Source organism: Triticum aestivum, chromosome 5A, assembly GCF_018294505.1.
Source record: "Triticum aestivum cultivar Chinese Spring chromosome 5A, IWGSC CS RefSeq v2.1, whole genome shotgun sequence".
Lineage (NCBI taxonomy): Eukaryota > Viridiplantae > Streptophyta > Magnoliopsida > Poales > Poaceae > Triticum > Triticum aestivum.
Genome location: NC_057806.1, coordinates 387,921,619 through 387,993,707, shown reverse-complemented (window position 1 = coordinate 387,993,707; position 72,089 = coordinate 387,921,619).

The window sequence follows — 72,089 nt, the reverse complement described above, 5'->3', positions numbered from 1 at the left end:
TCGGTAGGATTTTCAAATACTTAGGCGAGTACTGGACTGCAGCTAAGCCCCCCGAGTGAGAGGCTGGCTCACTACTCGGTAGGAAATTATTTTACAAACTTAGGCGAAACGGATTTGCAGCTAAGCCACCCACTGGGGGATTTCTCACGCAAACAAAAATGATAACAATCACAGGGAAAATTACAACGCTCTTGTCTTTGATAAATAAACTACAGGAGTTTTTCTTATTACATCTCATCCGAGTGAGAAAAAATTCAAGTATAAAAGGGGCGGAGCAGCTCCGCATTCCAGGCTCGTGGCTCATCAATCTGGCGATCGACATTATAAAGGTGATACGCTCCATTGTGGAGGACTCTGGTGACTATGAAGGGACCTTCCCAAGTAGGAGCGAGTTTGTGTGGTTTCTGCTGATCCACTCGGAGGACCAAGTCTCCTTCTTGGAAGGCTCGACTCTTCACATTTCTGGCATGGAATCGACGCAAGTCTTGCTGATAGATGGTCGATCGGATCATGGCCATTTCTCTTTCTTCTTCTAGGAGGTCGACTGCGTCCTGCCGGGCTTGTTCTGCTTCATCTTCAGAGTAGAGCTCGACTCGGGGTGCATTGTGAAGCAGGTCACTCGGCAAAACTGCTTCGGCTCCGTAGACCAGAAAGAATGGGGTTCTTCCAGTCGATCGGTTCGGGGTTGTCCTCAATCCCCAAAGAACTGATGGAAGCTCGTCGACCCATGCACCTGCTGCGTGCTTGAGATCGCGCATCAATCGGGGTTTCAGTCCTTTGAGAATTAAGCTGTTTGATCTTTCCGCTTGTCCATTCGACTGGGGGTGAGTGACTGAAGCGTAGTCGACTCGTGTGCCTTGAGAGGCGCAAAAGGCTCTGAATTTGTCAGAATCGAAGTTTGACCCATTGTCAGTGATGATGCTGTGCGGAACTCCATATCTGAATATCAACTCTCTGATGAAACTGATAGCAGTGCAAGCATCAAGATTCTTGATAGGCTTAGCTTCGATCCATTTGGTGAACTTGTCGACTGCCACTAGCACATGAGTGAAACCGCTTCTGCCCGTTCTCAGTGGTCCAACCATGTCCAGTCCCCAAACAGCGAAGGGCCAGACGAGTGGAATGGTTTTCAGGGCTGACGCGGGTTTGTGCGACATATTGGAGTAAAACTGACATCCTTCACATTTGTCGACTATCTCTTTCGCCATTTCATTCGCCCTTGGCCAGTAGAATCCCGCTCGGTATGCTTTAGCCACAATGGTCCGAGAGGACGCATGATGACCACAGGTCCCCGAGTGGATATCATCAAGGATTATCTGACCTTCTTCTGGTGTTATACACTTCTGACTGACTCCAGTCGCACTTTCTCTATACAACTGTCCCTTTATGACTGTAAAGGCCTTGGATCGACGGACGATCTGTCGAGCCTCTTCTTCGTCTTCTGGGAGTTCTTTCCTTAGGATGTACGCGATGTACGGTACCGTCCAGTCGGGAGTGATGACCAAAACTTCCATGATCAGGTCGACCACAGCTGGAACTTCAACTTCAATCGGATCCGTGGCACTTTTTGGCTGCGGGGCTTCTTCAGTGAAGGGATCCTCCTGAACTGATGGTGTGTGGATGTGTTCCAAAAACACATTGCTGGGGATGGCTTCTCTTTTGGAACCTATTTTCGCCAAATCATCAGCTGCTTGATTTTTCAGTCGGGGTATGTGATGAAGTTCTAACCCCTCGAATTTCTTCTCCAGCTTTCTCACTGCATTGCAATAACCAGTCATGGCCGGACTTCTGACGTCCCACTCCTTCATCACTTGATTAACCACCAAATCTGAGTCGCCATAGACCATGAGGCGACGGACGCCGAGTGAAATGGCCATGCGCAACCCATATAAAAGTGCTTCATATTCTGCTTCGTTATTGGAGGAATCAAAGTGGATTTGAAGAACATATCTGAGCTTATCTCCTCGGGGGGAGACCAATACTACCCCGGCACCGGAACCATTCAACATTTTGGAACCGTCGAAGAACATGGTCCAATGCTCCGAGTAAACCTGAGTCGGCAGTTGTTGTTCAATCCACTCGGCAACGAAATCTGCTATTGCTTGGGACTTGATAGCTTTCTTTGCCTCAAACTTGATATCTAGAGGAAGGAGTTCAATCGCCCATTTTGCCACTCGACCAGTTGCATCTCTGTTGTGCAGAATCTCTGACAATGGAGCGTCGCTGACGACTGTAATGGAATGGTCAGAGAAGTAATGTGCAACCTTCTTCGTGGTCATATAAATCCCATATACAAGCTTCTGATAATGAGGATATCTTTGCTTCGACGGGGTCAAGACTTCAGAAATATAATATACTGGGCGCTGAACTTTGAAGGCTTTTCCTTCTTCTTCCCGCTCGACTGTAAGTACTGTACTGACGACTTGTCCCGTGGCTGCGATGTAAAGCAGCAAAGGCTCTTTGCTGATCGGGGCAGCAAGCACCGGCTGGGTGGAGAGCAGAGCTTTGAGCTCTGCAAACGCTGCATCAGCTTCAGGAGTCCACTCGAACTTGTCTGACTTCTTCATCAATCGGTAAAGAGGCAATGCCTTTTCACCGAGACGAGAGATGAATCGACTTAAAGCGGCCAAGCAACCAGTAAGCTTCTGGACGTCGTGCACTCGCACAGGACTTTTCATTCGGAGTATAGTACCGACTTTTTCTGGATTGGCGTCGATTCCCCGTTCGGAAACGAGAAAACTGAGTAACTTTCCGCCAGAAACTCCGAATGTGCACTTTGATGGATTAAGCTTGATATCATACCTCCTGAGGTTGGCGAAGGTTTCAGCAAGGTCAGTCAGCAGGTCGAAACCTTTCCGTGACTTGACCACAATATCATCCATGTATGCTTCCACATTCCGACTGATTTGAGTGAGCAAACACTTCTGAATCATCCTCATGAATGTGGCTCCGGCATTCTTGAGGCCGAACGGCATGGTAACATAACAGAAGCACCCGAATGGAGTGATGAAAGCTGTTTTGATCTTGTCAGGTCCATATAGACGGATCTGATGGTACCCGGAATAGGCGTCTAAAAAAGACAGTCGCTCACATCCCGCAGTCGAGTCGACTATCTAGTCGATGCGGGGGAGAGGAAAATGATCTTTCGGGCAGGCCCGATTGATATGTTTAAAGTCAATGCACATGCGAAGTGACTTGTCCTTCTTGGGGACCATGACAACGTTGGCGAGCCACTCAGAGTGGTAGATCTCTCGGATGAACTCCGCTGCTAAGAGCCGAGCCACCTCCTCACCAATAGCCTTTCTCTTCTGGACGGTGGACCGTCAAAGATGTTCTTTGACAGGTTTTACTTTTGAGTCGACTTGTAGGCGGTGCTCAGCCAGCCCCCTGGGAACACCCGGCATGTCAGAAGGCTTCCATGCGAAAATGTCCCAGTTCTCACGGAGGAACTGGATGAGCGCTTCTTCCTATTTGGAGTCCAGTGTTGTTGAGATATGAGTCGGAGCAGCACTGGGATCGGTGGGGTGAATGTGAGCCGGCTTCGTTTCGCCACATGAATGAAAAGCTGATTCTGTAGCAGGCTTCTTGGCTCGCAACAAATCACTCGAGTCTGTAGTCTTCTGGTATTCCTGCAGCTCCACCACTGCCATCTGAGCATCAGCGGTCTTTGAACCTTTCTGAAAACACTCTTCTGCTTTCTTCCGATTGCCCGTAACAGTGATCACACCTTTGGGACCAGGCATCTTCATTTTGAGATACACATAACATGGTCGAGCCATGAAGCGTTCATAAGCCGGCCTGCCCAAAATAGCGTGATAAGCACTCTGGAAATCCACAACCTCGAACGTCAACTTTTCTTTGCGGTAATTCTTGGAATCACCGAAAACCACATCAAGAGCAATTTGGCCGAGCGACTCAGCCTTCTTCCCAGGAATGATTCCATGGAAACTCATGTTGCTAGTACTGAGTCTGGACATCGGAATGCCCATCCCTTTCAGTGTCTCAGCATATAGTATGTTCAAACCACTGCCACCGTCCATCAAGACTTTGGTCAGTCGAGTGCCTTCAACAACTGGGTCGACCACCAAAGCCTGCCTCCCAGGGGTGGCAATGTGCGTTCGGTGATCGGACTGGTCGAATGTGATGGCAGTCCGAGACCACTTCAGATAACTGGGTGTCGCCGGAGCAACCATATTCACCTCACGGTTGATAACTTTCAGTCGACTTTTGCTTTCAACATTAGCAAAAATCATCAAGGTGGAATTGATCTAGGGGTATCCATCATCACTGTCTTCCTTGTCCTCAACTTTGTCCGACTCCTTTTCCTTATCTTTGGGCTGTTTGGCCTAGAACTGCTGGATCAAGAGCCGACACTGTCGAGTGGTATGTTTCGGGTAAATGAACTTACCCTCTTCATCTTTCTTGGTGTGGATGTGACATGGCAAATCCAACACATCATTTCCGTCTTGGTCTTTAACTTTCTTGGGGTTCCAAGGCCCTTTGGGTTTCCCCTTAAACTTTCCTTGAGTCACAGCCAAGGCCTCCCCAGGATCAGCTGGCTCGGCTTTCTGCTTCTGTTTCCGATTGGAATTTCCTCCTCCGGTTTCTTGGGCGACTGACTTGTGTTTGCCACTCCGGAGTCGATCCTCATCTTCACCATTAGCGTACTTGGTGGCAATCTCCATCATCCGATTCAGAGACATGTCTCCGGTTTGACCGAATTTCAGATTCAGTTCTCTGTACTTGACACCTTCTTGGAAGGCATAGACTGCTTGGTGATCAGGTACATTCTCTATCGTGTGATTTAACATGATCCATCTTTGGATGTAATCCCTCAAAGTTTCATTCGGCTTCTGCATACAAGACCGCAGTTCCGTCAGCCCTGCCGGTCGCTTGCATGTTCCTTCAATCATGGTGACAAACACTAGGGTGAGATCTTCCCAAGTGTAAATGCTGCTGGGTGCTAACTGATTCAGCCACGCTCTGGCCGAACCCTCCAACATGAGAGGCAGGTGCTTCATGGCCACTTCATCATTGCCACCGCCAATTTGGACAGCCACTCGGTAGTCTTCAAGCCAAGTATCGGGCTTGGACTCACCAGTGAACTTACTGACTCCAGTCGCCAACCTGAAGTTGGGAGGAATCACAGCGGCCCTGATGGCTCTACTAAGGAACTCTGGCCCTGAAACATGTACTCTGCTGCTGGTAGGTGCATCTCTGTCGTGACCTTCTCGGTGAGCTCTGTTCCTGTCGACCAAACCTTGAACGAGAATGGATCTCGCATCAAAGCCTGGTTCCCTGGGGTCGACCAGAAACCTTCGCCCAACACTATGATGGCGCATGTCATCCTGCTGTCGAGGCACATACGATCCACTCCTTGGGGGAGGAGTGGGCACTCGACGTCGATCGTCACGATCGAATCGGTGATCATACTGCTCACGGTTCCCGTACTGATCACGCCGGTCCCCACGTCCCTCACACCTCGGGGGCGATCTTGGTCTATGAGCCGACTGTACTGTATCTGCAGCAATGGATCTGCTATGAATCCTGTTCCGCGACTGAGAAACAGCGGAATTCTGGTCTCCTACTGCCCGGAGTAATGCTCTGATCTGCATCAAGCCTCTGCCAGCCTCTGACTGGGAAGGCTGAATCGACTCTGCTATACGGGCTGCAGCTGCTAAATTCTGAATTGGAGTTCGATATACCTGCGGGGGTGGAAAGAGCTGACGTCGACTGGATTCTGGAACCCATTGTTGCGCACGCTCGTCGAGTGCTCACTAGAGGTTCTCCAGTCGAGTGCGCTCAGCCAAGTTTGCCAGGCGTGCGTCCTCCAAAGCACGAGCCTCGGGGGTTTCTCCAACGATAGGAGTGTGCAGTGCATCCATGTTCCGGCGACGAAGTTCTTCTCTCTGCAGCGATGTGAGAGGCTCGGGGAGATATTCCTCATGGGGACGCGACGGGTCGCCTCCACCTGCGCCTCCGTCGGTGCGGGGAAAACCGGGAGGACTGGGCGGTCCATCGACCATCAGAACCTCCGCCGCCGGATCACTGCTGTCGCACTCGGATGCGGTCTCTGCGGAGCCAGTCGAATAGGCCGTAGAGGGATTCGTCGGGCTCGATCACTGTGACTTGAGGGTGGCCGACTAGCGTGCCACCGCGTGTCTCACCCACTGCTGAAGTCTCGACCGACCGGAGCGCTTGCGCCGGTAGGAAACAGGGAGGGAGGACAACACAGGAGCCGACCGATAATGGGTCGACGGTTGCCGCAAGAGGACGCCGCGGACGCACGCGCGAAAGTGCGTTGCCCCGCGGACAGGGAGTGCGTCCACGTCGAGCGGAGCCACCTGAAGCCAAGCGGAGTTGTCAGCGATGAACGTGAGCGCGCCGAGACGGATCTCGCGGCCCTCCACCAAAACTCCGCCAGAAACCATGATGATTTGTATCAGAAAAGATCGCAACTCCTCCAACAAATCGCTAAAACACCTGCCCCATGGTGGGCGCCAACTGTCGTGGTTCTAAGTCTGGCAGTAATGTAGGGGGGTAGGTATGGAGAGGCAAGATCTTAGCTATGGAGTAGTTGTAAGCACACGAGGTTTACGAGTTTGGGCCCTTCTAGGAGGAAGTAATAGCCCTACGTCTCGGAGCCCGGAGGCGGTCGACTGGATTATGTGTGTATGAATTACAGGGGTGCGAACCCTTTACACTGAGGAGGGGGTGGCTTATATAGAGTTCGTCGGACCCCTCCGGCCCTCAGTTATGCAGGGTTTTAAATACATTAAGGTCGGGCGTTACTGGTAACGCCCCTAATAAAGTGTTATGATGACCATAAAAGCTACTTAATGACCGACCATTAGCATGCGGAGTGACTTTAGGTCTCCTGGCCATTGAGTGGTTGGATCTTGGTCGAGTGATTGCTTCTTGGTCGAGTGTCTTCGAGTCTGTCAAGTGGAACACCTCCAAGTCGATTGAAAGGTGATTTCTTCTAGAGATGTCCTTGGGTAGGGCAGTTGGGACAGGTCCATGACCCTACCCTAGGTACATAGCTTCATCAGTACGAGTCGAGCAGCGCCTCCTGCTCTGCCCGCTCCGTGGAGATCTGCTCCTCCGCCTGCAGGTGCTCCTCGAGGAGATGGTGGTTGTAGGCGGCGTCAGCCTGTGCCTCCCGGAACTGCTCCTCACACATCTGCCTCACCCTGTCCATATATTGGGCACGGGCCTCGCCGATGGTCATGGTGCAATGCACCGGCGAGGATGGCGTGGAGGAGGGGGTTGGCTCCGGATCGTCGACTACCATGTTCTCCATTGGGACGTCGTCGTCCTCCGGCTGCCTGCCGTCCAGCCGGTCGGCATCAATGGCTGCCATCTCCTTGTGGTCCATCGTCCGCCCGTCCCAAAGAGCACTGGAGCGTGTGGAAGCCATGGTGGGCAGTAGTGGTGTGGACAGGAGAAAGGGAACGGATGCGGATGACTGCGGCTATGGCCGGCGCAGCAGTTTATATAGCAATGGTGGGCGGGCAGAGGGACGGACGTGTGGCGCCGGAGTAGCCGCCTCGGCAACCGCGTATCATTAATGTGGGCGGCAGATGGACGGACGGATGACACTTGTGTCGTTTGAAGTTGGAGCAATCGCCTACATCGGGAAGCGTGGAGGGCGGCGCTGACTGTTTCGGGCGGAAAGCGCGCGCGGGCGAGGAGATGACTTTACTTGGAGAGGATGACAATTGGGACCCACCAGGTCCATAGCCTCACGTACGCAAGTGCCTCCTTATTATATATATATACATACATATATATATATACACATACACACACACACACACACACACACATATATATGTATATAACTATAATTTATTTTGCTTCCTCCTGGTTTCCTGACATCACGGTCCCACACCATTGTCAACGTATGTAGTACTCCCTCCTTTCCGGTTTATAGGGCTTATCTCAAAATTTAGTTTTTCCATTTTATAAGGCTCAATTTGGTTGTTCCCCATCACATTTCAGACTTCAAGGTGCATTAAATCATTGCATGCAAGTATTAAGAGAAAACTGACCAATGCTTGCATGCATTGCAATTAATGCATTCATAAACATAATTTTTTTGAGGAAAACAAGAGCATTAATTGGGTGCTTTTGCAAACTACAAAAAATATTCCACCACTCATCATCTACCTTGGTTGGTGAGATTTTTGAATTGAGGGAGTAGTCAATAAACGAGAGAATTGCACAAGAAGCGGCCGACAGCTGGGACCAAGCAGCTCGAGCAGTATTTGTGTTTTTGAGGTGTGAGCACTGCAGAGTTTTTCGATGTTTAGCCCAGATATTATTTTTTCTCCTCTGAACAACAACGAAAACATCGCTGCAGGTATTAACTGGGCGGGCTGTGGCCCGTCTAGCCCAGGCCAGATATCCAGCCCAGATATTATTTTTTTCAAGCTGAAAATGGATAGCCCAGCTATACTTTTTTTAGGAATACCCAGGCAAGGTCAAGTTGTTATTCTCCGCCTCGATGGGCTGCAAATCTTTCCTAGGAGGGATGCATTAGGCTTAACAAGAAAATGGGCTTTAAGAAATAATAAATGGGATGTAATTATAAAAACTGGACAATAACTATAAAAATGCACCAAACACATGATTACTTTATAAAATATTATTTTTGGATATTGAAAATTTAATTTCATTAATTATTGCGAGCTCAATGTTTCATTGAATTTTTACGTAATATAAATTTATATTGAAATTGTATTTAATCTGACTAGAAATTTTGGGATAAAAATATTTTGGATCCCATCAAAATGTGGGAAATTTTATTGAATTCTGTTTTGAACGGTTGGTTGAAATGGGCTGTACTTTTAACAAACTGTAAATGGGCTGTAGTAAATTCCATTAGAATTCAAAAATGGGCTACACATTCTTACAAATCTCAAATGGGCTATAAGTTCTCTGCCACACACTTCTGGCCTTACTAAGTTGACGCGTCTTCTAAAAAAATAGAGTTGACGCATATGCAAGGCTTTGTCAACTTATAGTCAACACACGGTTCTAGCAGCAGTGGCCGTTGGATGTCCATCCAATGGATGCCGTGCTTATTCTTCAATCTCGGATATTCTAGCTTCACCTGCCCAAAAAATGATTCCTCCCCCTGACATCTGGGGCGCACCGTTTCGGAAGCTGACCTGTGGGCCTACTAAGTTGACGTACCAAGGGCTTTGTCAACTTAGTCAATATAAACGATTCTAGCTGCAGTGACCGTACGATGTCCATCCAACGGCCGTCGTGCTTATTCAACCTCTGGTCTTCTTGCTCCAGCCACCCAAAGCAGCACCGGTCGTGCCACCTGCTCCTGCCTCCCGTGGCCGGCTGTGCTGCCGCGGAGGCCTCACCGCCCCCTACTACTCCCACCGCTGGCCAGGCCATCCCTCCACTCACCCACACCCCCTGTTATTCTGCGACGACGGCAGCACAGCCGAACTAGTGAACCCTCGTACTCCTCTCCGCATGTGCATCCACTGTCGCGTCTTCCCCGGCTCCACGTCGTCCCCTTCCTAGGCCTCGCCGTTGTCCACCGCCCTGGTGCTCTCGGCGCGGCGTGGTCAACGTGGTCAAGGAACGGCTTCCATCAGACGTGGACTGTACATGGACAGGCTGACAGCTGGGTCCACGGCAGCCGCAAGGAAGTGCCTCCTTATTACGCGCAAAATAATTATTCCTCCACCTGACAACGGGGACCCACCGGACGGGCCACCGTATTTCACGAAAAATGATTCGCCCCCGGACTGCTGGGACCCACGAGCTACATCTTTGCACGCAAGGAAGTGCGTCAGGAAAAAACGATTCGCCCCCCTGATTGCTGGGACCCACCAGCTACATCTTCGCACGCGAGGAAGTGCGTCCAAAAAAATGATTCGCCTCCCGACTGCTGGGACCCACCAGCTACACCTTCGCACGCAAGGAAGTGCGTCCGGGCAAAAAAATGATTCGCTCCCTGACTGCTGGGACCCAGCAGCTACACTTTCGCACGCAAGGAAGTGCGTCCAGGCAAAAAAACGATTCGCCCCCCTGACTACTGGGACTCACCAGCTACATCTTCGCAGGCAAGGAAGTGCCTGACAGTCGGGGCCCACCTGGTCGAAGCGTATGTAGCGTTGTCATTCTGGTCGCGAACGTGTACGTACACACTGGTCGATGTAGAGGCGCGCACGTGTCGTAGTAGAGGCGCGCACGTGTCGTAGTAGAGGCACACACGTAGCATGTACACGTACATACAGCGGCCAGGGTGCAAGAAAGAAAATACGGCCACGTATGTGTACATAGGGCAGGGTCTCGAACGCCTACTTGTGCATACATACGGTCAGGGCTCGTGTACATGGCTGGGTCGGAACAGAGAAATAACGTCGTCGTCGCGTTCATGAGGAGGCAACGGAATGCGTTGTGTTCATGGGGAGGCAACATAATGCGTCGTGTTCATGGGGAGGCAACGGAATGCGTCGTGTTCATCGGGAGGCAACAGAACGCGTGGGAGCCAACCGGCTGGGTCGGAACGGAATGCGTGGTCGTGTTCATCGGGAGGGCTTGGACGGAACAGGTAATGGAAACGAGGCCTGGTGTACCGCAAAATGGAGGAAACCTCCTTGTGTTCGACCGACCACGTTCGAAACGGAATCCTGTTCATCGGGAGGGGTCTGGCGTACCGCAAAACGGAGGAAACGGACCTCCTACTGTCGAAACGGGGGTCATGTTGATAGGGAGGGGTGTGGCGTACCGCAAAACGGAGGAAACGGACCTCCTACGATCGAAACGGGGGTCCTGTTGATTGGGAGGGGTGTGGCGTACCGCAAAACGGAGGAAACGGACCTACTACGGTCGAAACGGGGGTCCTGTTCATCAAGAGGGGTGTGGTGTACCGCAAAACAGGACTCCACGGGATACTGTTCATCTCCACTGTCGACCTCCTCCAGCCTCCATTGGCTCCTATTCATCCAGCCTCCACCGCGCGCTACTCCACCGGCTACTGTTCAACCTCCATTCCACCGTCTACTGTTCATCCAGCCCTCCACATCACGGGGTCCTGTTCATCCAGAGGCAACACCACCGCTCACTGTTCATCCAAACCCCCCCGCAACACTCACTGTTCATCCCAGAGGCAGCATCGACCGGCTTCAGTTAGCAGCAGTACCGAAGGAATCGCTCGATCGGGTTCAGTTAACATCCATCGATCGATCGCTCAGGTTCAGTAACGCGTAGCCTACAGTGCAATCGCTCGGGTTCAGTTAGAGCCAACGCCTCACACACACCGTAACCGGGAACTCCCCGAAATTTTCCTCCCCCTCGCTTCTACCATGCTTTTCTCCGTCATGGACGGCCCAAAGAATGTCATGCAGCTGCGTCTCCGGCCCACCCAGGACGAAAAGCCAATTTTCTGTCATGATTTTTTGTCATAGAAGTAGGAGCCCACCACATCTATGATGATACCGGGTTTTGTCACAATTATCGTCATAGAAGTGTCATATGTATGACAGAAAAAAATTCGTTCGGCCCAAAATGTCATAGATGTGTCTTTTTTTGTAGTGATTCACCGGTACCAGATGAACTTATAACAAGGGGTAATTATTTCTACGAGCAGCTTCCATGAAGGTTCTACATCGGGTCCATGGGCATGAACACAAAGGTTCAAGGTCGACTCCCACTTCTTCAATGCATAACCTTTCATTCACTCCTCGTTTTCGAAGAAATTGTAGTGCAGAGGATTTATCTAGCGAAGTACCAGAAGAGTAAGACTCGTGAGAACTCTTGGGTTCACACGGATTATGGATGGCATAAGTTCAACCCATCAGGGCATTTTAGGAACCTATTCCACAAACTCGAAGATTAAATAAAACAAGCTCGGAAGGTAGAGCATGGTTGACAAAAGCAGAGGATACAAATTGTCAAAGACATTATTTATCATGGGAATAACTCACAAGAATTTTGAATGTGAAGGAAAGTATCGGATAATAACCCAGCAATGGGCCTGCCGGTCCAAAATGGAGCTGATGTGAGTATCGGTACTCAATTAGAGGACGAAAGAATGTAAAGGCATCGGATTATAGAACATCTGAATAATTTCAAAGCTTGAATACAAAGGAATTACTATTTTCAAATCAGAAGATCTGAAGCAGAGGCTCTGATCAAAATATAATTGAGTTGAATCGATACAGATCGACAATCAATCAAGGTTTGATTTGACAAGAACAAGCTCATGTTTGGAGTGACGTCTGAGCCGGAAGGATGAATGCTAGGATCTGATTAAGGATTATGAGCATTTGCGACATATTGGATCTAGGGACTCGAAACGATAGTGACAGAGGATGTCAACGAAGATTACTAGAAATATGGAATTAAGCATAATGCAAGCAAACAAGAATTTCAACAACAACAGGCTGCTGAGGATTTTTGGAAGATCGAATGGTATTTTGAAGACTTTTGTGAAATACCTAAACAATTGGGGATGAACGAATCCCTAATAAGTGTGAGAAATTATACGTAGGGGTATTCAGGCGGAAAAGGAACTGCAAGGCAGTAGGCACAAAAGGATTCTCGGAACAACGACAAGTATTTCGGGGTATCTTGTAATAACAAGAGCAACTAGGGATTAAGGTATGTGCGACAAGGATATGCAGTTAGTCATAGGGGCTTATCGGTGGTAGGGAATTGCAAACGCGATGAGCACAAGTTATCGGGATAACATCGGAGAGTATCTTCGGAATCTTCTGGTGCAACAGGCGATCATCGGTAATAAGAGGCTCTCCGGGAGAAAGTAGTTACGAGATCCTAATGTTAGAGTTAGCAAAATCGTTTAACCCGAATGGAAGAGAGATTAGAGTCCTAGAGTATAGACAAGGAATAAAAGATCCTAATATTACCCAATTGGCGACGTGGGCCCGTAAGCCACACAGCCAAGTTAGTAAAACGGTTTTCGGTTTCTAGACTCAACTTCGGCCAAAGAGTCGGAAAGGGGGATCCTACAGGAAGTCAGCTCTGATACCAACTTGTGACGCCCTCGATTCAATCATACACTAATCATACACGCAAATGTGTACGATCAAGATCAAGGACTCACGGGAAGATATCACAACACAACTCTAGACACAAATTAAAATAATACAAGCTTTATATTACAAGCTAGGGGCCTCGAGGGCTCGAATACATAAGCTCGAATACACAAGAGTCAGCGGAAGCAACAATATCAGAGTACAGACATGAGTTAGACAAGTTTGCCTTAAGAAGGCTAGCACAAAGGCAACAACGATCGAAAAGGCAAGGGCTCCTGATTGGGAGCCTCCTAACTACTCCAAGTCGTCAGCGGTCGTCACGTAGTAGTAGGCACCCTCGGGGTAGCAGTAGTCTTAAGTGGTGTCGTCTGGCTCCTTGGACCCGTCATCTGGTCGCAACAATTGGGTATGGGGAAAAAGAGGTAGCAAAGCAACCGTGAGTACTCATCCAAAGTACTCGCAAGACTTACACCAGATCTAAACTAAGTATGCATCTGTATCAAACAAATGGGTTGTATCTGTGGATTAAACTGCAGAATGCCAGAATAGAGAGAAGGCCTAGTCCTACCGAAGACTAGCATCTTCTGGAAACCACCATCTTGCAGCAACAGGAGGGAGTAGAGTAGCATAAAGTAGAGTAGTAGAAGTGTTATCAACCTCGGCCAGAGATCCTTTCTCGACTCCCTGCAAGAAAGCAATCCTAGAGCCATACTATCCAGTTATCATCTCATATCCAAGTCTCATCTCCATGTCTCATCTCAAGTATCCAGTTCTAGTTGTATCGATCGGGATACAACTCCAAGTGTCCGTTACCATAGGACAGGCTATCGATAGATGTTTTCTTCCCTGCAGGGGTGCACCAACTTACCCACCATGCTCGATTAACTCCGGTCGGACACACTTTCCTGGGTCATGCCCGGCCTCGGCCAAACAATACGCCGCAACCCGACCTAGGCTTAATAGAGAGGTCAGCACGCCGGACTAAACCTATGCCCCAGGGGTCATGGGCCATCGCCCTGGGAACTCTGCACGTTGCGTGGGCGGCTGGTGAGCAGACCTAGCTACCTCCTTAAACAAGGCAGGAGCTTACGCTGTCCAACCCGGCACACACCACTTAGTCGCTGACGTCTATTAAACTTCGGCTGATGTATATGACGTAGAACACCCATACTATGCCCACGTGATGGTTAGTGCTATCAAGCCAGAGGCCCCTCGGATCAAATATCCAAATCGTAGTGGATTAGGAACGCGCGGTAACAAGCAGAGACTCACGAAAGATGTGACCCCGTCGCTCCATCTCGAGTACTTGCGGCAAGGGCTAAGAATGCCCGGCCACGCCTTGTAAGTATCTCGCGGGCACCTTCCAGGTCAACCCGACTCCACATCACTCGCTATTAAGCTCGCGCAGGTACCCCTCAGGGCCGACCCGTCTTTAGTAACATGGCTCAGGGTAAAGTCATAGTAACCATAGTAAATGTGTGTCTAACACCAAGGGGGAAAACCCGAGGAATCACCCCCGGTGAAATCCACTCGATGTTATCATCAAGGTGAATGTAAGAGGCTCCACCCTCGAGGTTCACATTTGAGGGGTTGCACGACAGAGCCGTAACGAAAGTGGTTAAGGAGGAAATCACCCTCGATGACCTCGGCCATATAGCTACACTATAGAGATCTCATCAGGAGTGATGTAAGAGGTTCCACCCTCGGCACTCGATGGTAACTCTGCAGAGTCGTACAACTAGGGGGTGATGTGCGGTGTCGGGGCCTGGACATCGATCACGTTGATCGAGTCATCAAACATAAAGTGAGGCAACTGGGACAAGGTGGGGGTCACTGATGGATCACTAACCAACCTATACTAAGAAGTTTAGGATAAGCAGGTAAGTTAACAATAAGCAGGTAACAAAAACAGGCTATGCATCATAGTAGGATCACACATAAAGCAGTAGCAGTTCTAATGCAAGCATGAGATGGAAAGAAATGGGCGATATCGGAATGCTCAAGGGGGGGTTTCTTGCCTGGAAGCTCTGCTGAAAAAGAAGAAGTGTCATCGACGTAGTCGATCACAGGGGCGGCATCGGTCTCGGGGTCTACCGGAGAGAAGAGGGGGAAGAAACAGTAAATACATAGCAAGCACGTGCATAACAGGACAACAAGTCGATAGGCAGAGCTAGGGTTGTCCTAATGTAGTACTACACATTGCAGACGGAGGGGATAAACATCCGAGGATGAATTCCCGGTGTTAGACGAATTCCGGACAGATGAAAGAGAGGGGACGGTTCCATGTTCAGCATGCTAGGTGCATGTGACAGGTGAATGGACCGCGTATTCGGATTCATTGGATTTTTCTGAGCAACTTTCATATAGAAAACATTTTCATCAGAGCTATAGTTTAATTTCTAAGAATTTCTAAAGGTTTAAACATTTTCCGAAATTATTTAAATTAACAGAATTAAAAGAAAAGGAAATATGACGTCAGCATTGCGTGGGGATGATGTCAGCGGTCAACAGACACGCTGACCAGGTCAAAACTGACCTGTGGGTCCAGTGGGACCCACATGTCATAGATAGAGAGATAATTGAGTTCATTTTAATTAATCAGAGCTAACTAAGGGGGGTGGGCCCCGGGTGTCAGTGGCTGCTTAGGTTAATTAACCATTTTAAATTACACTAAAGTTAATTAGTGAGTGGGGCCCGCCTGTCATTGACAAGGGATGCCCAGTCAGCAAAGTTGACTGAGTCAACTTAGTCAACAGGGGCCCTTGGGGCCCGCTGGCAGTGACCTAGGGGGTGGCCCGGACCGGCCACGTCGGCAGGGCGCCGGAGAAGGCTCCGGCGACCTCTCCCGCGGCGGCATGATGCCGGAGACGGCCGGGATTTGCCTACAGGGGGCCAACACGGGCACGGGCGGGCGCGTTCGAACGGGGAGAGCTCGTAGCGTCGCGTGGTGAGGCCTGCCGGAGCTGGAGCTGCCGAAAACGGCGCCAGCGACGAGGTTTGCAGCGGAGCAGCTACGTGTGACGATGAAATGGAGCTACGACATGCTATGGCTCTGGAGAAGGGGCTAGGCAGGTGCTGCGCGGCGCGGTGAAGCTAACGGGCATACGCTCGTGACCAACTAGTCACTGGAGACTCGCCGGCGACGAGCTCCGCGGCGCTGCATTCGGGCGCACATGGGGAAAGCAGCTAGGGGGCGCACCAAGCCAGCAAGGAGAGGAAGAAGGTAGAAGAGCTCACCGGGGAGGCACAAGGTGGCCCGGTGTAAGATTAGTAGCAGCAGTAGTTGCCGGAGACGACGGAGTTTGCCGGCGACAGAGGCGAAAGGGGGCGGATCGATCTGCTCCCCATCGTGGCTCCCGGCTCGTGCTCACGGACGGGGACGGGGTAGACGACAACGGCGGAGACGATGGGCACGACGGTGAGGCGATCGGGGCTTGGTGGCCGCGAGGCCGGGCGAGGCACGGCGGCGACCGCGTCAGCCTCCTCTCCAAAACGAAGGAGAGGAAGAGAGAGAAGGGGAGAGTGGGTGAGGGAGAGCCAGGGGCACGGAGTAGCGGGAGTGGCGGTAGGTGCAGGGAGGAGTCGAGGCGTCCGGGGCCTTATCCTCTCGTCGGACGTCGCCGACGAGGTGGTTGGACGGCGACGGACGCGCTCTGTCCCGCTCGGTCGGAGGAACAAAAGGCGACTGGTGAGGGGGAGTGGGCCGGCCTGCTGGGATGGGCCGAGGCCCAAGGGAAGGCCAGGGGCTTCTCTCTCTCTCCTCTGCCTTTTCCCTTTTCTTTTTCCTTTTTGTTTCTTTTATTTGCTCTGTTTTGCATTTTTCTTTCAGTACCAAATTGAGTTTTGTTTTCAACAAAACTTGGCACATAAAACTAACACAAAACCTTGAGATGGAACAAAAAGTTTGGGGTCAAAAGGAATTGCCTAAACAATTTTAGAAATTGAAAAGTCCAATTTAAATGCTGCTGGAGCACCAAATTAATTCCCATGGGCATTTTGGGAATTCTGAAGAGGTTGGTTCAACATAATAGTGATCAGGGAAATTTATAGGATAAGGTGAACATTTTAGTTTTACTGCCCAAAGAAATAATTTATTCGACTTATTGGTTACTTGAAAAAGGCTTTCACATTTTGGACAAGTGGCAAGCTACATAGTGATCACGATGACATGGCCACCATTAGGGGGAGATTATTGTAGCATGATTCTCAGGGTATTACAGGAACCAACCCAGTTCTAGAGATTCACTCGGGCAATGGAACAACCACAACAACATATAAAACTGCCCGTACTCCTGGATTCCATGTATTTTAGCCACCAGGTGTTCGTCAGAGTTGGGACGACTTTCAGAAGCAGTATGAACTAGACATGCGTACCCAGTTCCTCAAAAGCATAACAAAAGGACCACGTATGGATTTCCCTCATTTCGACGGTGACAACCCAGCCGGTTGGATACGACAGTGTGAAAAGTACTTCCAAATGGCTGGTGCCCCTGTTGAGTACAGAGTAAACTTGGCGCAATTATATGTCGTGGCCAAAGCTGATGTGTGGCTGCGCCGTTCGGGCATCCTCAAGAAGCAACCCACATGGGCACAGTTCACTGAAGAAATCATGCACCATTTCTCATCTGCTAGCTCTTACGAACTCACTGAAAGGTTCAACAACGTGAAGCAAAGCACTTCGTCAGTGTCAGACTACACTGACCAGTTTGAATAGTTGATGGCAGAAATTCAAACCGACAACCCAATAATGCACGAACAGTGGTTTGTCAAATGTTATGTCAATGGGCTCCGTTCACAGATCAAGTTTCAGCTTAGATCACTGAGACCTACATCCCTCACAGAAGCCTACTAGTTGGCAGTAGATATGGAGAAAGGCATAGCAGAAAAGAAGGCACTTCAAGCCCACACTAGCACCAGCAAAAGCTATACTGGTTTTCACAAAACCTATAGCCCAGCAACAGAGAAAGTTGCAGATCCCAAACCAACTATAGTGAACCAAAGAGCCAGAGAACCTGGCAAGTGCTGGAGGTGTGGTGATACGTGGTTTCATGGACATAAGTGCAAACTTGCTCCTGCACTAAATGTTCTAACAGGTGAGGAGCCTACTGAACAATAGAAGGAACCAGATGAACTGGAGGAACAGGATGTAGCAGAACAACCACAAATTGAAGAACATTGGATGACCATCTCTGCTCAAGCTATGCAATCAGATAATGTAAACACCATTTCTATTCTGGTGCAAATAGGGGGCAAACAGGGCATTGCTTTAGTGGACTCAGGCAGTAACTCCACTTTTATCAGCCTGAAATTTGCTCTAACAACCTCTTGCACTATACTCAAGGACACTAACCCTGCTGTTACAGTTGCTGGTGGTGGAACATTGTGGTCTGGTTCCTATATACCCTCAACCACTTTTACTGCAGGTCATACCAAGTTCCATCAGCAATTCAGGGTGTTAGATCTACCTGAACATGATATGGTGTTAGGCAGTGACTGGATGGCACAACACAGCCCGGTGGCTTTTCACTACAACCCCAGACAGATAACAATTATGGAGAACAAGAGCACTCTTGTCACAATCAGCGCTTGTGACACTCTGTCTGACGCCACCCCAATTGAAGCTGCACAAGTGGACAAGCTACTGTCCTCAGGAGCTCTTGGTTATGTGTTACAACTTATCAGAGACACTACCATGACAAAACCAGAGAAACACTCAGTCCCACAACCTGTGGAAGAAGTTTTGCAGAAATTTCCTGAAGTATTTCAAGAACCCAAGGGTCTGCCCCCCAAAAGATCACATGATCACAAAATACCACTGAAAGAAAAAGCAACCCCTCCTAATTCTAGGCCCTATAGAGTACCTCACATGCATAAGAATGAATTAGAAAGGCAGATTGATGCAATGCTCAAAGATAAAATAATCAGGGCTAGTGAAAGTCCCTACTCCTCCCCAGCAATCCTAGTCATGAAAAAGATGGTACTTGGAGGATGTGCATTGACTATAGGAAGCTGAATGAGGCCAGAATGAAAAACAAGTTTCCCATCCGTGTAATTGAAGACCTACTAGATGAATTACATGGATCAACTTACTTCACTAAGCTGGATCTCAGGTCTGGTTATCATCAAGTGAGAATGGATGAAAATGATATACCTAAAACTGCATTTAGAACATACTTTGGGTACTATGAGTTCCTAGTTATGCCATTTGGGCTTGCTAATGCACCTGGTACATTCCAAGCCCTCATGAACAACATCTTTGGTCCATACTTGAGGAAGTTTGTACTGGTTTTTCTTTGATGATATACTAATATTCAGTAAATCCCTGTCAGAACACATTGAACACCTCCAGATAGTGTTACAACTGCTCAAAGAACATCAGCTATATGCCAAACTCTCCAAGTGTGTATTTGCAGTTACACAGGTAGATTACTTGGGCCATTTTATTTCTGCTGAAGGAGTTTCTACTGATCCCTCTAAAGTGGCAGCAGTGGTTGAGTGGCCCATTCCCACTACACCCAAACAACTCAGATGATTCTTGGGCCTCTGTGGATATTATAGAAGATTTGTCAAGAATTTTGGAACAATAGCCAGGCCTTTGCATGGTGTGCTCAAGAAAGACAGTTTCTCCTGGACTGACAAACAAACTAATGCCTTCCAATAGTTGAAATAGGTAATGACCAATCCCCAGTGCTGGCCCTCCCAAATTTTACTGAGCCCTTTGTGCTAGAAACAGATGCTTCTGGAACTGGGATAGGAGCAGTTATGATGCAGCAAGGGAAACCAATAGCATATTACAGCTCCTCCCTTTGTCCAAAGAATGTTTCCCTGTCCACTTATAAGAAAGAAGCATTAGCAATTCTGGCTGCTTTAAAAAATGGAGGAACTACTTCCTGGGAAATGATCTCATCATAAAAACAGACCACCAGAGTCTGCAATTCATGACAGATCAAAAGGTCAACACCAGCATACAGCATAAACTGATGTTGAAGCTCCTTGAGTTTACCTTCACTCTGCAGTACAAAAAGGGCAAGGAAAACATTGTAGCTGATGCCCTATCAAGAAAAAAATTCACTTATGGCTATTTCCCTGGTCACTCCACAGTGGATTTCTGCAGTAGAAGATTCCTATGCCAATGACAGCACTTGCAAATCTCTCCTTGAAAATCTCCTGATGTCCCATGACCACTCGGTAAACCAAAACACTCTACACTCTGGAATTATCAGACACAAGGGAAGAATTTATGTGGGCAAGGATTTATCCTTGAGAAAGAAACTTCTGGCTGCACTTCATGCCTCTGCTTTGGGAGGCCACTCAGGCATGAAAGCTACATATCATAGAATCAAGCAAATCTTCTATTGGCCAGGTCTCAAGCAAGACGTGGACAAGTTTGTCTCTGAATGTCCTGTCTGTCAGAAGAACAAGGGAGAAAATTGCCCTTACCCTAGATATTTGGATCCACTTCCTCTCCCTGATATGGTTTGGACACACATCAGTATGGATTTCATCAAGGGCCTGCCTAAATCTCAGGGAAAGGATGTCATATTCATGGTGGTCGACAGATTATCCAAGTTTGCCCACTTTATCCCACTATCTCATCCCTATACTGCTCACACGGTGGCCACTACATTCATCGACAATGTACAGAAACTACATGGCCCTCCACTGTCCATTGTCTCTGACCGAGACTGCATTTTTACTAGTCAAATCTGGCAAAGACATGTTCAAGGGCATGGGCACCGAACTGCGCTACAGTTCTGTATACCACCCACAGTCGGATGGCCAAATAGAACGCGTGAACCAGTGCATTGAGAACTACCTGCGATGCCTGACATCAACGCAACCCAAGAAGTGGGCCCACCATCTATCCACGGCAGAATACTGGTACAACACCTCATACCATTCCTCTCTTCAGAAAACACCGCTCGAAGTAGCCTATGGATACCCACTTCCCAATATTTGCGAGAACATTCTCCCGGATAACCTGACTACCGAAGCTCAGCAGTTTTTCACTGACAGAGATGCACTACTCCAACACCTGAAAACCAACTTAACTGCAGCTCAAGCACGCATGAAGAAGCACGCGGATCGTAAACGAACTGAAAGAGTTCTGGAAGTGGGTGACATGGTGTATCTCAAGATGCAACCCTACTGCCTGAATGCTTTCGGCGCGCGCTCTCACATTAAGCTACAGAGCAAGTACTACGGGCCCTTCCGTGTCACAGCTAAAGTGGGGCGAGTCCATCCATGCTCTTACCTGACAGTACCAACATCCATCCGGTGTTTCACGTCAGCCAGCTGAAGAAGCACGTCAGGCCATCAGCTGTTCCTTGTGCTAACCTTCCTCTGGTTCGAGCAGACGGAATGATACTGACTGAACCAGTCCTGATGCTGGAGACTCGCCAGGTACCGCGCAACAACCTGCCGGTGGTCCAGTGGCTCATCCAATGGGCAAACTTGCCACCTGATGAAGCATGTTGGGAAGATGCGACGTTCATGAAGAAGACATTTCCAGCATTCTTCAAAGCGACCATTGATCGCTGGTTCAACAGATCACCTCCTTCAGGACAAATTCGGTTTTGCACGGGAGCATTGTCAGCCATGAATCTTTAGTTAACAAGTGTATCTCTTCTTTAGTTAACGTCTGGCCCAGATTCACCCTCGACCCGACGATCGGACGGCTCGCGATGCTCATCGTCTCATTGTACCGTTTCAGCCGTTTCCTGTAGTGTTTCTTCCATGGCACTGTAGCCGTCACCCTGTGCCAGTTGGGTTATAAAGCTCACACCCAACGTCTTGTAATGCATCGTTTTTCATGAGACCATTTCATTACTCAAACATATATCTTATAGTAATACAGAAACCCTAGCGGGTGCCTACTTTCCCCACCTATTTGTGTGATCTAGATCGAATCCTCCCCAATTCCTCAATTAGGGTGTGACAGCAGAGGACGTGGAGCAGGGTTTGATCGGTGTTCTCAATTTCCTCGAGCCATCTAAGCAAGAGAGATTTAGGCAAGGCATCGGGGAGTAGGGGCCTTTGGATTTGGCGTTCGTGGGGAGTGGACGACGACGGGGAGGACGGCGACAGCTGGAGGTGATCGCCTGGCTACTGTCTGTGGAAGACGGGGTGGCGGCGGTGGGAAGTCGGCTATGATGGCCCAGTCGGAGGCGGCGGTGGCTTAAACCCTAGGCTTGCCCCTAAACTTTCGGCGGGATGGTGTCGAGCACAGGTCCGGGACATCCTTCATGTAAGTTTTGCACTTTGTGAAAAAGAAAGAAAGGGATTTTGCTAATTTTTTGCCGTCTCAACTTTTTTTAACATAGATGCAGATGCTTATGCATACACACATATACTAACCCATATAAATACATGAGATAATCCTACTCCTATGAGCACATCGGAAAGACTGGGTCAACACATCATCTTGAGATAGACGAAGTTGCTACAAATGCCCTGGTAGTCAATGGGAATTTCTCCTCACATTCAGGGTCGTTGATGGGTTTGTGCGAGCTGTGTGCTCGCATAGGGCCCCCTAATTTTGGTCCAAATACTAGTATTGGTCCAAAGTGTTCACGCTTCATTTTGGGCCTTTGTTGCCTCGTCACGTGAAGTTCTCCATCTAGACCTCTTGGGCTTTGTCGTTTGGAGCCGACCACAGGCAATCTCCGTCCCATACTGATCGAGAGAGAGACGAAAATTGGCTACCTCATGAGTAGAGTTGGTGCAGGTGAGAAGACACGGGACTAGGAGGAGATACGAGTATGGGAGGAAAACTGGCTACCTCGTGATTATAATTTGCGCCTGATTGTGGCAAAGCCAGTGAACCGTCCGAATTGGTAAGTGATCTAACCATGTATGCATTTGAGACTTGGGACTATCAAGTTTTGCATGATCACTTTCTGGAGATAGACAAAGAGTTGATTTTGAAGATCCCGATCAACTCGCGGAAGTAGATGGATTTTTGGGCATGGCGTTATGAAAAAAATAGTGTTTTCCCAGTCAAGTCTGCATATAGAATGTTAGGTGGGAATCAAAAAACAGTGAGAGGATTGGTTGAAGCACCAACTTAGTAATTCTAATTTTGCTGAAACTCGAAAGTCGTGGGTCAAGCTATGGCATGTTCAAGTTCCAGGTAAGGTGAGAATTTTCACATGGAGACTTGCAAAGATGTCGCTTCCAACTTAAGAGATTTGACCAAATAGAAACATGGTTGATTCAGACATCTGCCCTATTTGTAAAGGAGCTTTCAACAACCGGCGTCACACTCTTATTGAATGCAATATAGCGAGGTGTGTGTGGGCACTGTCACACGAGGAGTTGATTGAACATATGATTGTGAACCGAACTGAAAATCCTCGCGTTTGGTTGTTCTGGTTATTTGATACCCTTGGCCAGGAGGAACCAAAAAGGGTCCTTGTTACCCTATAGGCCATTTGGTGGGCTAGGAGAAGAGCCTATTGTAGACGGGCTTAAGCCCATATAAGACAATAATTCTGGTTAATCTCTAAGGCCCGATTCGGTGCATGGCAAGTGGTGAGAAGTTTAGTACCATACTGCTAGTGGAGTGAGAGTGAGACTCCTTTATAAGGGTTGCTCTACCACATGCCATTGGGATCTTGGAAAGCGGAGTTGTACACGCGTGCTCCTCCTCCTCCGTCGCCCGCCTCACCTCGTCACAGCACGCGTGTGCCACAGGGTGCGGAAATGAGCTGATCTAAACCTTATTTTTGCTTGAGAGACTATATAAGGATACACGGGCTAGTGGAGTGAACCCTAACCAGTTCACTCACTCCCTCTTGCACAATCCTAGCCATCATCTACTGTTCCTCTCTCTGTGCTACTTGCAGTGATCCCATCCCGACGACCGCATGCACGGTTGGTCGGGAGAGGAGGTGCCTCCAGAACCCTGTCGTTCGAGATCCTGCCTGAGAGAACGGCAATAAGGTTTTCGGGGAGTGCTACTTGTGAGTTGAATTAGGATTTTCTCGAATAGGAAAGGATGAAGTAGTACAGTAGAGATACGTATTTCTCTCAGTTAAGAACCAAGATTATCAATCCAGTAGGAGAACCACACAGAATCTCGCCAACAGCACCTGCACACACAAAAGCAAATACTTGCACCCAAAGCAAACAAGGGGGTTGTCAATCCCATCGGCGGTTATTTGCAAGGATCAGATCTCATAGTGGTAGGAAAATAGATAAATTGCAAAATAAAATAAATGAAAGTCCAGTAAGGTATTTTTGGATTTTATATATGATAAAAGTAGACCCGAGGGCCATAGTTTTCACCAGAGGCTTCTCTCCCGAACACAAAGCATACGGTGGGTAAACAAATTATTGTTAAGCAATTAATAGAAAAGCGCATAATTATCATGATATTCAACACAATGATCATGTATATAGGCATCATGTTCGAGACAAGTAGAACGACTCCTGCCTGCATCTACTACTATTACTCCACCCATCGACCGTTCCAGCATCCATCTAGGGTATTAAGCTAATAAAAACAGAGTAACACCTTAAGCAAGATGACATGATGTAGACAAAGTAAATCCAACAATATAAATAAACCCCATCTTTTTATCCTTAATAGCAACAATATAAATATGTGTCATATCCCTTTCTATCACTGGGAATGAGCACCGCAAGATTGAACCCATCACAAAGCACCTCTCCCATTGCAAGATAAATCAATCTAGTTGGCCAAACTAAATGAGTAGATCGGAAATAAATACAATGCTATAATAATCATGCATAAAGGAATTCAGATAAGACTCGATTAATATTCATGAAAATTTTGATCATAAACCCATAATTCATCAGATCGCAACAAACACACCGCAAAAGAAGATTACATCAAATAGAACTCTAAGAACATCGAGGAGAACATTCTATTGAAGATCAAAGAGAGAGATGAAGCCATCTAGCTACTAGCTATGGTCCCGTATGTCTGTGCTAAACTACTCATGCATCATCGGAAGGGCAGCAAGGATGATGTAGAAACCCTCTGTGATCTATTCCCCCTCCGGTAGGGTGCCGAAAAAGGCCTCCAGATGGGATCGCGGAAGAACAAAACCTTATGGCGGCGAAATAAATGTTTTGGGTGGTTCTTTGATGTATTGGGAATATTTGGCAATTTATAGAGGTGGAATTTGGTCAAGAGGTGCCACGAGGGCGCACAAGCCTAGGGGGCGCGCATGTCCCCCCTGGCCCCGCCCCTCAAGCTTGTCGCTTCCTCGTGGCTCTTCTGGTCTTCTCCCGAACCTTCGTGGGTCCCTTCTGGTCTAGAAAAAAATAACCTAAAGATTTTTCTCCGTTTGGACTATGTTTGATATTAATTTTCTGAAAAGCCAAAAATAAGCAAAAAATAACCTCTAGCACTAGGCACTATGTTAATAGGTTAGTCCCAAAAAAATGATGTAAAATAGTATACAAATGCATATAGTCCAAGATTGATACTATAATAGCATGGAACAATAAAAATTTATAGATATGTTGGAGACATATCATGCATCCCCAAGTTTAATTTCTGCTCGTCCTCGAATAGGTAAATGATAAAAATAGAATTTTAGAAGTGGAATGCTACCTAACATGTCTATCATGTAATCTTTCTTTTATGGTATGAATATTTAGATCTGAATGATTCACAATTGTCTACAATTTGATATAAAAACATCAACTTAGGCATACTAACAAGCAATCATGTCTTTAAAAATAAAAATGCTAAAGAACGCTATCTCCACAAAATCATATAGCCTTGTCATGCTCCATCTTCTTAACACAAAGTATTTATCATGCACAACCCTGATGACAAGCCGAGCAATTGGTTCATACTTTTTAACGCGCTTTATCTTTTTCAACCCCCACGCAATACATGAGCGCAAGCCATGGACATAGCACTATGGGTGGAATAAAGTACGGTGGTAGAGATTAATATGGAGAAGACAAAAAGTAAGAAAGTCTCGCACCGATGCAGCTAATCAATGGGCTATGGAGATGCCTATCAATTGATGTGGATGCAATGAGTAGGGATTTCCATGCATCAGATGCACTAAGAGCTATAAGTGTATGAAAGCTCAAACTGAAAACTAAGTGGGTGTGCATTCAACTTGCTTGCTCTAGAAGACCCCAGGCATTTGATGAAGGCCATCATTGGAATATACAAGTCAAGTTCTATAATAAAAAAATTCCCACTAATATATGAAAGTGACTACATATGAGAATCTATATGAAACCCATGGTGCTACTTTGAAGCACAAGTGTGGAAAAAGATAGTAATATTGCCCTTTCTCTCTTTTTCTTTCATTTTTTCTCTTTATTTTTTCCTTTTTTGGGGCTCTTTTTGGCCTCTTTATTTATTTATTTCCTAACTGGGACAATGCTCTAATAATGAATAATGACGATCATCACACTTCTGTTTACTTACAACTCAAAATTACAACTCGATACTAGAAGAAAATATGACTCTATATGAATGCCTCTGGTAGTGTACTAGGATGTGCAATGATCTAGCGTAATATGTATAAAAATGATGAACGATGGTTGGGCTACAAATACTATGTCAACTACATGATCATGCAAAGCAATATGACAGTGATGATGTGTGTCATAATAAATGGAACAGTGGAAGTTGCATGGCAGTATATCTCAGAATGGATATGGAAATGCCATAATAGGTAGGTATGATGGCTTTTGAGGAAGATATAAGGAGGCTTATGTGCGGTAGAGCGTATCATATCACGGGGTTTGGATGCACTGATGAAGTTTGCACCAACTCTCAAGGTGAGAAAGGTCAATGCACGGTACCGAAGAGGCTAGCAAATTACGGAAACATGAGAGTGTGTATAATCCATGGACTTACATTAGTCATAAAGAACTCAAATACTTATTGCGGAAATTTATTAGCCCTCGAAGTAAAGTACTACTATGCATGCCCCTAGGGGGATAGATTGGTAGGAAAAGACCATCACTCGTCCCCGACCACCACTCATAAGGAAGACAATATTTCCCTAATAATAAAAGGGCTAACACTTCTTCCTCCCCAATTTTCGTTTGTTTTTCGTACGTCGTAATTTAGTCCGTTCGCTCGCTCGTCTGGTATGTTGTTCGCAACTTCCTGAGTATAATGGGCCAACAAAATTGTTATGGGCCGCTACAAAAGTTTGACCTCACGATATGCCCTCCCCTCCCTTCCGTTATGGGGGGTAGCAAACAAAGTTTGATCTACTTTCATATTCCAATTAATAGTCCCACACTGTCCCTTTATCTCAAATCCTAGCAACTTATATACCTTCGAAGTTGCAAGAATCATCAGCCAGCAAAAAAGGGTGAGATATGAGTGATGTCTACTACGCAACTTTATTCTTGTAGACACGTGTTGGGCCTCCAAGCGCATAATTTTGTAGGACAATAGCAATTTTCCCTCAAGTGGATGACCCAAGGTTTATCAGTCCATGGAAGGAGTAGGATGAAGATGGTCTCTCTCAAACAGCTCTGCAACCAAATAATAAAAAGTCTCTTGTGTCCCCAACACACCAAATACAATGGTAATTTGTATAGGTGCACTAGTTCGGCGAAGAGATGGTGATACAAGTGTAATATGGATAGTGGATATTGATTTTTGTAATAAGAACAATAAAAAACAGCAAGGTAGCAATTGATAAAATGGAGCACAAATGGTATTGCATTGCTTGAAAATGAGGCCTAGGGTCCGTACTTTCGCTAGTGAAATCTCTCAACAATGCTAATATAATTGGATCACATAACCATCCCTCAAAGTGCGATGAAGAATCACTCCAAAGTTCTTATCTAGCAGAGAACATAAGAAGAAATTGTTTGTAGCTATTCTTTCCGATCGATCTATCCAAGAGTTCATACTAAAATAACACCAAGTTATTCTTTCCGATCGATCTATAAATAGTTTGTACTAAAATAACACCAAGTTATTCTTTCTGACCGATCTAATCTACCTCTTGAGCTTGCATTGGTTTTTCTATTGAAGAGGAAAGGGTGACGTAACAAAGTAGAGTAAGTATTTCCCTCAATTTTGAGAACCAAGGAATCAATCCAATAGTAGATAACACACAAGCTACCAAATACCTGCACAGACAAACACCAACTTGCACCCAACGCGATAAAGGGGTTGTCAATCCCTTCATGGATATTTGCAAAGTGAGTTCTGATATAGATGGATAAATGGTAAAGTAACATTTTTGGTATTTTTGTTTTATGGAACGGAAAGTAAAAGATTGCAAAGAAAGTAAATATGAAACTAAAATTGTAGATCGGAAACTTATATGATGGAAAGTAGACCCAGGGCCATAGGTTTCACTAGAGGCTTCTCTCGAGATAGAAAATATTACGGTTGGTGAAAAAATTACTGTCGAGTAATTGATAGAAAAGCACAAAGTTATGACGATATCTAAGGCAATGATCATGAATATAGGCATCACATCCATATCAAGTAGACCGACTCCTGCCTGCATCTACTACTATTACTCCACACATCGACCGACTCCTGCCTGCATCTAGAGTATTAAGTTCAAAAGAACAAAGTAACACATTAACTAAGATGACATGATGTAGCAGGATAAACTCAAGCAATATGATGAAAACCCCATCTTGTTATCCTCGATGGCAACAATACAATACGTATCGATTCTCCTTTTGTCACTAGGATCGAGCACCACAAGATTGAACTGAAAGCTAAGCACTTCTCCCAATGCAAGAAAAACCAATCTAGTTGGCCAAACCAAATAAATAGTTCGAATAGACTTGCAAATATATCAAATCATGCATAAAAAGAATCCAGAGAAGATTCAAATAATATTCATAGATAAGCTGAGCATAAATCCACAATTCATCGGATCTTGGCAAACACACTGTAAAAAGAGTATTACATCGAATAGATCTCCAAGAACATCGAGGAGAACTTTGTATTGAGAATCAAAGAGAGAGAAGAAGCCATCTAGCTACTAGCTATGGACCCGTAGGTCTGTGGTAAAGTACTCACGCTTCATCGGAGAAGCAATGGTGTTGAAGTAGAAGCCCTCCGTGATCGAATCCCCCTTCGGCAGGACACCGGAAAAGGCCCCTAGACGGGATCTCACAGGTACAGAAGGTTGCGGCGGTGGGAAAGTGGTTTCGTGGCTCACCTAGAGGGTTTTGGGATATTTGAGAATATATAGGCAGAAGAAATAGGTCGGTGGAGTCACGAGGGGCCCACAAGGGTGGGGGCGCGTCCTACCCCCCGGGCGCACCTCCTGACCTTGTGGCCGCCTTATGGCTTTCCTCACGTACACTCCAAGCCCTTTGGATGTCTTCTGGTCCAAAAAAATCATCGCGAAAGTTTCATTCCATTTGGACTCCGTTTGGTATTCCTTTTCTGTGAAACTCTAAAACAAGGAAAAATAGGAACTGGCACTGGGCTATAGGTTAGTCCCAAAAATCATATAAAATAGCATATTAATGCATATAAAACATCCAAAATAGATAATATAATAGCATGGAACAATCAAAAATTATAGATATGTTGGAGACGTATCAATCTATCAAGAGTTCATACTAAAATAACACCAAAGCAAATTCAGATTCATAGTACTCAATCCATCACGAAGAACCAAAAAGAGTGCCAATAGATTTCTACCGGAGAAACAAAAAACAAGAACGTGCATCAACCCCTATGCATAGATTACCCCAATGTCACCTCAGGAATCCACGAGTTGAGTGCCAAAACATATCTCAAGTGAAACAATATGATACCCCATTTTCACCATGAGTATTCATATGCAAGACATATATCAAGTGCTCCCAAATCCATAAAAGTATTCAATCCGATAAAATGAAATGTCAAAGGTAAAACTGAATTCACAACAAGATAGAGAGGGGAAAACACCATATGATCCGACTATATTAACAAAGCCCGTGATAGATCAAGATCATGACATTTCAAGAATAAGAGAGAGAGAGAGAGATTAAACACATAGCTACTAGTACAAACCCTCACCCTCGAGGGTGGACTACTCCCTCCTCATCATGGTGGTCGCCAGGATGATGAAGATGGCCACCGGTGATGATTTCCCCCTCCAGCAGGGTGCCGGAATAGGGCCCCGATTGGTTTTTGGTGGCTACAGAGGTTTGCAGCGGTGGAACTCCCGATCTAATGTTTCTTTTCGGGGGTTTCTATATTTATAGGAATTTTTGGCATCGAGAACAAGTCAGGGGGTCAACGAGTCAACCACAAGGATGGAGGGCGCCCCCCCCCTGGGGGGGGGGGGGGGTAGGGCGCACCCTCCAACCTTCTGGTTAGCTCAGGACTCTTATGGGCCAACTCCTTTGCTCCAGGGGCTTCTTCTGGTCCGTAAAAATCACCTCAAATTTTCAGCTCACTTGGACTCCGTTTGATATTCCTTTTTTGTGAAACTCAAAAACAAGGAAAAAACATAAACTGGCACTGGGCTCTAGGTTAATAGGTTTGTCCCCAAAATCATATAAAATAGCATATAAATGCATATAAAACATCCAAGATAGATAATATAATAGCATGGAACAATCAAAATTTATAGGTACGCTGGAGACGTATCAAGCATCCCCAAGCTTAATTCCCGTTCGTCCTCAAGTAGGTAAATGATGAAAACAGAATTTTTGATGTGGAATGTTACCTAACATATTTATTAAAGTAATCTTCTTTATTGTGGCATGAATATTCAGATCCATAAGATTCAAAACAAAAGTTTAATATTGACATAAAACAATATTACTTCAAGCATACTAACAAAGCAATTATGTCTTCTCAAAATAACATGGCCAAAGTAAGCTTATCCGTACAAAATCATATAGTATGGCCATGCTCCGTCTTCATCACATAAAATATTTAAATCATGCACAACCCCGATCACAAGCCAATCAATTGTTTCATAATTTTGATGTTCTCAAACCTTTTCAACTTTCACGCAATACATGAGCGTGAACCATGGACATTGCACTATAGGTAGAATAGAAGGTGGTTGTGGAGAAGACAAAAAGAAGGAGATAGTCCCACATCAACTAGGCGTATCAACGGGCTATGGAGATGCCCATCAATAAATATCAATGTGAGTGAGTAGGGATTGCCATGCAACGGATGCACTAGAGCTATAAGTTTATGAAAGCTCAAAAAGAAAACTAAGTGGGTGTGCATCCAACTTGCTTGCTCATGAAGACCTAGGGCGATTTGAGGAAGCCCATTGTTGGAATATACAAGCCAAGTTATATAATGAAAAATTCCCACTAGTATATGAAAGTGAAAACATATGAGACTCTCTATCATGAAGATCATGGTGCTACTTTGAAGCACAAGTGTGGCAAAAGGATAATAACATTGTCCCTTCTCTCTTTTTCTCTTTTTTTTATTTGGGCCTTCTCTGATTTTTTTGGCCTTCTCTCTTTTTTTTGTTTATTTCCTCACATGGGACAATGCTCTAATAATGAAGATCATCACACTTTTATTTACTTACATTAAAAAAATTACAACTCGATACTTAGAACAAAATATGACTCTATGTGAATGCCTTCGGCGGTGTACTGGGATGTGCAACGAATCAAGAGTGACATGTATAAAAAATGATGAATGGTGTCTTTGCCACAAATATGGTGTCAACTACATGATCATGCATAGCAATATGACAATGATGGACGTGTCATAATAAACGGAACGATGGAAAGTTGCATAGCAGTATATCTCAGAATGGCTATGGAAATGCCATAATAGGTAGGTATGGTGGTTTTTCTGAGGAAGGTATATGGTGGGTTTATGGTACTGGCGAAAGTTGCACGGTACTAGAGAGACTAGCAATGGCGGAAAGGTGAGAGTGTGTATAATCCATGGACTCAACATTAGTCATAAAGAACTCACATACTTATTGCAAAAATCTATTAGTCATCGAAACAAATTACTACACGCATGCTCCTAGGGGATAGATTGGTAGGAAAATACCATCGCTCGTCCCGGATCGTCACTCGTAAGGAAGACAATCAAAAAATATCTCATGCTCCAACTTCGTTACATAACATTTCACCATACGTGCATGCTACGGGACTCACAAACCATAACACAAGTATTTCTTAAATTCACAACTACTCACTAGCATGACTTTAATATCACCATGTTCATATCTCAAAACAATCATAAGGAATCAAACTTCTCATAGTATTCAATGCACTTTATATGAACTTTTTTATTATATTCCTCTTGGATGCCTATCATATTATGACTAAATTTAAAACCAAAGCAAATTACCATGCTGTTTTAAAGACTCTCAAAATAATATAAGTGAAGTGCGAGAGTTCATCAATTTCTATAAAATAAAACCACCACCGTGCTCTAAAAACATATAAGTGAAGCATTAGAGCAAATTTGCCTAGCTCAAAAGATATAAGTGAAGCACATAGAGTATTCTAATAAATCACGATTCATGTGTGTGTCTCTCAAAAGGTGTGTACAGCAAGGAGGATTGTGGAAAACTAAAAATCAAAGACTCAAATCATACAAGACGCTCCAAGCAAAACACATATCATGTGGTGAATAAAAACATAGCCTCAAGTAAAGTTACCAATAGACGAAGACGAAAGAGGGGATGCCTTCCGGGGTATCCCCAAGCTTAGGCTCTTGGTTGTCCTTGGATATTACCTTGGGGTGCCTTGGGCATCCCCAAGCTTAGGCTCTGGCCACTCCTTATTCCATAGTCAATCAAATCCTTACCCAAAACTTGAAAACTTCACAACACAAAACTCAACAGAAAATCTCATAAGCTCCGTTAGTATAAGAAAATAAATCACAACTTTTGGTACTGTTGTGAACTCATTCTTTATTTATATTGGTGTAATATCTACTGTATTCCAACTTTTACATGGTTCATACCCCCCGATACTAGCCATAGATGCATCAAAATAAGCAAACAACACGCGAAAAACAGAATCTGTCAAAAATAGAATAGTCTGTAGTAATCTGGAGATTTCGAATACTTATGTAAATCCAAAAATACTGAAAAATTAGGAAGACCAAAGCAATTTGTTTATTAATATTCTTCAAAAATAATCAGTATTTTATCTCGCTCGTGCTAAAAATGAGAATTGTTTTCCTGAGCGCAAAAGTTTTTGTTTTTCAGCAAGATCAAATCAACTATCACCGTAAGTTCTCCCAAAGGTCTTGGCGAAAACACTAATAAAAACATAAAACCACATCTAACCAGAGGCTAGATGAATTATTTAATGCAAAACAGAACCTAAAAAGCAAAAACAAAATAAAGTTGGGTTGCCTCCCAACAAGCGATATTGTTTAACGCCCTTAGCTAGGCATAAAGCACGAATAGATCTAAGTATTATCATCTTTGGCATGCAATCCATAAGTGGCTCTCATAATAGATTCATATGGCAATTTAATTTTGTTTCTAGGGAAGTGTTCCATGCCTTTCCTTAACGGAAATTGAAATCTAATGTTTCCTTCTTTCATATCAATAATTGCACCAATCGTTCTAAGGAAAGGTCTATCAAGAATATTAGGACATGTAGGATTGCAATCTATATCAAGAAAAATGAAATCTAGGGGCACATAATTCCTATTTTCAACAATAAGAACATCATTAATCCTTCCCATAGGTTTGTTAATAGTGGAATCCGCAAGATGCAAATTTATGGAACAATCATCAAATTCACAGAAACCTAACACTGATGTGGAATTCATAGAAACCTAACACAAGTTTTTGGAATCATGGAAACACTAGCATCCAAATCACACAAAGCATGGCATTCCTAATCTTTAATATTAATCTTAATAGTAGGTTCCCACTCATCATAAACTTTTCTAGGGATAGAAACTTCCAATTCAAGCTTTTCTTCAAAAGATTGCATCATAGCATCAACGATATATTTAGTAAAAGCTTCATTTTGACTATAGTCATGAGGAGAATTCAACATTGATTGCAACAAGGAAATACAATCTATTAAAGAACAATTATCATAATTAAATTCCTTGAAATCCAAAAGAGTGGGTTCAGTGCTATTTAAAGTTTTGACCTTTCGAATCCCACTTTTATCAATATTTGCACCAAGATCTAAAAACTCCGAATCATTGGGATGCATTCTACCTAAAGTTAACTCATCTCCAGTCCCATCTTTATCAACATTTATATTAGAAAAAAAAGATTCAATAGGAGTCACATCAATCACTTTAAGATCTTCATCATTATTCAAAGCCTCTAGTTTGGCGGCCATTTTGTTTACTAAAGTAGCTTGTTTATCAGAAATTTGACCTACTAAATTTTCAAGATACGCAAACTGAAATCTCAAACCATAAAATTCCTTAGACATATCATCAAGGTCTTTACTCATGTATTCCATAAAACTTTTCTGCTCCTTGAGCTTGTTTCTAAAGAAATTGTTGTGGTCAAATTGCAAAGACATGAAGCTTCTAACATTATTTTCAATTTTGTCTAACCTCCTAAGGTGAGGGTCAACGTTTTTTGGAGGAATAATTGTGACAAGGCAAACAATCCAACACACGAGCACACACAAAGCAAATGAACAGAAGAGGGGCAAAGAAAAGGCAAATCTTTTCGAAACTCATTTTAGAAGTGGGGGAGAGGAAAACGAGAGGCGAATGGCAAATAATGTAAATGTGAGGGATGAGAGTTTATGATGGGTACTTGGTATGTCTTGGCCTGGCGTAGATCTCGCCGACAACGGCGCCATAAATTCTTCCCGGCACCTCTTGAGCTTGCGTTGGTTTTTCCCTTGAAGAGGAAAGGGTGATGCAACAAAGTAGAGTAAGTATTTCCCTCAGTTTTGAGAACCAATATATCAATCCAGTAGGAGACAATGCACAAGCCATCAAATACCTACACAAACAAACACCAACTTGCACCCAACATGATAAAGGGGTTGTCAATCCCTTCACGGTTATTTGCAAAGTGAGATCTAATATAGATGGATAAACGGTAAAGTAATATTTTTGGTTTATGGAATGGAAAGTAAAAGATTGCAAAGAAAGTAAATAGAAAACTAAAATTGTAGATCGGAAATTTATATGATGGAAAGTAGACCCGGGGGCCATAGGTTTTACTAGAGGCTTCTCTCAAGATAGAAAATATTATGGCGGGTGAACAAATTACTGCCGAGCAATTGATAGAGAAGCACAAAGTTATGATGATATCTAACGCAATGATCATGAATATAGGCATCACGTCTGTATCAAGTAGACCGACTCCTGCCTGCATCTACTACTATTACTCCACACATCGACCGACTCATGCCTTCATCTAGAGTATTAAGTTCATAAGAACAGAGTAATGATACGTCTCAAACGTATCTATAATTTTTGATTGTTCCATGCTATTATATTATCTATCTTGGATGTTTTATATGCATTTATATGCCATTTTATATGATTTTTGGGACTAGCCTATTAACCTAGAGTCCAGTGGAAGTTTCTGTTTTTTCCTTGTTTTTAAGTTTCGCGGAAAAGGAATATCAAACGGAGTCCAAATGAGATGAAAATTTACGGTGATTTTTTATGGACCAGAGGAAGCCCCGAAGCAAAAGAGTTAGGCCATAAGAGTCCCGAGCCAACCACAAGGTTGGAGGGCACGCCCTCCCCCCCCCCCGGCGCACCCTCCGTCCTTGTGGTTGACTCGTGGACCCCCTGACTTGTTCTCGATGCCAAAATTCCTATAAATATAGAAACCCCCGAAAATAAACCTATATCAGGAGTTCCGCCGCCGCAAGCCTCTGTAGCCACCAAAAACCAATCGGGGCCCTATTCCGGCACCCTGCCGGAGGGGGAAATCATCACTGGTGGCCATCTTCATCATCCCGACGCTCTCCATGACGAGGAAGGACTAGTTCACCCTCGGGGCGGAGGGTATGTACCAGTATCTATGTGTTTGATCACTCTGTCTCTCTCTCTCTAGTGTTCTTGATTTGGCATGATCTTGATGTACCGTGAGCTTTGCTATTATAGTTGGATCTTATGATGTTTCTCCCCCTCTATCTTCTTGTAATGGATTGAGTCTTCCCTTTGAAGTTATCTTATCGGATTGAGTCTTTAAGTATTTGAGAACACTTGATGTATGTCTTGCATGTGCTTATCTATGGTGACAACGGGATATTTACGTGATCTACTTGATGTATGTTTTGGTGATCAACTTGCGGGTTTCGTGACCTCGTGAACTTATGCATAGATGAATCTTTCAATGATGAGCATGATTGCAATGTTGTTAGTAAGAATTCTTTGAATATCCATAATGCTAATGATATGCAAAGCTACAAGCTTGGGGATGCTATGTTTAATGAAGATAATATTGAAAGAATAAAAATTGTGTGCAATCCGGTAGAAACTTCGGGGCACTCTTTGAAGTTATTTGTGTTGGTTTGAATAGATGAATCTGAGATTGTGTGATGCATATCGTATAATCAAACCCACGAATACTTGTGGTGACAATGGAGTATCTAGGTGACATTAGGGTTTTGGTTGATGTGTGTCTTAAGGTGTTATTTTAGTACGAACTCTAGGGCTGTTTGTGACACTTATAGGAATAGCCCAATAGATTGATCAGAAAGAATAACTTTGAGGTGGTTTCGTACCCTACAATAATCTCTTCGTTTGTTCTCCGCTATTAGTGACTTTGGAGTGACTCTTTGTTGCATGTTGAGGGATTGTTATATGATCTAATTATGTTATCATTGTTGAGAGAACTTGGTGAAAGTATGAACCCTAGGCCTTGTTTCGAAGCATTGCAATACTGTTTTCGCTCACTTTTACCACTTGTTACCTTGCTGTTTTTATATTTTCAGATTACAAAAACCTATATCTACCCTCCATATTGCACTTGTATCACCATCTCTTCGCCGAACTAGTGCACCTATACAATTTACCATTGTATTGGGTGTGTTGGGGACACAAGAGACTCTTTGTTATTTGGTTGTAGGGTTGTTTGAGAGAGACCATCTTCATACTACGCCTCTCATGAATTGATAAACCTTAGGTCATCCACTTGAGGGAAATTTGCTACTGTCCTACAAAACTTTGCGCTTGGAGGCCCAACACGAGTCTACAAGAAGAAGGTTGCGTAGTAGACATCAAGCTCTTTTCTGGTGCCGTTGTCGGGGAGGTTAGTGCTTGAAGGTATATCTTTAGATGTTGCAATCGAATCTTTTAGTGTATTGTTTTATCACAAGTTTAGTCTATAAAATAAAACTACAAAAAAAGGAATTGAGGTTGCCTCATATGCTTCATATTTTTAATGTCTTTTGTGAAAATGATGGAAGGAAAATTGTGCTCAAGTGTTAGAACAAGAAATCAATAAAATGTTTGGCACAAAATCTTTCAATGATGAGCATGATTGCAATGTTGTTAGTATGAATTCTTTGAATATCCATGATGCTAATGATATGCAAAGCTACAAGCTTGGGGATGCTATGTTTAATGAAGATAATATTTTCTCTCCCCTAAGTTTTGATGAGCAAATTTATTATGATGAAAGCATGCCTCCTCTTTATGATGATTATTGTGATGACTTGTATGCTATAAAGAATAATGATAACCATGAAACTTGTCATCATGATTTTAATTTTCAATTGGACTATGCCTCACGTGATAGTCATTTTGTTGAGTTTGCTCCCACTACTATTCACGAGAATAAATTTGCTTATGTGGTGAGTAGTAAAATTTATATGCTTGTGCATCATGAAAATAATGCTTTATGTGATGGTTATATTGTTGAATTCATTCATGATGCTACTGAAAATTATTATGAGAGAGGAACATATGCTTCTACATATTGCAATAATATCAAGTTTCCTCTCTATGTGTTGAAATTTTTGTAATTGCACTTGTTTTGCCTTCCTATATATGCAAGTTGATTCTTGTTCCCATAAGTTGTTTGCTAACAAAATCCCTATGCATAGGAAGTGGTTTAGGCTTAAATGTTCTAGTCATATGCTTCATGATGCTCTCTTTGCATTTCAATTCTTTACTTTTATGTGAGCATCATTGAAATCATCATGCCTAGCTAAAAAGGCATTAAAGAAAAGTGCTTGTTGGGAGACAACCCAATATTTACCCCTACTGTTTTTGTGTTCACATGATTAAGATACTGTAGTAATCATGTTTTATAGCTTTTGTTTCAATAAAGTGCCAAGTAAGACCTTTGGGATGATCTATGGTGATAGTTGATTTGATCTTGCTGGAAAACAGAAACTTTTGCACTCAGGAAAACAATTATAAATTTTAATGGAAGCATGATAAAATAATGATTCTTTTTGCAGAAGATTAACATACAAATTGCCCATGTTTTACTAATTTTTCAGAATTTGTGGAGTTACATAAGTATTCGAGAGTTACATATTACTACAGACTGTTCTGTTTTTGACAGATTCTGTTTACGATGCATAGTTTGCTTGTTTTCTAGTTTCTATGGCTTATATTGCTTAATATAAATTGTAGAAATTATAGGGCACAGTAGGCATCATGTGAGAAAAATTATGAATATTGTCTTGACAGTACCTAAGTGGTGATTTGCTTTCTTATACTAATGGAGCTTACGAGTTTTCTGTTGAGTTTTGTGTTGTGAAGTTTTCAAGTTTTGGGTAAACTTTTGATGGGCTACGGAATAAGGAGTGGCAAGAGACTAAGCTTGGGGATTCCCAAGGCACCCCAAGGTAATATTCAAGGACAGCCAAGAGCCTAAGCTTGGGGATGCCCCGGATGGCATCCCCTCTTTCGTCTTCATTCATCGGTAACTTTACTTGGAGCTATATTTGAATTCATCACATGATATGTACTATCATTGCAATGTCATTTTATTTTGTTTTGCTTGCTGTTTGAATAAAGTACTTAAGATCTGAAATTTTATTTATGAGAAGGAGTCTTCACATAGTTACATAATTATTCAACTACTCATTGATCTTCACTTATATCTTTTGGAGTAGTTTGTCATTTGCTCCAGTGCTTCACTTATACCTTTTTAGAGCACGGCGGTGGTTTTATTTTGAAGAAATTGTTGAACTCTCATGCTTCACTTATATCATTTTGAGAGTCTCTTAACAGCATGGTAATTTGCTTTGGTTATAATTAAATCTAGTCCTAATATGATAGGCATCCAAGAGGGATATAATAAAAACTTTCATATAAAGTGCATTGAATACTATGAGAAGTTTGATTCCTTATGATTGTTTTGAGATATGAAGATGGTGATATTAGAGTCATGCTAGTGAGTAGTTGTGAATTTGAGAAATACTTGTGTTGAGGTTTGTGAGTCCCGTAGCATGCACGTATGGTGAAATGTTATGTAACGAAGTTGGAGCATGAGATATTTTTTGTCTTCCTTATGAGTGACGATCCGGGACGAGCGATGGTATTTTCCTACCAATCTATCCCCCTAGGAGCATGCGTGTAGTAATTTGTTTTGATGACTAATAGATTTTTGCAATAAGTATGTGAGTTCTTTATGACTAATGTTGAGTCCATGGATTATACACACTCTCACCCTTCCACCATTTCTAGCCTCTCTTGTGCCGCGCAACTTTTGCCGGTACCATACACCCATCGTATATCATCCTCAAAACATCCACAATACCTACCCATTATGGCATTTCCATAGCCATTCCGAGATATATTTCCATGCAACTTTCCACCATTCCATTTATTGTGACATGCTCCATCATTGTCATATTGCTTTGCATGATCATGTAGTTGACATCTCATTTGTGGCAAAGCCACCTTTCATAATTCTTTCATACATGTCACTCTTGATTCATTGCATATCTCGGTACACCGCTAGAGGCATTCATATAGAGTCATATTTTGTTCTAAGTATCTAGTTGTAATTCTTGAGTTGTAAAGTAAATAAAAGTGTGATGACTTTCATTATTAGAGCATTGTCCCATGTGAGGAAATAAGAAATAGGTAAGGCCAAAAAAGAGAAGGCCCAAAAAAACAAAAAATGAGAGAAAAAGAGAGAAGGGGCAATGCTACTATCCTTTTACCACACTTGTGCTTCAAAGTAGCACCATGATCTTCATGATAGAGAGTCTCATATGTTTTCAGTTTCATATACTAGTGGGAATTTTTCATTATAGAACTTGGCTTGTATATTCCAACGATGGGCTTCCCCAAATTGCCCTAGGTCTTCATGAGCAAGCAAGTTGGATGCACACCCACTTAGTTTTCTTTTTGAGCTTTCATAAACTTATAGCTCTAGTGCATCCGTTGCATGGCAATCCCTACTCACTCACATTGATATCTATTGATGGGCATCTCCATAGCCCGTTGATACGCCTAGTTGATGTGAGACTATCTCCTTCTTTTTGTCTTCTCCACAACCACATTCTATTCCACCTATAGTGCTATGTCGATGGCTCACGCTTAGGTATTGCGTGAAAGTTGAAAAAGTTTGAGAACATCAAAAGTATGAAACAATTGCTTGGCTTGTCATTGGGGTTGTGCATGATTTGAATATTTTCTGTGATGAAGATGGAGCATAGCCAAACTATATGATTTTGTAGGGATAAGCTTTCTTTGGCCATGTTATTTTGAGAAGACATAATTGCTTTGTTAGTATGCTTGAAGTAATATTGTTTTTATGTCAATATTAAACTTTTGTTTTGAATCTTACGGATCTGAACATTCATGCCACAATAAAGAAGATTACATTGATAAATATGTTAGTAGCATTCCACATCAAAAATTCAGTTTTTATCATTTACCTACTCGAGGATGAGCAGGAATTAGGCTTGGGGATGCTTGACACCACTACAAAAAAAAGACACATCCGTGACATTTTGGACCGAACGAAATTTTTTTCTGTCATACATATGACACTTCTATGACGATAATTGTGACAAAACCCGGTATCATCATAGATGTGGTGGGCTCCTACTTCTATGACAAAAAATCATGACAGAAAATGGGCTTTTCGTCCTGGGCGGGCTGGAGACGCAGCTGCATGACATTCTTTGGGCCGTCCATGATGGAAAAAACCGTGGTAGAAGCGAGGGGGAGGAAAATTTTGGGGAGTTCCCGGTTATGGTGGGAGGTCGGGGGCCGAGCGAAGCGCGTTTCTCTCGTACACGTACGCGCATGTGTGTGAGGCGTTGGCTCTAACTGAACCCGAGAGAGGCGTTGGGCTCTAACTGAACTCGAGCGATTGCACTGCAGGCTACGCGTTACTGAACCCGAGTGATCGATCGATGGCTGTTAACTGGACCCGATCGAGCGATTCCTTCGCTAGTGCTCCTAACTGAAGCCGATCGATGCTGCCTCTGGGATGAACAGTGAGTGTTGCGGGGGGGGGGGTTGGATGAACAGTTAGCGGTGGCGTTGCCTCTGGATGAATAGGACCCCGTGGTGTGGTGGAGGGCTGGATGAACAATAGACGGTGGAGGGGTGCCCGTGGAGGGGTGGTTGAACAGGACCCCGTGGTATGGAGGGCTGGATGAACAGCAGACGATGGAGGGGTGCCCGTGGAGGGGTGGTTGAACAGTAGCTGGTGAAGTAGCGCGCGGTGGAGGCTGGATGAACAGGAGCCCGTGGAGGCTGGAGGAGGTCGACGGTAGCCCGTGTAGGCTGGAGGAGGTCGACGGTGGAGATGAACAGTATCCCGTGGAGTCCCGTTTTGCGGTACGCCACACCCCCCGATGAACAGGACCCCCATTTCAACCATAGGAGGTCCGTTTCGTCCGTTTTGCGGTACGCCACACCCCTCCCGATCAACAGGACCCCCGTTTCGACCGTAGGAGGTCCGCTTCGTCTGTTTTGCGGTACGCCACACCCCTCCCGATCAACAGGACCCCCGTTTCGACCGTAGGAGGTCCGTTTCCTCCGTTTTGCGGTATGCCAGACCCCTCCCGATCAACAGGACCCCGTTCTGAACGTAGGAGGTCCGTTTCCTCCGTTGTGCGGTACGCCAGGCCTCGTTTCAATCGCATGTTCCGTCCAAGCCCTCCCGATGAACACGACCACACATTCCGTTCCGACCCAGCCGGTTGGCTCCCACGCGTTCCATTGCCTCCCGATGAACACGACGCATTTTGTTGCCTCCCCATGAACACGACGATGATGTTGTTTCTCCGTTCCGACCCAGCCATGTACACGAGCCCTACCGTACATATGCGTGAGAAGGTGTTCGAGACCCCGCCCGTATGTACACATACGTGGCCGTATTTTCTTTCTTGCACCCTGGCCGCCGTACGTACGTGTACATGCTACGTGCGCGCCTCTACTACGACACATACGTGCCTCTACTACGACATGTGCATGCCTCTACATCCACCAGTATATATGTACGTACACGTTCGTGACCAGAATGACAACGCTATGTACGCTTCGACCAAGTGGGTCCCGACTGTCAGGCACTTCCTTGCCTGCGAAGATGTAGCTGGTGGGTCCCAGCAGTCAGGGGGGCGAATCGTTTTTTTGCCCAGACGCACTTCCTTGCGTGCGAAGATGTAGCTGGTGGGTCCCAGCAGTTAGGGTCAAATGTTTTTTTCACGAAATACGGTGGCCCGTCCGGTGGGTCCCCGCTATCAGGTGGAGGAATAATTATTTTGCACGTAATAAGGAGGCACTTCCTTGCTGCGGCCGTAGACCCAGCTGTCAGCCTCTCCACGTACAGTCCACGTCCGATGGAAGCCGTTCCTTAACCACATTGGCCACGCCGCGCCGAGAGCACCAGGGCGGTGGACGACGGCGAGGCCTAGGAAGGGGACGACGCGGAACCGAGGAAGACAAAGCAGTGGATGCCCACGCATAGAGGAGTACGAGGGTTCACTGGTTCGCTGTGGTGTGAGGCTGCCGTCGCCACAGAATAACAGGGGGTGTGGGTGAGTAGAGGGATGGCCTGGCCAGCGGTGGGAGTAGTAGGGGGCGGTGAGGCCTCCGCCGCATCGTGGCCGGCCACGGGAGGCAGGAGCACGAGGCACGACCGGCGCTGGTTTGGGCGGCTGGAGCAAGAAGACCAGAGGTTGAAGAAGCACTACGGCCGTTAGATGGACATCGTACGGTCACTGGAGCTAGAATCGTGCATATTGACTAAGTTGACAAAGCCATCTGTCCCCGTCAACTTAGTAGGCCCACAAGTCAGCCTGGCACTATACTGGGTCCCAGCTAACAGGGGGAGTATTCATTTTTTTTTGTGCGTAATAAGGAGGCACTTCCTTGCGTGCGAAGATATAGCTGGTGGGTCCGAGGTGTCAGTGGCGGTAATGTTTTTTCGCGAAATACAGAGGCCCTTTCGGTGGGTCCCTGATGTCAGGTGGAGGAATCATTATTTTGCGCGTAATAAGGAGGCATTTCCTTGCATGCGGCCGCGGACCCAGCTATCGGCCTCTCCACGTACAGTCCACTTCAGATGCATGTCGATCGTTGACCATGTTGACCAGGCCGCGTCGAGAGCACCAGGGCGGTGGACGACGGCGAGGCCTAGGAAGGGAATGACACAGAGGCAGGGAAGACTCGGCAGTTGTTTCCCATGCGGAGGGGAGTACGATTGTATGAGGGTTTACTGGTTCGTCTGTCGTCGCTGGAGAATAACAGCAGGTGTGGGTGAGTAGAGGGATGGCTAGGCCAGCGATGGGAGTACGGTGGGGTGGTGAGGCCTGCGCGACAGCATAGCCGGCCACGGGGAGGAGGGAGCAGGCAGTCCCGCCGGCACTTGTTTGAGCGGCTGGAGCAGGAAGAGCAGAGATTGAAGAAGCACGACGGCCGTTCGATGAACATCCAACAGTCACTGCTTGTGCGTCAACCTTTTTTTAGGAAAGCCTCAAATCTATGGAAAACATCATACATCCCATCTGCCATTATTTCTAATAATTTACAGCCCATTGGCTAATTCTTAAGGTTTTTTCTGGAGCCCATATTCTTTTTGTTAGCATTACAGCCCATATTGTGGCCACGGTCAAAAAATTATACGAAATTTTGCATATTTCGATGCGGTCTGAACTGTTTTTAATACCGAAATTTTGACTCACATTCAAACTGATTTTAAAAATAAATGTATATCAATATAAATTCCAACAAATTCTCCACGCATGAAAATTAATGTAATTTAAAATATCGAAATGAAAAAAAAGATATTTGAAACTAATTGCTGGTTTGATGTGTTCTAAAAATGTACAACCCATTTCTCAGTACTAATAGGCCATTTTCTCGGCCAGCCGAATGAAGCTCTCCTTGTCTTGAAAGATTTGCAGCCCAATAGGCCTGACAAAGCGACTTACTTAGCAAATCACAAAAAAACTGGGTTGTGGCGGTGGACCTAGCTGTCAGCCTCTCCACGTACAATACTCTTCCGATGGAAGTCGGTCGTTGACCACGCCGCACCGAGAGCACCAAGGCGGTAGACGACGACGAGGCCTAGAAAGGGGACGATGCGGAGCCGGGGAAGACGCGGCAGTGGATGCCCACACGGAGAGGAGTATGAGGGTTCACTAGTTCGGCTGCGGCGTGAGGCCGCCGTCACCGCAGAATAACAGGGGGTGTGGGTGAGTAGAGGGATACCCTGGGCCAGCAGTGGGAGTAGTAGGGGGCGGTGAGGCCTCCGCGGCATCACAGCCGACCACGAGATGCAGGAGCACGCGGCACGACCGGTGCTGCTTTGGGCGGCTAGAGCAAGAAGACGAGATATTGAAGAAGAATGTCGGCCGTTGGATGTAAATCCAACGCCTTCTTAGGCTTCGACCTACTGGCCCACATGTCAGCCAGTCCATTTGTTTTTTAGTCCATTTGGTGGGCTGGGTGAAACAATGATGTAGCATCTATGCAGCCCGTTTAAATCCCGTTTGCATTTTTCTCAAAATCCGCGGACTTGCTGGGCTAGGTGAAAATATCATGTTGGGCTAGACGGAGAAATGTTATAAAAACATAAACACATGATTGCACGTCAGTAAAATCTTTGCAAGCTTATGTACGCAACCACTAGGAGTTAACTTGCCAAGTTATATATAAATAATAATAATAATTATTCTATAAGAACTTTCAACTTACGAAATAAAATATCATTTTAATTTGATGAGTTAATAGTACGTGGGGTATTATTATTATTTAGGCTAGACGTGGGACAGTTGAGTTGGTTCTAGGGGAAAGTACTGGGAGAAAACTCAGTTTACATCGAAAAAGAAAGTGGGAGAAAATTCAGAGACCTGCGGGGTCCACCTGAGGAGGGGAATATGTTGGGAGGAAGGAGATTCAAAGCACAGTAGCCGAGTGAACTAGTTTTTTTACGGACAGTGAAATAGTTTACATACATAAGCAAATAGCCACTAAAAAAGCAATCAGGTTAATGGGTTCTTAAAAGAAATATTTTGGACAAAACAGATAATTACGACACATGGCTAATGCATGAAACACTCAGATGATAAAGGTGCTTATAAACAGATAAAGTACAACATCTAGACCTTCCTGGCACGCTTGATCATGACGCTGCGACTGTCTGTGTACTCGTCGGTTACGGGAAGTAGACACGCCCTCATGTCCAAGATCTGCATGTACATGTCGTAGCATGCGCATGCATCCTTGGCCGCGTAAGTTATGTAGGCTAGATTCAGAGGTACCTCCCACGTGTTCAGGTCGTCTTCTTTCATGTTGGTGTATTAGGGGTCGATGATGGTCTCAGCGAGGTCAACCACGGAGTCCTTCTCCTGCCCGTTGTTGATGATCTTGTATTGCTTCTGGATGTCGACAAGCTTGTTGCACCAGATGGCCGAATCATCGCGTTCTTCCTTCTCTCCACCGTAGTGAAGGTGCAGTCGGTGCTGCCGATGAAACAGGTGAATGCTCCAGAACCTGGTGCAGCCATAGGACTGAGGTGAGGCAGAGCTTCACCGAGTCCGTATCGTTGGTGTACATCACATTCAACTTGGTGCAGCCATAGGACTGAATGGCGAACTCAAAGGGGAAGTCCTTGCTGAAGTCCATATCTAGCAGGCTCACCCCTCGGATCGCCATTGGAGTCTCTTCGAGTGAACGAGTGTGTAGGCCGCGGCAGCAGTTCGTTTTTCAGCTCTTGGGGAACTGGATTGAATAGTAAGCTGAGTGTGTAAAGGTGACAACAGTTACTACCCCTCCCTCGTCCGCTGCACGCCCGGCAGAAGATGCACCCTCGGCCACACGTCGGTTCACGAGCGGGTTGGTATTGGTACTATAATAACAGGAGTTAGTGGTCACTTTACTTAAATTTAATTAACTTTAATAGAAATATATACTTAAAACAAGCAATGCATTCACTCGTTCTATCAGTGCCACGGGATCAACATGCACAACAATTAGAATTATTATTCTGAGCACGCACACGATCAGCATATTTGTCGCACTTACACAAAGATAATACTACCAAGTTTGAACTGTTTGTTATGGTTGTTTTCCTCTGCATCATCATGCCGTGTTTCCCAGCTTGCAAGATTCAGAACCAACAAATAAGGTCCAAATAATAAGTACAACAAAGATGCCTACACATCTCATTGATTCCCAGCTTGCAAGATTCAGAACCAACAAATAAGATCCAAATAATAAGTACAACAAAGATGCCTACACATCTCATTGATTCCCAGCTTGCAAGATTCAGAACCAACAAATAAGATTCAAATAAAAAGTACAACAAAGATGCCTACACATCTCACTGATTCGCAGCTTGCAAGATTCAGAACCAACTCATTAGAGCCTTTTGATAAAGTGAATATCGGGATTAAATCCATCTTGGCTAGCCATGTCATACAATCGAAGAACTTGGCGAATGCTCTTGACCGTCACAACATCTGTAGTTGAGTATTCCTGTTTGCACATTCACAAACAAGGAGACAGGAGAGCATGATTTCGCTTTAATAGCGGCCTCCTTGAACTCAACCTCTAGCTCTACTTGGATGAGGTCTTCCTGGAGTTCCATGATTCAATTCATGCGCCTTTTTCTGCAATTCACCTGAAATGAAGCAAGGATTGCATCATTCAGCTAGCAAGAAGTACTTGCTCTTGTGAGCTGGCTGGTTCTTCTTTAGTAGTTGCACTAAAATTGAGGAACATTAAGGTTGGCTGTCCGGCTCATGTAAGGTGCAACTATAATTTTCTTATCCTTTTGTGCAGTTCCACTAAAATAAAGTGCCATTGTGGTGACAGTGATGGCTCCATCTTGCAAAGGCTAATAAAATGTTGCACGAGATTACCAGCAGAACTTGACGGAGATTTTGGAAACTCCAATCACCATTTTGTGCAGTTCCACCAAAATTGAGAGATGTTGCCCACGTGACATTTTAGTTGAACTGCACAAGACACTCATTCCAAAAAAAGTGTTTTGTGCAGTTCACCAAAAGGTCACAATAGCAACAAGGTGAAATGGATATCCCTATCTGCACAAAAAGATAGAAAGTAAACAGTTGCTGGTCAATAAGAATATACGAAACATATACAAAATGAAAAGAAGCATCTTAATTATGTTCATGGCAATCACGCAAGGACAGTAGAAATTTTAAAACGTCAGCAATGCTTCATGTTACCAGAAGCATTACGATCAACAATGAGATTCCTCAAATATGGGATTACTTTAATGGTGGCATTGCTTGTTTACCAGACACAGTAAATCAACAGCAGCTAAAGAGTTGGTTTAAGGGCATGGGACCGTGGGGACACCAGGACACTCAGCAGCGTAAAGGAGCAACTTACTTATCATACTGGGGAAAACAGCAGGAGTGCCATTTGTAACACAGTTTAATTGCATCTTATCACTGGAGGCATTAGATTAACAATAACACTGGTTAGACATGTCCCTAAGGTAACAGTGTGATCGCTTCATTTTACATGTGCCCTTACATTAACAATAGCAAAAGGTTGGTATAAGGACATGCGAAAGTGGACGCATCAGCACAATGTACCTACAAGGAGGCATAAAGTGGTGATGCCGAGTTTGTTCATGCTATGTGAGGGCAGCAAACCTAATCCTGGAGACCTTGTACTATGTGAGGGCAGCAAATCTAATCCTGGAGACCTTTTACTATGTGAGGGCAGCAAATCTAATCCTGGAGACCTTTTACTATGTGAGGGCAGCAAATCTAATCCTAAGACCTTTTACTATGTGAGGGCAGCAAATCTAATCCCGAGACCTTTTACTATGTGAGGGCAGCAAATCTAATCCTGGAGACCTTTTACTATGTGATGGCAGCAAATCTAATCCTGGACATACTCTGTTGACTTGTCCACCAGCCGCCACTTTCTATCCTTTTTTCAACCAATAATAGATCTGTTCCTTATTCAGTTTGTACTGTGTTTTCCCATTATTTCCCTTGTCAACCAAGAGACCGGTTGGGTATCTGGTCTCTACTACTTTCACCATATTATTTCCTCTTTGAATCAAGTCCTAGATTCATGCTACAACTTTCCCCCTTTCTTCGTTGTTTGAACAAAGCCCTAGATTCGAATGTATGAAGTAGCTTTACCTCTAATAATACTAAAAATTTAGGTGGCTTTGGAAGAGCTGATGGGAGTAGAAAAAGATGCACATGCAGACACGTGGGGAGCTGGGGCGGTAGATCAAGGCCGCTTTCGAAGAACTTATACCTGAGGGTCGCCGGGATGTCGGCGGTGGCAGGTCGGATCTGCGGACAATACGACAGGGAGGAACAAGGGTCGGAGGACCTCCTGAGCCGGCGCTGTGTCGGAGAGAACGACACGGGCAGAGGATCGGGCCCCTCCGGCAGTTGTGGGTTTCCTCCCTCGGCAGCGATGACCGCGTGAACGATGCCTGCGGTCGCCAGCACCGTCTGGAAACGCTGCGCGGTGCAGGGCCGCATGCTGGCGCCTTGGATGATTTGGCACAGCTGACTGCCGCTCGCGTCCATCGCCTCCATAGGTGCTTGTGGCTTCTGGTCACTTAGTCTTGGATTGGAGTGAGCAGTGTTTTGCAGAGACTTGGGAGTAGATGGATTGGAGTGGTGGGGCTATACTAGCAAGTAGTTGTACGTACTAGTACAATAGTGGGCTCACATATCAATTTTGTCTCATGCAAGAGCCTGGCTATATGTGTGCTCCAATGTTCGCAACTGCAACGTTCGGTTTGCACTTGGCTCTTTGCCTCTTCGAGAAGACGAACAATGATGTTACTACTACTGCTTCTACAGTGTTGAATCCACTGCTGCATGTCCATCCACCGCGAGCGGGACGGATAGCTTGTTGTAGAAGTACTACTAAGCAAAAGCCTGTCCTCATTTGCGAGCAACCACGCACATGGGTGAGGGAGAAGGCGTGTAGTAAAATCAAGCTTCTCCTCGTTGTACGAGTTGACGCGACACATCATAGCACTGGCCCCACATGCTTGCCTCTAAACTTGGCTGAAAGACCCGCAGTGTACAATATATTTGCTGCAACCTCTTACATTTACCCACCACAAATTAAAATATATGTGGCCGTATGTATCGTTCTGATGCAGAGGCCGGGGAGTTCCCCCTTTTTGAAAAACAAATTAAATATATATTCCTGTCTTGACTAGATGAGCGTGCAAACTACAATCACCATGGTGTCAGGTAGGGCCAGAAGACTATTTTTATTTTTTAAAAAAACTTCGAGACGACCACATAGCATGGAGCCGACCCCAATGATTATAAGCTTACAGGCACGGTACATGCTATCCTAGACTACTCTACACATGAAACTGCCACACAAGCATCCGGGCTGTGTTTGGCTCTTCGCCTCTTTGAGAAGTCGAACAATGATGGAGTACTACTACACTGGAGGAGTACCACAGTACGCTTCTAGCCATCTGACACCGATTGAACTGCTACATGTCCACCGCGTGCGGGAGGGAGAGCGTGTAGCGAAAGCTTCTCCTAGTCTTGCCAGCCACCACGCCCATGGGTGAGGGAGGGACGCTCCTGCCTTTGCGTGTATGACAGGTGGGCCCGACAGGTGTGTGGCCAACCTGTCATACAACCAAAGGCAGGTGTAGTTAAGTCCGCGAGGGAGAGGATAATCAAACTTCTCGTTGATGTACGAGTTGACGCGACACATCAAAGCACTGCACTCGATATATTTCAATAATTTGCGTTTACCAATGCATTAATTACAATGCATGCATGCATGCCGTAACTCTCCTTTTGATACTTGCATGTGTTGATTTAATGCACCTTGAAGTAGTATAAAATATGTGACGGTAAAGCTTTATAATACCACAGCCCAAGTCGAGAGATGGTTGTGCACGAGGAGGGCGAGATCATGCAGACCAAACAGGACCCGATGATGGAGCTCTCTAAGGTCTTGATGGACCTCACCGTGCTCCGCTGCCCCTTGTGCCTCCGCCCCTTGACGCCTCCAGTGTATGAGGTTCGAATACACCTCGTCCGTCCGGCTGATTGAGCAAGGTGCAGGTTTCTTGATTGATGTGTTGTTCGATTGATTTCTGTAGTTCAAGGGAGGGAACCTGGCCTGCGCGGACTGCCGCGTCGAGCGCCCCGGGAACCAGCGGCAGTGCCAGAAGTGCGAGCGCGGCGGTGGCTTCGACATGCGGAACACGGCGGTGGACTCCATCCTTTCGTCGGTGAGGGTGGAGTGTCCACACGAAGGTTGTGGGCTCTACATCACTTACCACAAGCTCGTCGATCACCAGAGCGTGCGTCCGCTCGTGCCCTGCAAATGCCCCATGCCCGTCTGTGGCTACGAAGGCCCGCCGCCGGCGCTCTACCACCACATCAGCACCGCGCATCCCATGCCCGTGCACAGGATCCAGTACGGCAAGGTGCTCCAGCTGCAAGTGCCACTGTCGGAGCCATGGCTCTTGCTGTTTGCGGAGGAGGACCGCCACGCGTTTTTCTTGGTCGGCTACATGCTCGACATTGGCGCGCCTATCACCATGTCAGTCGTCTGCATCAGAGCGGGGGCGTACCCACGGCCGCACTACGTGGCCAAGCTGTGGGTGAACGGCCCGCCGGGGGAGCCCAAAGGCACGACCGACACCGTCAAGGTGGAAATGGAGGTGACAAGCAACAAGGATCCCGGCGACATCGACGTGCAGGAGCTGACCTTCTTGACAGTTCCGCCCAAGTTGCTGGCCGGGGCTAAGCTTGTGTCCCTCCACATTCAGATTGACAAGCTCACGTCCTAAATGTTTCTACAATGCCTTCTGTTTATCTTAGTAATATGCTAATATAGGGATTACCTTGGTCTACTTTAGCTTAAGAAATGGTGGGTTTTGGTGGCGATGTAGCAATTACTTCGACATCAGATCAGTAATTTCCAATAGTCGAACGGATATTTTGTGTCTGTTGGATATAAAGTTCCTTTGGGTAAGAAGTACTACTTGTCATCAAAATGGATAAAAGGAGATGTATGTAGACGTATTTTAGTTCTAGATACATCCCTTTTTATCCATTTTGATGACAAGCACTCCCTCCATTCCACAATACATGCCTTCCATTTGTCAAAATATAGATGTATCTAGACATGTTTTAGTATATAGGTACATCCATGATAGAGCCAACCAGATGGTTGAGAACACTACAATTCGTAGCTACAAATGCGTGTGTGACTCCCAGATGCAGAGGCCGGGGGTCATCATCCTCCTTTTCGAGAAAAAACAGATGCGTGTGTGAGAGGACGAGTGCGTGCGTGCACCTCTTCTCTTCCTGTATAACGTACTACTAAACTCATAGTACAAGTTTTTGTGGGTGGCACGATGGTGTGTGCGAGAAGTCCTGAGATATAGGTTTAATGCGTTTGAAAAAAAGACTAGCCTAGAGCTCGCCACACAGCTATTCCTGTCGAACGCGCCATTAACCGTAAGATATGTATACGACGGTGCCAGTTATTGCACATACACATCAGTACTCCCTCCTTTCCAGTTTATAGGGCTTAATTCAAAAATCTCACCAACCAAGATGGTGAGTGGTGGAATATTTTTTGTAGTTTGCAAAAGCACCTAATTAATGCTCTTGTTTTTCTCAAAAAATTATGTTTATCAATGCATTAATTGCAATGCATGCATGCATAAAGTACATGCATTGGTCAATTTTTGCTTAATACTTGCATGCAATGATTTAATGCACCTTGGAATCTGAACATGTGTTGGGGAACAACCAAATTGAGCCCTATAAAATGGAAAAACTAAAATTTGAATTGCAAATTACTCCATGCTATATTGAATTGCAAACCTGTTCACACCGATCACAACCTAAACGGTTTCCCACTTAGGAGCGTATTAGTACCACGCTACTCCCTCTGTCTGGGTTTATTAGGCCTAAAGACAATTTCTCTTAGACCAAGACACATAGTAATTTGCTCACATTAATTCTTTCATTTCACTCCCAATGCACTCTCTCACATGCATGCAGCCAATGAAAAAGCACGCATGAAGTATATTAATTTTTTAGCCATGGCACCAACAACAATGTCTTTCAATGCAACCAATGAAATGGTTGCACGCATGCACCTTTCCAAAGCGGGGCCTTGCAAAAGGGGAGTATATTGAATTGCAAACCTGTTCACACCGATCACAACCTAAACGGTTTCCCACTTAGGAGCGTATTAGTACTCGGTTATAAATACTAGTGTGCCAAGATGACTGCACATTCCTCCTCAACTCCTCATCCACAAAAACAAACAAGTCATTCAGCATCCTTCCCTTGCGTCTGCCATGGCCAGCGTGAGTTCTGGGTCGATAGATTGCTACCAGGGAGAGGCGAGCATGGAAGCGGAAGCACGAGAGATGTTCCGCCTTGCTGCGAGAGCAGCAGACATGTCCCGCCGCACGGAAGTAGCAGCACAGAGGTCCCGCCGCGCCGCTGAAGCAGCACGGAGGTCCCGCCGCACCGTCGATGCAGCAGACTGGTCCGGCCGCGCCGCGGAAGCAGCAGAGATCTCCCGTCGCACCACGAATGCAGCAGAGATGTCCCGCCACGCCGCAGCGGCCTGGGAAAATTTCTTGCGGGTAGGCGATGACTGTTACAGGCGCATGCATGCGATTGTCCATAGCCAGATGGATCAGATCTCCGGCTGGGCGAGGTTGCAGGACAACATGAAAGCCTCGTTTGAACAGGCTACCGGCGTCATCCGGCAACTAAGGTAGGGCAATGAGAGGCTCCGGGCCAAGCGTGACCTGCTGAGGGAGAAGATTGTCTGAAGTGCAGACCAGCAGGAGGAGACCAGTGCCTTGTTGAAGAGGACCGGCGTCATCATCAAGAAACTTATGGACAAGAATGACATGCTCCGCAACGAGCGCCAAAGGCTGGTGGAGGAATCCATGGATGTTCTCAAGAAGCATCTTGAGGACACGAAAGAGCTCATCGCCGCTCGCCGCGGAGACTAGTTCCCGCGACGTGCAGCAACGCATCAAGAAAGTAGAGATCAGTGAGCCAGATCCTTGTCTTCCTTCTTATTTTGCCCTTGTGCATTTCGGGTGTAGCCGCATGTGGATTTTTTAATTATCTTTCTAATTATTTAAGACAATTAACCGTCCTTATATTTCTGTGGAAGATCAATGTTGCGAGGCTGGAATGAAGAAAACTCTTGTTGTGGCGACCCTGGCATTGTTGTTCTTCTAGTTGCTGCTGGGCTTCCTTCAGTTTCCTGGTTTATTTTGATGTAATAATTGGTTTAGGATGTGGATTGTGTCGTCAGTTGTGAAATGTTGGGTTCTAGCGCGGATGTTTGGCCTTTGTTGGCCTCTTGGGATGTTGCGATTTCAATCTGGTAGCTTTTAGTCCTTCGTGTTAGGCTGGAGTTGTGCTGAACTTCTTGTGAATTGTGGTGGTTTTTAGTAATGAAAATCGGAAGGGACAAGCCCTTCTTTGATCAAAAAAAATTAATCGTCCTTATATATTCATCATCCTTGCTATAAGTCGCAGTAGATGCTATATAGGTCCGTCGGATCTTACATCAAGATCCGTGCTTTCAGATTTTCCTTTTTCTCTCTTAAATCTCAGTCGAGTGAGACATAGCCACGCCATTAAATAGAGGCTCGGGCGCCATTAATGGAGACCTTGGGAGAGAGGTGGATGGCAGATGGAGGTCAAAGGGCTCTCCTCCTGATAAGCACGCGCAGGGGTCTGATCGCACGCCTCTCGTACTCAAATAGCTACCCTGCACGACGCCTCCTAGCTAATAAAAAATGGGGACGCATGGCGGCACGTAAATGGTACTAGTAAGTAGAACGCCCACGGTTACAATAATACTTGTGTTTCCGATTGTAACGTGACAACACTTGTTCCAAAATGACTTTGTTGATTGTTAATGTGTGCGCCTTCGCAAATTGGACTGCAAATTTACCACAGCATGTTGGTGCCATGTCATGGCACCAAGCCAAGTTTCATTATTTTCATGCGTGTTTTGGATTTACAGGAATTAAAAAACTAAGTTTCTCAATGTTTCCAACAAAGCCACGATGCCTAGAATTTTGAATTTCATTCCTATTTCTTGCATGGAACCTAGAAATTTACCCGAGGACACACATGTGATTTTTCAACCAACTTTGGTGCACTGGAACATGTTCTTGTATTTCAAATTTGAATTATGCACACAAAGGTGACACGTTCCCTCCCAGAACCACGAGCCTTCTTGAGAGAAGCTCTGATTTGCAAGAAGCTTATACCAAAATTTGTTCCTATTCGGCCAATTTTTTTACCACGGCATGGTACTACCATGACATGACACCATGCCAAGTTTCATGATTTTAAAACCAAGTTTCTCAATGTTCTCGACCGAGCCACGATGCCCAGATGTTTGAATTTTATTCTCATTTTTTGCATGGGACCTACTCCCTCCTTCCATCTATATAGGGCCTAATGTGTTTTTCAAGACAACCTTTGACTATTGACAAGATTAATAGCACATGAGATGTATACTATGAAAAATATATTATTGGAAGCTCCTTTGACATACAAATTTGAAGGTATGCTTTGTGTAAGTTGCATGTCATATATTATTGCTCTAACATTTGGTCAAAGTTAGCCTCGAAAAATGCATTAGGACCTATATAGATGGAAGGAGGGAGTAGAAATTCACCCGAGGACACAAATGTGATTTTTCAACCAACTTTGGTGCACGGGAGCATGTGCTTGTAGTTCAAATTTGAATTATGCACATTAAATGACCAAAAACTCAATTAATGTGTAAATAAGGCCAAACGAAGCCGGAATAATTCCAAAATTTAACAGGGCACTCATGTAGTTCTATGTTGCCTTTGTAAATAAACTCAAGGGGGACAACGTATATCGTTTCGCACTCAAAGGTGGCACGTTCCCTCTCAGAACCATGAGCCTTCTTGAGAGAAGCTTCGGTTTGCAAGAAGCTTATACCGAAATCTGTTCCTATTCGGCCAATTTTTTACCCCAACATGGTAGTACCATGACATGACATCCATGCCAAGTTTCATGATTTTCAGACATGTTTTGGATTTGCAATAATTTTAAAACCAAGTTTCTCAATGTTCTCGGCCGAGCCACGATGCCCGGATGTTTTAATTTTATTCTCATTTCTTGCATGGGACCTAGAAATTCACCCGAGGACACAAATGTGATTTTTCAACCAACTTTGGTGCACGAGAGCATGTGCTTGTGGTTCAAATTTGACTTATGCACATTAAATGACCAGAAACTCAATTAATGTATAAAAACGACAAACAAACCCGGAATAATTCCAAAATTTAATAGGGCACTAATGTAGTTCTATGCTGCCTTTGTTAAGAAACTCAAGGGGGGGGGCAGCGTATATCGTTTCACACTCAAAGGTGTCACGTTCCCTCTTAGAACCATGAGGTTCCAAATCGGCCCAATTTTTTACCACAACATGTTAGTGCCATGACATGACACCATGCTAAGTTTCATGATTTCCAGGCGAATTTTGGATTTACATGAATTTAAAATCAAAGTTTCTCGATGTTCTCGGCCGAGTCATGACGCCCAGATGTTTGAATTTCATTCTCATTTCTTCCATGGGACCTAGAAATTCAACCAAGGACACACATGTGATTTTTCAACCCACTTTGGTGCACCGGAGCATGTGCATGCAATTCATATTTAGATTATGCACATTAAAAGTCCAGAAACTCAATTAATGTATAAAAAGGCCAAATGAACCTGAAATAATTCCAAAATTTAATAGGGCACTCATATAGTTGTATGTTGCCTCTGTAAATAAAATCAGGGGGGAGGCAGCATATATCGTTTCGCACACAAAGGTGACACGTTCCCTCTCGGAACCACGAGGCTTGTTGAGAGAATCTCCGGTATTGCAAGAGGCTTATACCAAAACTTGTCCCAATTCAGCCAAAAATTATACGTATGAAAACAGGGTTTAGATTATCCCAAACATCTCGCTACCTAGACCAATAATGTACTATGATTTGAATTCAACATAAAGTGGATACAAATATTTGAATTGGAGAGCGTATGGTACATGTAGTTCATAGTGAAATATGATTACTGCTATATGTATGTTTTTTGTTATCTATATAATATTTAAATTATTGTATAACTTGACAACAATCATATTCAAATAAGGAAAATTGATTCAAATTTAGTCCATATGGTAGACGACAATATATATGTTCACATGGTGGAGTAAAATGTTCATATATGATGGAAGATCAAAATGTACGACTACATCAATTATAAACCACAAGGTCACCTAATGATATATTCGAATTCAGCATAACGTGGATTCAAAAATTGAAATTCAAGATCATGGCTTCTGTAAACATATAAAAGGGACATTACTCTTTCTTTGGTGGGAATTGATTTGTTTTTTGTTGTTGTTGAGGGAAGTGCGAATCGATTTGGTATTATGCAGGATAATCTTGTTCTCCCGATTTTTTTTACATTTTTCTTGTATTTTTTTCAATGGCATCTATAGCAATATAGTAAAAGGGGACATGACTCTCTTGTGTCTTGTATGAATTGTTTTTTTACACATTAAGTTTGTTCTGTCGAACAAGGAATCCGCACCTTGTTATCCCGAAATTTTCATGCTCGAGTATCTTTTGTCTCACCCGCTTTGAAACTCCCGCTTCTTCAACCCGCGCCATGCCTTGTTATCCCGAAATTTGGACGCGCACGAGAACTCCCTCCTCATCCGAAATCGCTCCCGCATCCGAAATTGCGGCTGTGTCTTAAAAATATATGAGTTGAACTGTGTCTCTATCTTGATTAGGGAACATAAACTAGAATGATATGGACAATACAGTGACCATAGTACATAGATATATGTTTGTTTCATGCTGTTATCCTGTCCACCTTACTACTGAGCCGGTTTACCAAAATGAGTTTCGTATACTACAAGCTAAACCTGTGATGTGTCTGCTTGTTTCTCTTGTAGTATGCAAATAGAATACTGGAGAAGAGCACCCCCACTATGCAATGGTAGAGAAAGTAATGCAGATAAGGTTCAAGATAGTGAGACAACCTTGTTGGTCTCCAAGAAAGGTGATAAAAACAATCTTGTAGACAGTGAGAAAACCCCACAGTCCTGCGTTGATGTAGTGTTCGAGTTACTGGCCAGTACCGCTGGCACAAGATCTTCGAACTCGCTGCCTGAATCACTTCGGCTTCTTCAGTCTCAGTTACAAGCTGAAAGGCATCAGTCAGCTGTGCTGCGGCAAGAAGCCGAAGGACTGAGGAAGTCCCTGCAGAATTCAGATTCGTACTTTCTTGTGCAACAGCAAGCACTGGAGGATTTAAGCGCCAAACAAGAGAAAGTTAATAAGCTTGCTAAGCATCTTGCCAGCATTATGGGTACCCAGGATATTGTTTCTTGAACTCTTCTGAAGTGGTTTCAGTTCTGGACTTGTTTTGCTGCGGCGTTTATATGCTGCTTTGTTCCCTATATTTGCACTGGTGGCGAACTTTGATGCCCAATGGATGTAATATGTGCAATAGCCGTGATAGCCTAGCATAAGTTGCTTGCTTATTTATTTCCTTGTTGTCTTGTTTATTTGTTTGCTTATAGTCAGTGCAGTTCTTTTTCCGCGGTTTGCTAGTGGCTGCAATAACCTATTTTCTAAAACTAGGCCACAATAACCATGGGCTAATATTTACTGTAGTGACACTGGGCCTCCTACGGGCTGTAGAAAAAGTGGGCCTTCTACGGGCCGTACAAACAGTAGGCCTTCTACGGGCCGTAGAAACAATGGGCCTTCTACGGGTCGTATCATCAATGGGCCTTATACGGGCCGTATGATCGATTGGCCAAACATGTGCCAATAACAAGCCGCATTATGGCCGTGAACGGGCTAGAGTTGGAATCGTCCGTTCATGGGCTGACCATAACGGGCCATCGTTAATAGGCCGTATTTGATGACGCTATGAAAATGGCCCAACGTATTAACGGACCACAAACGGGCCGACTGTAACCACGGGCTGAATTTGGCCCACAAGCAGAAAATGACAGTAACGGGCCGTAGGTAAACGAATGCTGGAAATGAGCCCAAGAATAAATGGGCTCTGAGAAGGCCGAAAGATAACATGGACTGGAAACGGCCCAACGGAATGATGAGCTGTTAATGGGTATAAAGTGATACACTGTTCATTACGGGCCAGTTTCACCATGCGCCGTTAATGGGTGTAAAGTGATACATTGTTCATTATGGGCCAGTTTCACCACGGGCCGTTAATAGGCCAAGAGTTACATAGGGCCTCATATGGGCCAAAAGACCTCATGGGCCATACATGGGCTAGATGTGAAAACGGGCTGGAATCATATTGGATGGCCCAGATGGCGCTACTGGGCCTAATTCGGATAGGGTGTAACGGGCCTAGGGTTAGCGGGCTATAAATGGGCTATATGCGAACAGGCCGTTAACAGGCTTTCCATGGGCTGGCCCGCCACCTTCTGGCCAAGTCAAATGGGCCGGCCTTTTCACAGGAATGGGCCTCTGTTGGGCCGTGCCACATGTCGACGTATCATAGGCGCCTTCTGTCCAATGAGTGGATGACATTTGTCCCAACGATGAGCCGACATGTGTTTCCTCCAGCCAATGATGATTTAACACGTGGAAAATCCCCATTGGTCGGGGCTGTTAACAGGTTATCGGATCCAAAACCTGACCCGATAGCTTAACGGTGTTCCATTATGGTGGATGCCACGTGTCGGTCACCCTTGACGAAAGCACTTCTGTGACGCACGATTTATCGTCATGGAAGTGCACACTTCCGTGATGATAATTTTGGTAATGTCATGGAACACTTATACGACAACACAGGTATGACTATCTTGATTCTGTCATAAAATCGTCATGGATGTACATGCATGACAAAAAACTCGACCTACTCTGACAAACACGTATCATCACGGAAGTGTATTTTTTTTGTAGTGCACGTCTCCAACGTATCTATAATTTTTTATTGTTCCATGCTATTATATTATCTATCTTGGATGTTATATATGCATTTATATGCTATTTTATATGATTTTTGGGACTAGCCTATTAACCTAGAGCCCAACACGAGTTTCTGTTTTTCCTTGTTTTGGAGTTTCACAGAAAAGGAATATCAAACGGAGTCCAAATGAGCAGAAAATTTACGGTGATTTTTTATGGACCAGAAGAAGCCCCCGAAGCAAAAGATTTGGGCAAGAAGAGTCCCGAGCCAACCATAAGGTTGGAGGGCACGCCGTCCATCCTTGTGGTTGACTCGTGGACCCCCACTGACTTGTTCTCGACGCCAAAAATTCCTATAAATATAGAAACCCTCAGAAAGAAACCTAGATCGGGAGTTCCGCCGCTGCAAGCCTCTGTAGCCACCAATAACCAATCGGGGTGCTATTCTGGCACCCTGCGGGAGGGGGATATCATCACCGGTGGCCATCTTCATCATCCCTGCGCTCTCCATGACGTGTAGGGAGTACTTCACCCTCGGGGCTGAGGGTATGTACCAGTAGCTATGTGTTTGATCTCTCTCTCTCTCTCCCGTGTTCTTGATTTGGCTCGATCTTGATGTACTGCAAGCTTTGCTATTATAGTTGGATCTTATGATGTTTCTCCCCCTCTATCTTCTTGTAATGGATTGAGTTTTCCCTTTGAAGTTATCTTATCGGATTGAGTCTTTAAAGATTTGAGAACACTTGATGTATGTCCTGCATGTGCTTATCTGTGGTGACAATGGGATATTCACGTGATCTACATGATGTATGTTTTGGTGATCAACTTGCGGTTTATGTGACCTCGTGAACTTATTCATAGGGGTTGGCACACGTTTTCGTCTTGACTCTCCTATAGAAACTTCGAGGCACTCTTTGAAGTTCTTTGTAATTGTTTGAATAGATGAATCTGAGATTGTGTGATGCATATCGTATAATCAAACCCGCAAATACTTGTGGTGACAATGGAGTATCTAGGTGACATTAGGGTTTTGGTTGATGTGTGTCTTAAGGTGTTATTTTAGTACGAACTCTAGGGTTGTTTGTGACACTTATAGGAATAGCCCAATAGATTGATTAGAAAGAATAACTTTGAGGTGGTTTCGTACCCTACAATAATCTCTTCGTTTGTTCTCCGCGATTAGTGACTTTGGAGTGACTCTTTGTTACACATTGAGGGATTGTTATATGATCTAATTATGTCATCATTGTTGAGAGAACTTGCACTAGTGAAAGTATGAACCCTAGGCCTTGTTTCGAAGCATGGCAATACCATTTTCGCTCACTTTTACCACTTGTTACCTTGCTTTTTTTATATTTTTAGATTACAAAAACCTATATCTACCATCCATATTGCACTTGTATCACCATCTCTTTGCCGAACTAGTGCACCTATACAATTTACCATTTATATTGGGTGTGTTGGGGACACAAGAGACTCTTTGTTATTTGGCTGCAGGGTTATTTGAGAGAGACCATCTTCATCCTATGCCTCCCACGGATTGATAAACCTTAGGTCATCCACTCGAGGGAAATTTGCTACTGTCCTACAAAACACTGCGCTTGGAGGCCCAACACGAGTCTCCAAGAAGAAGATTGCGTAGTAGACATCAAGTAATGCATTAAGTAAGATGACATGATGTAGCGGGATAAACTCAAGCAATATGATGAAAACCCCATCTTGTTATCCTCGATGGCAAAAATACTATACATGTCGGTTCCCCTTCTGTCACTAGGGTCGAGCACCGCAAGATTGAACCCAAAGCTAAGCACTTCGCCCATTGCAAGAAAACCAATCTAGTTGGCCAAACCAAATCGATAGTTCGATGAGACTTGCAAAGATATCAAATTATGCATAAAAGAATTTAGGGAAGATTCAAATAATATTCATAGATAAGCTGATCATAAATCCACAATTCATCGGATCTCGGCAAACACACCGCAAAAAGAGTATTACATTGAATAGATGTCCAAGAATATCAAGGAGAACTTTGTATTGAGAATCAAAGAGAGAGAAGAAGCCATCTAGCTACTAACTATGGACCCGTAGGTCTGTGGTAAACTACTCATGGTTCACCGGAGAGGCAATGGTGTTGATGTAGAGGCCCTCAGTGATCAAATCCCCCTCTGACAGGACGCCGGAAAACACCCCTAGATGGGATCTCATGGGTACAGAAGGTTGCGGCTGTGGAAAAGTGGTTTCGTGGCTCCCCTGGAAGGTTTTGGGATATTTCAAAATATATAGGCGGAAGAAATATATCGGTGGAGTCACGAGGGGCCCACAAGGGTGGGGGCGTGCCCTACCCCCTGGGCCTCCAACCTTGTGGCCACCTCGTGGCTTTCCTAACGTGCACTCCAAGCCCTCTAGATGTCTTCTGGTCCAAGAAAAATCATCGCGGAAGTTTCATTCCGTTTGGACTTTGTTTGGTATTCCTTTTCTGTGAAACTCTAAAACAAGGGGAAAAACAGGACCTGGCACTGGGCTCTAGGTTAATAGGTTAGTCCCAAAAATCATATAAAATAGCATATTAATGCATATAAAACATCCAAAACAGATAATATAATAGCATGGAACAATCAAAAATTATGGATACGTTGGAGGCGTATCAATATATCAAGAGTTCGTACTAAAATAACACCAAAGCAAATTTAGATTCATAATACTCAATCCATCACGAAGAACCTCAATGAGTGCCCCAAGATTTCTACCGGAGAAACAAAAGACGAGAACGTGCATCAACCCCTATGCACAGATTACCCCAATGTCACCCCGGGAATCCGCGAGTTGAGTGCCAAAACATATCTCAAGTGAATTAATATGATACCCCATTGTCACCACGAGTATTCATGTGCAAGACATATATCAAGTGCTCTCAAATCCATAAAAGTATTCAATCCGATAAAACGAAATCTCAAAGGGAAAACTCAATTCACAACAAGAGAGGGGTAAACACCATATGATCCGACTATATAAACAAAGCCCGCGGTACATCAAGATCATGACATCTCAAGAACACGAGAGGGAGAGAGAGAGATTAAACACATAGCTACTGGTACAAACCCTCAGCCCCGAGGGTGGACTACTCCCTCATCATCATGGTGGCCGCCGGGATGATGAAGATGGCCACCCGTGATGATTTCCCCCTCTGGTGGAGTGCCGAAACGGGGTCTAGATTGGTTTTTCGTGGCTACAAAGGCTTGCGGCAGCGGAACTTCTGATCGAGGGTTATCCTCGGGGTTTTTGGAATATTTGACAATTTATAGGGTGAAGAGGTGGTGCGGGAGGCCACCGAGGTGGGCACAACCCACCAGGGCGCGCCTGGGCCCCTAGGCGCGCCCAGGTGGGTTGTGCCCCCCTCGGGGCACCCCTCTGGTACTTCTCTAGCCCATCCTGGGTGTTTTGGTCCATAAAAGTTCTCCAAAAAGTTTCATGGTGTTTGGACTCTGTTTGATATTGATTTCCTGCGAAGGAAAAAACAAGCAAAAAAACAGCAACTGGCAGTGGGCACTATGTCAATAGGTTAGTCCCGAAAAATGATATGAGTTGCTATAAAATGATTATAAAACATCCAAGAATGATAATATAACAATATGGAACAAGCAAAAATTATAGATACATTGGAGACGTATCAACATCCCCAAGCTTAATTCCTACTTGTTCTCGAGTAGGTAAATGATAAAGATAGAATGTTTGATGTGGAATGCTGCCTAACATGTGCATCACATATTCTTTTCTTTTGTAGCATGGACATATGGACTTTTATATGGTTCAAAGTAATAATCTAGTTTTGACATGAGCATTTCAATACTCAAGCATATCAACAAGCAACCATGTCTTCCAAAATATCAACACTAAAGCAAGTTATCCCTAGCCCATCATGCTCAATCATTGATCCATTCATGAAACACACTCGCATATTAGCTATACCCAATGCTCAAGTACGATCATAGTGCCCCTTAGTTTGTGCTTTAAAAGAGAAGATGGAGTCTCAAAATAAAAGTTGCATAAAGTAAATAGAAAGGCCCTTCGTGGAGGGAAGTAGGGATTTGTAGAGGTGCCAGAGCTCAAAGCGGAAAATATAGAGATAAAACATTTTGGGTGGCATGCCTTTCTTATCAACGAAAATGATTGAGTAGCTCCCAACACTTTCCATGCTAGATATATCATATGCGGTTCCCAAACAGAAAATAAAGTTTATTCCCTTTTCCACCATTCTTTCACAATCCATGGCTAGCCGTATCCACGGGTTCCCTCCATACCAACACTTTCCAAGGAATTTATTATTTGACAACATAAAGTAAATTTCTTTTTCATTTCGGGACTGGGCATCCCTAATACCTTTACGTACTCTCGTGCAATGACAAGTGAATAAACACTCATATTGAGAATAACACATCTAGCATGGAAAATATTGGCCACTCCCTGCCGCTTCATGAGCGGTACGAGCACACAAAAAGGAAATTATTTTGAAATTTTAGAGATGACACATACAAATTTGCTTAGAACGACATGGGAATACCGCATATAGGTAGGTATAGTGGAATCATATGGCAAAACTGGGTTTAAGGATTTTGGATGCACAAGTAGTATTCCTACTTAGTACAAGCAAAGGTTAGCAAAAAGGTTGAGAAGCATCCAACCTAGAAATGAAAAATCTCATAAGCGATCATTAAACATAACTAACACCGAATAATGCACCACAAGTAGGATGTAATTTCATTGAATAACTATTGACTTTCGTGCTTGCATATGGAATCAAAAACCTTAACATCAATATTCTTACTAAAGCATAATTACTCACCAACACGACTCACATATCACTATCATCATATCTCAAAACTATTACAAAGAATCAAGTTTAATTTGTCCAATGATCTTCATGAAATTTTTATTATATCCCTCTTGAATATCTATCACTTTGGGACTAGTTTCATGTGTTGCAATTGCTTTCGACAAGCTCAAATAAATTTAAGTGAAGAACATGAGCATAAAATATTTTCATCTCTCAAAATAATCTAAGTGAAGCATGAGAGTGAATGACAAACTACTCCAAAAAAATATAAGTGAAGATCAAACGAGTAGTTAAGTAAATGGGTAGCTATTTGAGGACTCTCTCTTATTTAAAAACTTTCAGATCTAAGTATTTTATTAAAACATCAAGCAAAAAAATAACATCCCAAGAATAGCACAACTCATGTGAAGAAGCAAAAACCTAGGCTCAACCAATACTAACCGACAATTGTTGATGAATAAAGGTGGAATGCCTACCGGAGCATCCCCAAGCTTAGGTGCTTGAGACTTATTGAAATATTATGTTGGGATGCATTGGGAATCCCCAAGCTTGAGCTTTTGTGTCTCCTCAATTCCTTTTATATCATAGTTTCCCTAAATTTTAAAAACTCCATCCGCACAAAACTCAACAAGAACTCATGAGATAAGTTAGTATAAACCAATGCAAAAACCGTACCATTCTCTACTGTAGCAAATCACTAAAATTATTATTCAACATTGCATACTAAATGCCTCTGCATATTTAATACTCCTATCCTCAAATAAAATCATTAAACAAGCAAACATATGCAAACAATGCAAACATAACAGCAATCTTCCAAAACAGTATAGTCTGTAAAGAATGCAAGAGTATCAATACTTCCTTAACTCAAAATATTATGAAAATTTACCACACTGTAGAAAAAAATTCAGATCTTATTGTGCAAAAAGTTTCAACATTTTATCACATTCTGACTTTTCTTGGGAATTTTTGCAACATCGATAAACTTTCTATTTTGAAACAGCAACTCATATACTCGCAAAATAAGCATGGTGAAGGCTGTCGTTGACATTTTTATTGAAGTAAAAGATGCAAAACATTATTATAAATAACAGCAAGAAAATCCTAACAAAAGAAAATGACGCTCCAAGCAAAACACATATCATGTGACGAATAAAAATGTAGCTCCAAGTGAGGTTACCGATAATGTTGGAGACGGAAAAGGGGGATGCCTTCCGGGGCATCCCCAAGCTTAGTTGCTTGGATCTTCATTGAATATTACCTTGGGGTGCCTTGGGTATCCCCAAGATTAGGGTCCTGTCTCTCCTTATTCTCCTCATATCGACATCTCACCCAAAACTTGAAAACTTCAATCACACAAAACTTAACAAAACTTCATGAGATAGGTTAGTATGATAAAGAGCAAACCATTTCACTATGGTACTGTCAAAGAAAAGATTCATAATTGTTTCCACACAATGCCTACTATAGCATATCATTTACAAAATTTATATTGAGCAATATAAGCCACAGAAACAGGAAAACAAGCAAACTATGCATTGAAAACAGAATCTGTCAAAAACAGAACAGTATGTAATGACCCGAACAACAACCATACGTCTGCTACTCCAAAACTTATAAAAATTTAGGAAAATCAGGGAAATTTGTACGTAAATCTTTTTTAGAAAGAATCGGGATTTTATCACACTTTTGTAAAAATGAAAATTATTTTACTGGGCGCAAAAGTTTCTGTTTTTCAGCAAGATCAAATCAACTATCACCATAGACCATCCAAAGGTCTTACTTGGCACTTCATTGAAATGAAAGCTATAAAACATGATTACTAAAGTAGCCTAATCATGTGAACACATAAAAACAGTAGGGGTAAATGTTGGGTTGTCTCCCAACAAGCACTTTTCTTTTATGCCTTTTAAGCTAGGCATGATGATTTCAATGATGCTCACATAGAAGTAAAGAATTTAAAACATAAAGAGAGCATCATGAATCACATGGCAAGCACATTTAAGCATAACATACTTCCAATGCATATGGATTTTTTGAGCAAACAACTTATGGGAACAAGTATCAACTAGCATAGGAAGGCAAAACAAGCATAACTTCAAAACTTTCAACACATAGAGAGGAAACTTGATATTATTGCAATTCCTACAAGCATAAATTCCTCCCTCATAATAATTTTCAGTAGCATCATGAAGAAATTCGACAATATAACCATCACATAAAGCATTCCATTCATGACAGAAAAGCATAGAAAACTTATTACTCTCCACATAAGCAAATTTCTTCTCATCAATAGTAGTGTGAGCAAACTCAACAAAATAACTATCATGAGAGTGAAAATTAAAATCATGATGACAAGTTTCATGGTTATCATTATTATTTATAGCATACATGTCATCACCATAATCATCATAGATAGCAACTTTGTTATCATAGTCAATTGAAGCCTCATCCAAAATGGTGGATTCATCACTAAATAGAGTCATGACCTCTCCAAATCCACTTTCATCATTATAATCATCATAAATAGGAGGCACGCAATCATTATAACAAATTTGCACATCAAATCTTGAGGGACTAAAAATACCATCTTCATCAAACATAGCATCCCCAAGCTTATGGCTTTGCATATCATTAGCATCATGTATATTCAAAGAATTCGTACTAACAACATTGTAATCATGCTCATCATTTATACCAAACATTCTATTGAATTCTTATTCTATCAATTGAGCACAATTTTCCTTTCCACCATTTTCATGAAATACATTATAAATATGAATAATATGATGCAACCTCAATTCCATTTTTTGTAGTTTTCTTTTATAAACCAAATTAGTGACAAAACAAGAAACTAAAAGATTCGATTGCAAGATCTAAATATATACCTTCAAGCACTCACCTCCCTGGCAACGGAGCTAGAAAAGAGCTTGATGTCTACTACGCAAGTTTATTCCTATAGACACGTGTTGGGCCTCCAAGCGAAGAGTTTTGTAGGACAGTAGCAATTTTCCCTCAAGTGGATGACCTAAGGTTTATCAATCCATGGGAGGCGTAGGATGAAGATGGTCTCTCTCAAACAACCCTGCAACCAAATAATAAAAAGTCTCTTGTGTCCCCAACACACCAAATACAATGGTAATTTGTATAGGTGCACTAGTTCGGCGAAAAGATGGTGATACAAGTGTAATATGGATAGTAGATATTGATTTTTGTAATCATAACAATAAAAACAGCAATATAGCAGTTGATAAAACGGAGCACAAACGGTATTGCAATGCTTGAAATTGAGGCCGAGGGTCCGTACTTTCGCTAGTGCAATATCTCAACAATGCTAATATAATTGGATCATATAACCATCCCTCAAAGTGCAATGAAGAATCACTCCAAAGTTCTTATCTAGCGGAGAACATAAGAAGAAATTGTTTGTAGCTATTCTTTCCGATAGATCTATCCAAAAGTTTGTACTAAAATTGCACCTAGTTATTCTTTCCGATCGATATATCAAGAGTTCATACTAAAATAACACCAAGTTATTCTTTCCAATTAATCTATCAATAGTTCATACTAAAATAACACCAAAGCAAATTCAGTTTCATAATACTCAATCCATCATGAAGAACCTCAAAGAGTGCCCCAAGATTTCTACAGGAGAAACAAAAGACGAGAACGTGCATTAACCGCTATGCATAGATTACCCCAATGTCACCTCGGGAATCTGCGAGTTGAGTGCCAAAACATATCTCAAGTGAATCAATATGATACCCCATTGTCACCACGAGTATCCAATGTAAGACATATATCAAGTGCTCTCAAATCCATAAAAGTATTCAATTCGATAAAATGAAATCTCAAAGGGAAAACTCAATTCACAACAAGATAGAGAGGGGAAAACCATATGATCCGACTATATTAACAAAGCCCACGATACATCAAGATCGTGAGATCTCAAGAACACGAGAGAGAGAGAGATAGCTACTGGTACAAACCCTCAGCCCCGGGGGTGTACTACTCCCTCCTCATCATGGTGGCCGCCGGGATGATGAAGATGGCCACCGGTGATGATTTCCCCCTCCGGCGGAGTGCCGGAACAGGGTCTAGATTGGGTTTTCGTGGCTATAGAGGCTTGTGGCAGCGAAACTTCTGATCTAGGGTTACCCCAGGGTTTTTGGAATATTTGACGGTTTATAGGGCGAAGAGGCGGTGCGGGAGGCCACCGAGGTGGGCACAACCCACCAGGGCGCGTCTGGGCCCCCAGGCACACCCAGTTGAGTTGTGCCCCCCTCGGGGCACCCCTCTGGTACTTCTCTGGCCCATCCTAGGTGTTCTGGTCTACAAAAATTCTCCAAAAAGTTTCACGGTGTTTGGACTCCATTTGATATTGATTTGCTGTGAAGTAAAAAACAAGCAAAAAAGCATCAACTTGCACTGGGCACTATGTCAATAGGTTAGTCCCAAAAAAGATATAAAGTTGCTATAAAACAATTATAAAACATCCAAGAATGATAATATAACAACATGGAACAAGCAAAAATTATAGATACGTTGGACACGTATCAATGAGTCGTGTTTATCTAAGAGAACCCAAGAAAGATGCCATACATGACCAATCAAAAATAGCCTGGGAGGAAGGTCACAACCGATCAAAGAGGAGAGAGATGCATGAAATAATGGTATCAGGATCAGTGCTGGTTCTTGGCCGTCGTGGGATGCCGATGCCCGTCGTGGCCACTGGTGGTGTTGGAGCAGGGGAGCGGAGAGAATCCCAACAGTGCGTGGGATCCTGGTGGTGGTCGAGCTTTGGGTAGAGGAACCGCCGACAAGTGGGGAGCCGTGGGTGGAGCTTCCGGGGAGCGGGGGATCCGGCGGATGCAGGCGGCAGCAGAGGCACATCCGGGGCATGGTGGGGAATAGCTAAGTTAGCTTCGCTTGGTGGACCGGGGTTGGGAACTCACGGAAGAAAACTGATGAGCGGAAATATCGGGATAGAACACGTGTTATCAGCCGACGACCCTGTGTGTGTTAGCTAGCTAGCGCACCTTGACTGGTAGCAAGTGTTTTCCTTTTTTAATTAATAATAAAAGATGATGTTGCGATCTTCATGGACCGGTAAAAATCTCCCTCTCGCGGACGTCTACATATTTGTCGGATTGTTGCACACAATGTATTTGTTCTCCAAACTATGCACACATGTCATATTAGTGTCACATATTTTTTGTTAAGGTTGAATTTGACTTCCTAAAACACGACACTAGAAACACATGCACGCCAACGTCACAAGTTTCGGACTTGCATCCCAAAGAATCTTTTTGTTTAGGAAATACTCCAAAGAATCTTATTGTTCATTGATCCATCATTTTTGTCATCATCAAACTTATCCTTTATCTGTCCAGCCTGATTTATGATAATTGGCGTTTGTTTCACAATTATGCGTGTCAACTTTTTTCTCCCGTTGCAATGCACGGGCGTGTTTGCTAGTCAATAATAAATTATGTTTTGACTTCTTAGCATAACAGGAGACTATATGTGCATGATTCAGGAATCACAAACCTTAACACCAATATTCTTACTGAACCACAATCATTTATTAGTACAACCCACATATCACCATTTCTATATCTCAAAACTATTGTAAGGAATCAAACTTATCATATTCAGTGATCTACATGAAAGTTCTTATTATATCCCTCTTGAGTACGTATCATATTAGGACCAATTTCATAACCCATGAATATTGCCATTATTATTATCAAACTCTCAAAAACATATAAGTGAAGCATGAGAGTGCAACTATTTATTTAAAATATAACCACCACCGTGCTATAAAAGACATAAGTGACGCACTAGAGCAACTGCCTAGCTCAAAAGATATACGTGAAGCACAAAGAGTATTCTAACAAATCACAAATAAATGCGTCTCCCTCTCAAATGGTGTGTGCAGCAAAGATGATGTTGGATTTTGGGCTCCACAAACCCTTGATACATTCAAACTCTGGGGTGCGTGCGAAGAACTCAACCTCCCCAGTCTGCCTACTCGCCAATCTCACGGCCTAGCTCGATGATTTGGAAGGAAATGAGACACAACAGTTTACCCAGGTTAACCACCTTGCGGTGTAAAACCCTACTCCTGCTTTGTGGTGGATTGGCCTCGAGGGGCCGAGGATGAACTAGTACAGTGGGAGAACAACCTCAGGAGGAGGCGTGTTCTTGCGCTCGAGTTAGCTGGTGAGCTAATGAGGATGGAATGGATCCAATCGGGGTCTGGTCCCCCTCTACGGTGGTGGCTAGGCCCTATTTATAGTGGCATTGGTCCTCTTCCCAAATGAAGGCGGGAAGGGATCCCACAATGGCTAAATTCGAAGGGAGACAACTAGTACATCTTATCCTGACAAAAGTAGTCTTCACCTGCAAAGCCTCTGGTCGTGACGCCGCGGTGGGCTCGGTGATGACCTCCGTCCTGCCGTCCTAGCGGTATTGGTCTCGTTGCACGGGAATGGAAACCTTTGGCTGATTCCTCGGGACTCCGCTCCTGCGCTTGCCTCCTTAGCACCAAAGAGGAAACTGCTGTCCTGCGCCCGCTGGCTCCCGCCTGGCCTTGATCGTCATGGCTCACGTCATCTAAACCTCACGAGGTGAAGCTTGCATAGAAGTCTCCGCTCCTCGGGAGCTATCCCGAGGAGGCCTCTCCTTCTGGAGGTCTTGGTGTTGTCCGCCTCGCGAGGCTTGGCCCCTCACGAGGGTCTTGAGTTGTTGATGCTGAAGGCGGGACGTACCAGGCCGTCGATGGAGCCACGCCGTGGGCCGTAGGCAGGCAAGTTTGGGTACCCCCTGATACGTCCATTTTGCATCATGTTTTCTTACTGTTATTTATAATGTTTTTATCCATAATAATGCTTTTTGGAGTAATTCTAATGCCTTTTCTCTCATAATTTGCAAGGAACACACCAAGAGGGAAAATTCCGGCAGCTGGAAATCTGGACCTAGAAAAGCTATGTTAGGCCACCTAGTCTACACAACTCCAAATGAGTTGAAACTTTGTGGCGATTTTTTATGGATTTTTTGTGGAATACTGGAGCCAATAAACACTAGAGGGGGGCCAGCAGGTGGGCACAACCCACCTGGGCGCGCCAGGCCCCCCAGGTGCACCCTCGTGGGTTGTGTCCTCCTCGGTCCACCTCCGGTGCCCATCTTTTGGTATATAAGTGGTTTTGACCTAGAAAAAATAAGAGGAGGACTTTCGGGATGAAGAGCCACGGCCTCGAGGCAGAACTTGGGCAGGAGCACTTTTGCCCTCTGGCGGAGCGAATTCTGCCGGGTGAACTTCCCTCCCGGAGGGGGAAATCATCGTCATCATCATGACCAACAACTCTCCCATCTTGGGGAGGGCAATCTCCATCAACATCTTCAACAACACCATCTCCTCTCAAACCCTAGTTCATCTCTTGTGTTCAATCTTGTTACCGGAACTATAGATTGGTACTTGTGGGTGACTAGTAGTGTTGATTACATCTTGTAGTTGATTACTATATGGTTTATTTGGTGGAAGATTATATGTTCAGATCCATTATGCTACTTAATACTCCTCTGATCATGAACATGTTTATCATTTGTGAGTAGTTACTTTTGTTCTTGAGGTCATAGGAGAAATCATGTTGCAAGTAATCATGTGAACTTGATATGTGTTTGATATTTTGATAGTATGTATGTTGTTATTCCCTTAGTGGTGTCATGTGAACGTCAACTACATGAAACTTCACCATATTTGGGCCTAAGGGAATGCATTGCGGAGTAGCAATTAGACGGTGGGTTGCGAGAGTGATAGAAGCTTAAACCCAGTTTATGCGCTATTCCATAAGGGACCAATTGGATCCAAAAGTTTAATGCTATGGTTAGAATTTATTCTAAATAGTTTTCTCGTAG